Source organism: Gossypium hirsutum, chromosome D07, assembly GCF_007990345.1.
Source record: "Gossypium hirsutum isolate 1008001.06 chromosome D07, Gossypium_hirsutum_v2.1, whole genome shotgun sequence".
Lineage (NCBI taxonomy): Eukaryota > Viridiplantae > Streptophyta > Magnoliopsida > Malvales > Malvaceae > Gossypium > Gossypium hirsutum.
In genome coordinates, this window is record NC_053443.1 from 18,359,856 (window position 1) to 18,431,944 (window position 72,089).

At 33.6% G+C, this 72,089-nt stretch overlaps 2 protein-coding genes across 4 annotated transcripts; both read left to right on the plus strand.

Moving 5' to 3' along the window:
* Positions 1-35,496: 35,496 nt before the first annotated feature.
* LOC107954331 (protein SMG7) lies at positions 35,497-41,952 on the plus strand. Of its 3 annotated transcripts, none has more exons than XM_016889864.2 (8): positions 35,497-35,692; positions 36,871-36,965; positions 37,040-37,645; positions 37,785-37,907; positions 38,665-38,897; positions 38,980-40,868; positions 40,974-41,114; positions 41,422-41,952. In XM_016889864.2, exons 2-6 carry the CDS (start codon positions 36,894-36,896, stop codon positions 40,856-40,858), a joined length of 2,913 nt encoding a protein of 970 aa, XP_016745353.1. In that variant the 5' UTR covers positions 35,497-35,692; positions 36,871-36,893; the 3' UTR covers positions 40,859-40,868; positions 40,974-41,114; positions 41,422-41,952. The 3 variants fall into 3 exon arrangements, with proteins under 3 accessions (XP_016745353.1, XP_016745352.1, XP_016745354.1); XM_016889863.2 differs by having other exon boundaries at positions 40,983-41,114; XM_016889865.2 differs by having other exon boundaries at positions 41,034-41,114.
* Positions 41,953-52,127: 10,175 nt separating this feature from the next.
* On the plus strand, positions 52,128-56,556 carry LOC107954330 (non-specific phospholipase C2). Its single transcript, XM_016889862.2, has 4 exons — positions 52,128-52,783; positions 52,869-53,476; positions 54,836-55,015; positions 56,105-56,556. Exons 1-4 carry the CDS (start codon positions 52,320-52,322, stop codon positions 56,413-56,415), a joined length of 1,563 nt encoding a protein of 520 aa, XP_016745351.2. The 5' UTR covers positions 52,128-52,319; the 3' UTR covers positions 56,416-56,556.
* Positions 56,557-72,089: the final 15,533 nt, after the last annotated feature.

Sequence of the window (72,089 nt, forward strand, 5' to 3'; positions counted from 1 at the left end):
AACCAAAAGATGGTATATTGGGTATGAGACTTTTGCATGACATAACTTCATTTGCAATAGTGGAATTCATAGCTCAATAAAGGGTTAATGGTATTCTCTCATTGGGCATTACATGATAGATGAAAAAATAACATGACCATAGGTCATTCGTCTAGGACGAATCATTTAATTACTATTTGTTAGTAATTGACTTTTTTCATAAAAGAAGATGTAATGGGTTATCATGAGATAAACTAGGATCATATTATGTAAATGAATTTATCTCAAAGAGATAAAGGATATCATATGAGGGTAATATACTTATGACAAGATCATTGTACATGTATCAAAAAGTTGTTTTCATAATTAATAGATGAAAAGTCTCAACTTAATTACAAATTATTTTAACGCTAATTATATATGTCCAATCGGTCCCTCCGCAAGCTCGACATAATCCAAAATGGATTGCATGTAGAATTGATATTATAAAATGAATGAAGACGATGATTCAGAAAAATAAATCGCATGTATCACCATCTACAGTGATGTGTTTTCTTGTTAAGTACAAAAGATGAATTAGAAATTAAATTAATTTCTTCGAATTATTATTTAATTAATTGAAATTTGAATTAAAAATTAAATTAATTAGTCATTATTTATTGAACGAGGAAATTAAAATTGGGTTAAGAAAATAATTTAATTGATAAATTAATTAAATAAATAATATTTTAAGAAATAAAAAAAAATTAGTTATTGGGTTTGTTAATTATATGAGTTGGTTAAAAGTCTAGATATCAAATATAATTGTACCAATACACAAGACAAGTCGAGAGCCGTCCCAAGTGAAAGGGGCGACAAACCCTAGTGCTTATTAAGGTGTGTCACCACCCCTAGTGTTTCATGAGTAAGAAATTGTATTCTTATTAAAATATTATTGTTTAATTGCTCCTTATTCAAGTAAAATTCTTGTAACTTTTTCCTATAAATAGGAATTATGGGATGAGCCAAAGACACTAGTTATTCATAGTTTAAGCGTCATTACTCTGTCAAAAAATAATGAGGATTTATTTACAGAAAGATTTTACTTTCTTGAAAGTTCAAAGTTTTTGGTTTCCCATAAAGAAAATTAATTTCCCATTGAAAATTAATTAAAGTTATTGTTTTGTGTGATCGATTCATGAAACTAGAGCCCACAATCTAAGAAAGCCGATGTTCGAGGATATCAGAGAAGATCATTTGGTAGAAAACTAGGAAACGACCTAGACCACATCACTCAAAGCCTATGTACTAATTTAGTCTAATGTTTATTACTATAAATACCACAAGGCTTGATTTTTAGAAAAAAAAATTAAACTTCTATTGTGCTTCAAACATTGTTTCCTAAATAGCTTTTTTCAATAATTGATATCAGAGCCAAGTTATCTATGTTTATAGTATAACTCAGATACCATATTTACTTCTCTCTCTCTATCATAGTTTGATTAAAATAAGATAAGAATCGACATTCTTAAATTGTATGCATGTTTTGGATTATTGTATATGTGGATGAATTTATAGATTTATTTTATAGTTGTTATAAAGTAATATTACCAAAAGTTGTGGTTCCTAAAAATGGATCGGTTGTATTTAGGCTTTTCAAAATTTTGGGTCTGTAATTAGATCTTGAACTATCATATCCATAGAGGAATTATTTTATTTTTGTAAAATTAAAAAAATTCATGTGAGTCGAAAACAGGCTAGGTAATTTTTGTGCCCTTGAACTTTTCAGCGGAACCCAAAAAAGTGAGGCGACTGACAACCTAACTGAAACTAAAAAATGAACAAAGCATGACGAGCAACCGAGGATGGTGACCGACGTGTGGTGGTGTGGATGTAACTACTCGAAAATTCGTATGACACATGACAACCACTTTGAGTGGCCGAGGCATCGCGCCTTGACCAAGCGCGAGGCATGAGGGAGTGATGGGGCCTCATTCCCTAGTAGACGCACTTGCACTGAGGAGGGGTGGGGCATCGCTACCCCAACAGCTCAATGTTATCAGCATTTGTGGCCAAAGGAATCACACTCCAGGCATGTTGTTTTGCGCAACAACCAAGCAGGAAAGGGAGTCAAGTGGGTCTAGGGTCTTCTACCCTAACCGATCGCCTTTTGCCGATGAAATTGGATACAAATACCAAGGCCAATTAAGTAGTCAGATGATAGCGTATAAAGTGGCTGCCACATCGAGCAACAACGCGAAATAGGCGCAAGGGCATATACTTGAAATGGTTCAACTGGTAATACTAGACAACGGTGGCGTAGGCAATAATGAATTTTGTTCTCGAGTTCATTTTGTTTTTGTTTCAGATTTATTTTTGGCGAACAAGTTCTTTTAGGGAAAGATCAAGGATATTTGGCTTTTACCCAAGAAAACCTAAAGAATGCTTTAGCGAAAATATTGTAATTTTATATGTTGATATTATATGAGATTGAATGTGATTAAATCAAAAAGTATGCTCATGCATATATGATATAAGCATGTCATATAGTTTAGGAAAAAAATGTCACTTGTACTTGTCATAGCATGTATAACCATTCATGACTAAAACCTATTAGAAACATTGCATTTTTTTTTACAATATTGAGTGGGAGCTTGTCCATAAACCAGACCTACATTCTCTATCCATGGTTTCTATGTGATAGCATAATAATACTTCGAGTCAGTTTTATTTGAACCACGCCCTACATTAAGTATTATTATGTGGGTTCACAAGAGAGACTTCCTTTAAAAGGACAACTAGTCATATATAGTACTCATTGAGATTGTCCCATGATGAATCATAAAAGACTATATATTTATGATGGTTGTTGAGTTGATGGTTATACACTTAATATTATTCTAATTAAGTAACTTCTCATGAAGCTCTAGTTAAGTTAGAATAATGGTCAAACGTGAAGCAATTATTAATATGCGTAAATGCCTAAGGAATTAGGTTCATGTATTAATTGGATGAAAATCCATGTTCTTACTAGTTGTTTAAGAGTAACCTACAGTAACTTAACTCAATGGGTGTAGGAATTATCTTTGCAATGACTTACAATGTTGCAAAACAAGTTTTTTAAATATTTTCTTAATGCAGATATAATTAATGAATAATAATTTTATTTTATTTTTCGAAAAATAACACCAACTCTATTGATCAATATCGTAACTAATAACAATCTGAATGGAAATAACTATAAAGAACGAAAGAGGTATCTTCACATTATTCTAAGTTGTGAAAAACACAAAACATGCATTGATACTAAGTGTCTTAGTGTAAACCAACTTGAGGCTATAACTCGTTTGAAGGATTCAAACCTTAACCAAAACAAACTCAAACTTACCTAAACTTTACACAAAACTTCATTTCATCATTGTAACATATAATCTCACATTTCAAATGCCAACAAAACACACATTCAATACATCACTACCTAACATGATTAGCATAGATAAACACATATAATCATGTATAATAATCTATTAGTCAAGCATCAAAATCCATCATTTAAAATATCTTGAGTCAAGTTACCCAAAATATACCAAAACCATTAAAGTAGACATTAAACCACAAGGCTCAACCCAGGTACATGTCATTAACTATACTTACATACAAAAAGATATAAACTTGTTTCGAGTTGAGCTAGGTTACTAACCTTCGATGTTTTGCAACTTTGATCTACTAAAACTCAAACTCTAAGTTAAAATGGCCAACAAACTCAAACTCACTCTAAGATCATGAGAATGGTATGTTTGAATGCTAGACATGTTATTCTTGAGGAATTCGTTGGAAGGATCCAAACCTTAACCAAAACAAACTCAAAGTTACCTAAGCTTTACACCAAACTTTGTTTTATCATTGTAACATATAATCACACTTTTCAAACGCCAATAAAACACACATTCAATACATCACCACCTAACAAAGTGATTAGCATAGATAAACACATATAATCATGCATAATAATATATTAGCTAAGCATCAAAATCCATTATTTAAAATATTATGAGTCCAGTTGCCTAAAATATACCAAAACCATCAAAGTAGACATTAAACCACAAGGCTTAACCCAGGTACATGCCATTAACTATAATTACATACTAAAAGGATTAGACTTGTTCTGAGTTAAGCTAGGTTACTAACCTTAGATGCTTTGCAACTTTGATCTACTAAAACTCATACAAGGCCTGCGCACGAAAACAAAAACAACCATACATTGAGTAATGTATATTAGTGGTGTCATCATAATTCAAAGACAATATAGCTAATACCGTTAAATTAAACCAAAAATTTGAAGAACATTATTTGACAAACTAACAACTTTAATTTTAACCATATGAATAGCATAAGCTTTCGCATTATTCAACTACTAAGTCACCTTCCAAGTATTCATTTTACACAATCATTTATTAGTAATATCGACACACCCTCAGGGTATTAGGGTCTCAAAACATATCATATATATAAATCTTATTTTTCTTATTAAAATATAATCAATTATTCCTTATATAAATCACATTCATTTAATTAGTTTAGCCCTTATTAACTGACTCAATTTTGAGGATGGATACACGAATTGATACACCAACACACCGGACACACCGAAGTGCTAGTAAAGTATGAGTGCATTGATCCCACCAGCCACACTAGTATAAAATGCATATAACATTGAATATAACATGCATAAAGCGCTAAAACTCCCACCCATCAAAAAGATCTTATGACAAACCAACTATACCCCTAATTCAATCCGACACTATTAATAAGGATATTTTCTTTTCTAATAATCATTTACTCATATTGAATTACTATTAATTTCACAACTTCATAAGTAACACACATGTATTCATTTTAACATTTATAAACCAATGCAATATAGATAATATCATATTAACTTAATGTAAACATATTATTTCTTATTCTGACATAATTTGATAAAATCAAACATTCAAGTTTATATGTACCTTCGATCATGCTTACCATTAACATTATTTAACTATGACAATTAGCATGGCATTAACACAATCGCAAATATATGTTTTACATTTCTATATATCACTTTTGTATTAATTAATAATATAATACAAGTAATGATACAATAATATAACCATCATATATATACATTATATATATCCAACCATTTTCAATATAGATAGCATTGTATTATCCTAATGCAAACATTTATATACATAGCTTGACTTAATTCGATTTCGTAACACCCCTTACTCGACCCGGTCGCCTGGTCCAAGCTACAATATGCCACATCCGTTGTCGAAGCAAATACAGTTAATTATACACCATTCAACCATTTACACATGAAAATTAATATATCGTACAATCATATCACGTTGCAAAATTAATCATACCATGCTTACAAAAGCTTTTTTGCTAACCTGAGGTCGAATTAAGACCAAATTGTAAAGTTTTCAAATTTTTGAGCCGACGTCGCAACATCATGGTTTCCACGTCATGACATCGTTAATTAGTGAGTTATGCCGTAACCTCAGACAACTCAACGTCGCGATGCCACTCACTATCAGTCTATGTCACGATGTTGGGGATTTATGGTCGCGACGTTGCCCTTATTTTGGCAACGAACACATTGGTATATTTTTCATGCCTTCAAACAAATACCTCTATGTTTTCATACATCTTTACATAATCAAAACCCCATAATTCCATGCTAATTATACCAATTCAAGCTTATGAAAATTTAAAACAAAACATTCAATATAATACAAAAACAGATATTCATCATTTAAGCATATTCAACCTTTTATCAACTAGCCATACCAAATTATTTCATTTTCCCCTTCAAACATACCATACTTATGCAATTTGGTAGCTAAGCACTTAAATGGCCCTAACATGAATCAAACAAAACATACACTAAGCAATATCTCATGTTTAACATTCAAACATACCATTCCCAAACCATTTATCAACTTAGCTACCCCAACTACCTCACCTTGCAACCTTTAACGTGCCAAATCATACAAGTTAAAGATCATCATTCATGCTAGCATTAGACATAAACTATATCATACATCAAATAAGTCACAATGAAATCTTATTACACAAGATCAACCATAATCACAATTTCCACATAATTAACCATCCAAAAATGACCATTTGCACACTAATGTGTCTTTATATACATGCCACAATATTTAGACTCAAAATGAATATGATTATACCATCTTGTTGATAGCATGTGCTTCACGCTGATCCAGCTCAGCAAGTTTCGCAAGGTGATGATCTACAAGTAGGGAAAACAACTAGAGTAAGCATATAAATGTTTAATAAGTTCAAATAGAAAATACTATGCTTACCTTTTTCATACAAAAGCATGTTAGCTACCTTAGTTTTGGCATAAATTTGGCTATGACATGACACTTAAAATAATAAGTGAGAATAAGTATCCATGTTCATTAGACAATATAAGCAAACTCAAAACATACCAATTCATATTACTCTCACATAACTTATCTCAATGACATATTCCATCATACTTCATTTTCAATGTCATATTTCATTACCAAACTATAAAACCATAACAATTCCATACAATTCACTTCAATGTTATATCAAATTATTTTATCCAATCCATTTCACTACATTCTCAAATTTCATATTTCAATTATAATGTTTCGCATGATGGAACTCTAGTAAAACGGACTCAGATACACAGGTAAACTACACTACACCAGGTAGCTCGTAAGAGCTTAAACTACAACAAACCAGGGCACCAAAATGCAAAGCTCGTAGGCATCAAGTGCATATTCATATGCAAATACATCCCTCCTGTTAAAGTATGCCCAAAGACCAATCATGAGATGATTGTAATCATATGCTCGTTTTTACATTGTTTGTTAATATAAGATATTTTCATTGTTATTTCAATTTCTTTTTCTGTGTGTGTAAATAAATTGATTAATAATAAAGTCTTAAAAATAATATGATTATTCTTAAAAGGTTCTTAGTCAAGTATTATTGTGTAACGCCCTGACTTATTTATTCCTATTTCTGCAAATATCTAACACAAATATGTATTTGCTTCAATGGTTAAGTGTTTTGGGTGTGTGTATGAGATCTTGGGTTCAAGTCCCACATTTGATAATTTTGTTATTTTTTATCCAAGTTTTACTCTTGTTGAGTGGGTTTATATAAAATTGTTTGTTAACCTATATCAGAATGAGCCTGCTGGTTTGAGCGGTAAGAAGTTAGTGTGTTGGGGGTCTTATGTTCAAGTTCATGCGCTAGCAAGGATGTTATTTTTGCTCGGTTGTGTGTTAGTTTTTCGGTGGAGTTGGGATTCTAGGGTAGTTAGGTGTGAATTAGTGGGGAGTTGGGATTTTAAAATAGATTTTATTTTATTTCTATTTTTTCCCAAAATTTCCCTCATCTCTTTTAACTTTTTTTTCTCTGACTTGGAGAATTCTTTCTTTTTTCCTTGCTTTTGAAATTTTGTTAAAATCTTATCAATTAATTTCAATTTTTTAGTTCTTCGGTGTTCTTTTTACGTTTCTGGTAAGTGTGATAAGTGTGGTTACTATTTTGGGTTAGGGAATCATTGATTAATGGGGTTCATTTTGTGTTTAGGAGAAATTTAATACGCTGGGGGCTTCTAATCGATGCTGTAGTTGTACGAAATCACTGTTGTTCAATTGAATGTAAGGGTTTTTATGGTTTGAAGGATTGTCTGTTTTAAGGTACTTCGGTTTGGTATCGGTTTAAGTGGCTAATACGGTGATTTATTGGTTAATTTTAGGTGCTGGAGGTCTTGGGAGTGTTTTCGCATCAAAATCGAACCAGGTGTATTCCCAAAACGCAGAAAAGTAAGCTTCGATGAAAGTCAAAAAACCTTACTACCGATGACACACGGGCGTGTGCCGAGCCGTGTGGTTAGCCGTGTGTGAGACACGACTGTGTGTTTGACGAGGGCATGGCTACGCGCAAGACACGGTTGTGTGATGGTGTTGGTGTGGCCTTCTGGTCCACATGGGCTAGGCCAAATTGGGTGTGTGGGTTTTGGGCCAGGCCGTGTGGGCCACACAGGTGAGGCCAATTTGGACATGTGGACCACACAGCCGTGTAGGCCCACACGGGCAAGCCACATGGGCATGTGGGCCCATAATTCTAAAATTTTCCTTAGGGTTACACGGGTTATTTCGATAGACTGTAGGCCTATTGTAGGGTCAGTAAGGGCTAACCAAACCCTAGATAATGTGATTTGTTATTCTGATAGTATGTTTTGAGTAGGACACTGTTATGCAAATTTGATTATTCTGCTAGATGTATATCTGATATTTGTATGCAAGCATGTTAAGTATGATATTCTATATCTGTAATCTGTAAATATGTTTGGGGTGGGAATTGTATATGTGGAGGAAGTGTTCTATATGGCGATCTTCCCTTCTATTCTAGCGGCTTGGCTACATCTTATTTGATATGTGTCGTAATGGCACGATATGGTGTGTAGGGATGGTGGGTGTTTTTAACCCCACATGGTGTGATGGGATGGTCAAAATTGGTGCGTAGAGGATGGGGGTAGGATTTTGTATATCTAATATGTATATCTGATTCTGTCATCTGTATCTGTAATGGATATGAGTTCGAATCTATTTCTAACTGTATATGAGATTTCTGTATGTTTGCATGTCTATTTCTGTTGGGTTACACACTGAGTTTACGTAAACTCATATATATTTGTCTGCTCTATTCAGGTAATCCACAGACTTAGGCGGATCGATGCAACAGAGACTCAGCGGTTACCACTTGATCGAATAATGAATATACTTAGCAATTTATGGCTTTTATTTAAAATTCCATATATAATTGAGAGTTTGTAATTTCTGGGACTCTCTAGACTATATGATTTTTAACTGTTAGTTTTCGTTTCGTTTGCTTGTTTATTTGCATGGTTTGTCAAAATATTTTATGAAAATGACGGTTTTACGCAAACAAAGTTTTTTTCTAAAAATATGAACTGGATTTCCAAAATATAACGATTTTGTTAGACTTTCACTGTAAATCGTGTCTTGGCAAATGAAATAATTAAATAACGCAAACAAAGGTTTAACAACCGTTTGGAGAATTCTCTAAGAAAGGTTCAAGAGAATTTTTTTTGTTCGTTCTTCGACTCGGTGGACTACGTAGAGGCTGAGACGACTTTGTTGTGGCTTGGAATCTACATCACGTAACGAAATCATATTGAATAAAAGGTATATCTTCGACCCTATTTCAACCCGATTCGTTTCTCGTACATGGATCCATGGTTGATGATCGCCAGAATAATTTTTTCATTACACCACAGGGTGTACCGGTGAACCAATAGTGGTATTAGAGCCTTTTGTACGATATAGATTCAGGATTAAATCGATTGGTTGGTGCGATTGTATGATATACATATTGTATGATTTGATTTACTCGATCTGATTTATGTATATTTGATACATGTAATCTATTTAATAAACCTTGTATGATTAATCTGTTAAGTTTATTTGATAATGTATTTCTTTCATAAACCTTGTATGATTAATCTGTTAAGTTTATGTGATAATGTAGTTCTTTCAATCACTGATTAAATGTTAATCATTGATTTTGATGTCTATCGGGTCTAATATATTATTTGTTAAAGAGTTAACTAATCTTTCTTGGGGCAATGGGGTTTTTGTTATTCGAAGTTAATAGTTAACTTACTGGTAACACTCGAAATATGAACAAAAGTTGTTCCAGTAAAAAGACTCATAAATAGAAATGTTGAAAATATTATGTTTTTTTATAAAAATTATCAAATGGTGATGTTTTTCCACCTCTTCACCCCCGCAGAGGGATCCGCGCCTTAACCTCTATGCGTAGGCGACATTAATTATAGGGACATTTTTGTTTTTCACATTAACAAAAAATTGAATAAAAAAACATATCATATGTTGTATGATATGATTGATTTGCACGGTGGTTGAAAATGCATAGTTATAGCCCGATAGCCCATTTGATTTATTATTTACAAATGTTGTAATTTTATAAATATGGCATGCGGGTTGTGCCTTTCTATTGTTTTTATTTTTCTTCTCATCTTATTCCCTTGTATGTAAAACGAGTTTCTATAATTGTAAATTGTATGAGCTGTTGAGAAATAGAGGAGATGAAGGTTGAGCTACCCAAAGTGGAAAAGAAGTTTGAGAAGTGACTTGCATCCTTAGGATACCTTTCGGTTCTCCCACTGGCTTGGGAGGAACCACTTTAGTTTTATAGGCTATAACTATTGCATTCATTTACTGTTTTATTTTATTCATGTATGTGATACAATGAATGATGTGTTAGCATGCATATTATAGGAAATTAATAAGATCAATTAATGGAATAATTGAACTAATGTTAACTACTAATGGTGAGATAAATTTTTTAAAATACCCTTAAGAAAATAGTAAATTAAGATTGCCTTCCAATATTTACCCTCGTTAAAGTTGCGATCGATACGTGGGTTCTGCTAAACCGAAGTACTTATTTCTATCTTGGTAAAACGCGAAGAATAAGCAAGTGATATTCGTCAGTTATAATATTGGTTAATAACTTAACTAGATTACTCTAGTAAGATTAGAAACCTAGAGGCAAAAGATTTGGATAATCATGAGATGATTGGAACAATAGTTGTCCACCAAATAAGGAGTTATATATGATATAATTAGCAAGTATTGCTTACCTAAATAACCATAATCTTGAGATTAAAGCCAAAGCTGATTTAAAAGGAGGTGAAATATGAATCCTTCCCCACTAAAAAACTTTAGAGAATAGATTTTCCAAAATTAAATGAGGATTATTAATTTTGAAAAAAGCTGTGGGAACATCTTTTAATAAATTTCTTTTAATGATTACAATAAACTTGGTAAATTTACTCATGAGTATGTTTTATTATTGTAGATTTATTATGAGTATGTTTTATTATGGTAATTTTATTATGACAAAAAACTCAAACTCTTTATCATTGTGATCTGTCCTTGAGAAGGACAAGTTAAATGGCTTGAACTTCCTTGACTGAGTTCGTAACTTGAGGTTTGTCCTCAAACAAGAACGAAAATTGTATATCATTGAAGAACCCATTCCTAATGAACCAACAACTAATGCCTTTAGAGCTGATAAGGATGCTTATAAGAAGCATCTTGATGACATGTTAGACATAAGATGTCTAATGCTTGCCAACCGTGACTCTTGAGCTTCAAAAGCAACATGAGGATATGGTTGCTTATGATATGATCTAGCACATCAAAGAATTATATGAGGGGAAATCACATTAAGAGAGATACAAGACCTCTAAAGTTTTGTTTTGATGCAAAATGGTGGAGGGGACTCGTGTGGAAACACACATTCTCAAGATGATAGGCTAAATTGAAAGCCTTGAAAAACTTGGATTCCTTCTAGATGAGGAATTGGCCACCGATGTTATCATGTAATCGTTGTCGGATAGTTTTAGCCAATTTATCATTAATTTCAATATGAATGAAATTTATAAGACTTTGCCATAGTTACTCAACATGTTGAGAATTGCTAAAAGTAACATGAAAAAGACTATACCCAAGCCCATTCTGATGGTTTGCATGGAAAAGGGCAAAAGAAAGCTTAATGCTAAGGCAAAACCTAAGGACAATGGTAAGACCAAACCCAACAAAGGAAAGACTGCATTGAAACCTAAAGGAGGAATTTTTAAGGAAGGAAAATGTTTCCATTGCGGTAAGACCGGACATTGGAAAATGAACTACCCAATCTATCTTGAAGATGTCAAGAAGGTAAAGGAGAACAGAACGTTCACTTCAGGTATTTATGTTATTAATATTAATTTATCAATGTCTACTTCTTGGGTATTAGATATTGGTTGTAGTTCTCATATTTGTACCTCTGTATAGAGACTACAAAGGAGTAGGAATCTGGCTAAAGATGTGGACCTACGAGTTGGAAATAGAGTAAGAGCTGTTGCATTAACTGTAAGAACATGTATTTTATCATTGCCCAATAGACTTGATTTGTGTTTAGAGGGTTGTTATTTTGTGTCCAGATTGACTAGAAACATTATTTCAATTTCTTGTTTAGACAAAACTGGTTTTGAAATAATTACTAAGAATAATTGTTGTTCATTTTATCTCGATAATGTTTTCTATGGTTTGACACAATTAGTAAATGGCCTCTACATTTTAAATCAAGATATGCTCATTTATAACATCAATACTAAAAGATCAAAAATAAATGACTCTAATCAAGCTTATCTTTGGCATTGTCGATTGGGTCATATAAGTGAGAAGTGCATATCAAAGCTCTATAAAGATGGATTTTTGGATTTTTTTTGTTTTCGAACAATTTGATATATGTGAGTTTTTCTTGTTGGGTAAAATGACTAAAGCCCTTTTTAATAGTAAAAGTGAGCGTACTAGTGATTTGTTGGGCTTAATACATAGTGATGTATGTGTTGGATCTGGTGCCCTAAGTGTAGTATTTTTATCAATGTACACTTGTAATTTTTTTTGAACAGATTGGTTAATAAAAAAATCATTTTAGTCATTCATTTAATTTTTCCTCTTTTTTAGCCCTTAAGGTTACATTTTTTTTGTCAAATCACCCTAAAATGGATGAAAAAATTATCATTTTTTAACTTTCCTATGTGACATACATGTCAATTGCTACGCGGATGACACGTCAATAGTTAATTAGTTTTTAAAATTTTAAAAATTAAAAAAATCAAAAAAATATTTTAAAAAATTAAAAACGATTAAAATTATTTAAAAAGTATAAAAAATATTTTTTTAATATTTTTAAAATTTTGGAAAATTAATTAAATGTTAACATGTCATCCATATGGCAATCCACATGTATGCCATGCCAGCAAAGTTAACAAACATTAGCTTTTCCATTTATTTTGGGGTGATTTGACAAAAACAAAAGTTTAAGGGCTAAAAAAGGCGAAAAAATAAATGGAGGGCTAAAATGACTTTTTTTGTAAAGTTGGAGGGACAAAAAATCATTATGCTAAAATTTTAAGTCATAACTTTAACAAAATTAAAATTGGATTGAAAAATAATTTAATTAAAAAATTAATTTAATTAATTAATTAATTACTATTTGGGGAAATAGAAAAAGTAATTATTGGGTTTGTTAATTACATGAGTTGATTAAAAATCCAGATATCACATATAATTGTACCAATACACAAGACAGACTCGAGAGCCCATCCCAAATGAAAGGGGTGACAAACCATGGTGCTTATTAGGGTGTGTCATCGCCCCTAGTGTTTCCAGAATAAAAAATTATTTTTCTTAAAATATTATTATTTAATCACTCTTCATTCAAGTAAAACTCTTGTAATTTTTTTCCTATAAATAGGAAGTATGAGATGAGCCAAAGACACACCTGATATTTATATTTTAAATGTCATTACTCTGTCAAAAAATAGTGGAAATTTATTTATAGAATAAATTTTATTTTCTAAAAAGCTAAAGTTTTTGGTTTCCCATAGAGAAAATTAATTTCCCACTAAAAATTAAGTGAAGTTCTCGTTTTGTATAGCCGGTTCGTGAAGTTAGAGTCCACACTCTAAGAAAGGCGAGGTTCAAGGATAGTAGAGAAGATTGTTTGGTAGAAAGCCAAGAAACGACCTAGACTACCTTACTTAAGTACTAATTTAATCTAGGATTTATTATTATAAATACCATAAGACTTTATTTTTAGAAAAAAATTTAAACTTTTATTGTACTTCAAGCACTATTTTTTTAAATAAAATTTTCTAACATAGACAACATTATTTTGAAGGGTTAAGTTGCTTAAATTGATTATGAAATGATAGAAATGAGATGTTAATATGCCAAGGTTGTTTGCGATAAATAGATATTATGTTGTTGTGGACTTGATAAAGACCATACTAATAAAACACAATATTGGGAAATGAAATTATTTGAGATGATGCTATAAATAAATTGGTGACTATTGACAATATTTTCAATGAACACTGCTTTGTGATGATATATATTTATATATGTAAATATTGATAATGATAATGTATAAATGACCAATAATATGCAATTGTCCTTGTAAATTTGGTAAAATGATTAGGATACAATTGATATATCATTAAGAATTAATTTACTCACATAGAATTGGAGATTATCATATGGAATTGGGGATTAAGATTTTTATGCCTTATAGCATAGCACTTGAGTGCATATTGATAGGCCCTTATTATGTATTTGTTTGGGTGTATTGGTGGTGCAAATGCGATTGGTGTATTATTGGGTAATTCTGTGTATCTAACTCACATTCAACTAACATTTAGTAAGGGTAAAAAAATGAAATCATAATAGTATTTAATTAAATAATTATGATATGAAAAAAAATGAAGATAGAGGTTGAACTGTAATTCTCATGTGCATAATAAGAAAAGAAACCTAAAGATTAATAACTATAATTGGAATTTGAATGAATGAAATAATGACTGAATCATGCTTAACTATCAATATCCTTTTCAATATATTTAATAAATACCATGAAACTAAGTTCTTAAGTAATTATATTTATGTTTTTATTCTTCTTATGACGTTTATGTTTAAAATTGGGATCACTATAGTTTAAATATGTATTTCTAACCTCGCTGTAATACTCGATTTTTGCCCCGGGTACAAATAATAAACGGGCCCAAATGAAACTGTCCAATTACAACAAAACCCAGACCCGATTACACTACAGAGGCCCAAATTAGTGACCCAAAATAGTCAGAAACCTTAGGGTTTCTAAGGATTTCTATGGCCGCCTCATACTACTCGCGCCGCAACCACGTCCTCCATGCGAACGGGATCTTCGCAATCTTCACCTGCAAACAAAAGAAAGAAAATCAAATCAAATCAAATCAAATCAAATCAAGCAGATTTCTTTTATTATTTCTCTATTTCATTCGGCTATAAAATAGCCATTACAATACTGTAAACTCGATCCCGGATTCGAAATCAATAAAAAAGCACGATTTTGTTACAACACAAGCAGAGAATCAAACGAAACCGAAGGTTGATATATATTCTATTCTGTTATTCATTTATTTATTATTATTATTTATATATACTATTACAAAAAAAATAAAAGAGGAGAAACGTACCAACGTTAGGGTCTGTCACGCCGTTAAGGTGGTCGAGGTTTGTCTCCGAGGATAGACGATTGCGACATAGAGGTCTTTTTGTTGATATTTTGACAGATTTGGACCCAGATTTAGGCTTAAGGGAGTCTAAAGAGCCCAGGAGGGTATTTTCACATTTTTGTCCACCGCGGACGATGGTGCCGGCGCCGGAGATCGGCGGCCAGCGCGGTGGCCGGTGACCGTCTGATGACCGGGCCCTAGCCGGAGGACAAAGAAGAGGAGAGCATTTTTGAAACCCTTTTTTTGAAGTTTTTTTTAAGAATGCAAAATGAATTTTTTTAATTAAGTTTTGGCTTATATAGCCTACTAAACGACACCGTTTGGAAGGGTGGGATCTGCATGTCGACCCGACCCAGACCCAGGATCCGCGTGTTTTTATGCGGAAGGATAAATTGCACTTTTAGCCCCTCCGCCTTTTAATATCTTTACAATTAAGTTTTTTATTTTTAAATTTACCATTTTATTCATTTTAAAATTCAATTCGATCCTAATTGGACGATGCCGTTTAGGGAAGTAGGGAAAATTTCCCTTCCGGTCCCTCCATGTACTATGCGCGTTCAATTTGGTCCTTCAGTCTCCATTTATTTACAAATTTGCCTCAGAATTTTTATTTACAGTTCAAATTAGTCCTTTTTCATTTTCGTTATTTTTTATTAATTATTTTTTTATTCTTTTTCATATTTAATTATTTTTTTAAAAATATATGTATATATATTTTTTACATACGCATATTTATTTTTTTAGTATAATATAATTATTTTTATTTTATTTTTATTCATATGTAATTTTTTTTATAATCTATATGTGTATACATTTATTACTTATAGATGTGCCCACGTGCGTATAATTTTTTTTTCTTTTTAAAAAACAAATATTTTTTATTTATATATATACGTATTTATTTGTTTATTATTTAGTTTTTTAAATGCTCAAATATATATATATTTTTAAATACCTATTTTATAATATATATATATGTTTATATATTTTTCTTTATTTTCATAAATATATTGTATATATATAAATTCTATAACCCAAAAATTTATTTGTAAATTATATGTATATTTTTAATCTTCATAATTTCCATGTGTATATTATATGTCTTCTGATCTTTATTTATTTTGTTTGCTTTTCTCATTCGTTGTATAATTGTGTTTACATTTAATATTTTGCATGTCATGGATTATTGTTTTTTATTTCGTTTATTTATTTGTTTATATTATTTTCATGCCATTGATGTATTTATTATTGTTGTATTTATTATTATAGCATTTGTACGTATAATATAACGTTACATCATCTTTTACTCAAATTTAAAAATAGAAAATTTTCAAAATTGAGATAATACTCGTATTTAGGATTTTCAAGGAAATTGAGCCTTAACTATTGGGTTCCGATTTTCTTCGTTAAATCTAACAATCAAACATTTCTCTTTAATAAAAAATTATAACTCATTATTGGGAATTCAACACGTTGTGTCCTAACGTATTGGATGTGATGCATTGATTTCTCGAAATGAAGATTTTTTCTAAAAAATAATAAAGGAAATACTCCGAGTTTGGGATTTTAGAGGAATTGTGCCCTAACATATTGGGCCGCGATTTCTTAAATCTTGAATAAATGAATATTCTTTTAAATTTTTATTACACGAGTATTCTGGCCTAATTCATTTTTTGAGGAAATTAGAATGTTGTGCCCTAACGCATTGGGTGTGGCATTTTCTTTCTCTGAAATGATAAGGGTCTTAATACGTAACGTTTAAGAGTTTTTGCTAAGGATTATATTTTTCAAATTTTCGACATTAAGACATTAATTAATTAACTAGGTACCAATTTTTGGGCGTAATGAGGGTGCTAATCCTTCCTCATACGTAACCGACTCCCGGACCCGTTTTTCTAAAATTCGTAGACCAAAGTCGTTTTTAGGTGACCCAATCACACCTTAATAAAAGATTGGTGGCGACTCCCAATTTTCATTTTTCAAAGTTGACAACTAATTTTTGTTTTTTTCCAAAAATAAAAAATGGTTTTAACAGCTTGGCAACTCCACTGGGGACAAAACATTTTTTTAAAAAAAATAAGAGAGTCGAGCCGCAAAGTTGATTAATTTTTATCTTATAGTCGAAAAATGGAATTCATTTTAAAATCCTCTTGCATTCATGCTTAATTGATTTAAGTACTTTAAATTATTTTGCATTATACATGTACTAGATAATTTTTACCCTCTAAGTGGGAGTGAGAAGTTATTCCTTCGTGAGGTTTTCACCTTTGTATAGGATAGTGGATCGCTTTCGGGATACATCGGTACCTATGCCTTCGTGAGATTTTCATCTCCGTATAGTCATAGGGAAAATGTGTCCTTCTGAACTGAACTTGATCTATATGAGCCTATAATGGGTGAAGATCAAGGAATCTGCTGGTTCGAGTACCTTTATTTTAGAGTCAAACCGCATATAATGAACCTTAGGAGCTTACCTTAGATAGAACTGCACTAAACCCTAGTAGATGTCCTAATAAATGTTTTACTCTTCCTTGATTATATGCTTATATTTGATACTGACTTTTGTGATTTATTTTGTTTGCATGACATGGCATTTCATTTTATCATAAAAGGCATCAGTTCAGATTCAGTTGCTAGATAGAAAGCTTGACATGGAAAAAGGGTTTCTTGATAAAGTGGAGGACAATGTGGCTGTCCGAACTTGGTCTGAAACAACGCAGCAAGAAAAGGGCGATAGCCTGGCCGATATGTATGTATCAGAATTATGGGATTTTACTCGCATCAGTGTAACTCAAAACAATTTGTAGGAGTTGAAGGAAATCTAGGATCAGTGGAATAATGAGGTTAGATAGTTATTTTATGACAATTATGGGGATTTTCCTTATTTGCTTGATGTGAAGGTAGACAAGCATTTGTTTTGAGCCCTCGCCCAGTTTTGGAATCCCGCTTATAGTTGTTTCACGTTTGGGAATGTCGATTTGGTGCCTACGATAGAAGAATATGTGGCTTTACTCTGATGTTCAAAGTTTCAAGTGGACAGGGTCTACTCGAGAGCGGTAAATGTGCCAACCTTTTCAAAGAAGCTGATAGGTATAACAGGGATGAGTGAGCAGTGGGTTGTTGCACAGATTAAGCAAAAGGGGGACAGTAAATGCGTTCATTGGAGAAGTTTGAAAGATGCAATTCTAACACATCCAGATGTGAGAAAGAGGTTAGATGTTTTTACTTTAAGTATATATGCCTTGGTTGTCTTCCCCAAGGCCTTGGGGCATGTAGATGAAGCAGTCAACGATTTATTTGACCGACTTGATAAGAAGGTTACACCGATTCCGGCAATTTTGGCGGAAACCTTCAGGTCATTGAGTGCATGCCGAAAAACATGTGAGGGCAGGTTTATTGGATGTGCACAGCTTCTACTTGTATGGTTTCACAGTCACTTTTAGAGGGTGGATAATGTTTCGTATCTGGTTTTCTTTAAAAATTATTCACAACTAAAGGAGATAGTAGCTACGCCGAGGAGGGACGACATTTCAGAGGAGAAGTGGATGACGATTCTTCAAAGTCTTCAGGACGAAGATGTTGAGTGGAGAGCTCCTTAGTTACTTCTAGATGAGATCCTGTATAGGTGTAGAAATTTTGATTGGGTTCCACTACTTGGGATTTGGGGAGCTAGTGGATATGCCCAGTTGTTGGTACTGAGACAGTATAGGTCAAGACAATTTATACCTGCAACCCAAGGGATAGTTGATTGTGAATTTTCGTACAAAGATGATGGTTATAGAAAGAAGATTCAAGAGATGTCTAGCGCGTGGAAACAAACTCGTCAAATGAAGGGGTTTGCTGTGGGTCCGATGACAACTCTTGAGTATAATGAATGGTAGGGTAGGAGAATCAACGACAATATACCCAAAGTAAATCAAGAGGGTCGCCAGCCAATAGAGGAACATTTGCGAGTTATTCCTTCTGAGTTGGAAATCATAAGACGAGATTTTGAGAGAAGAAATATAGATTTAGAAATTAAGATAGAGCAAATGGAGGATGAAAAGACGAACTTGAGGTTGGACATAGACGTTCAGAAGCTTGAAACTGAAAAATTAAGGAAAGAGAAAAATAAGGCTGAGGAGGAGCTGGGTAGTCTGAAGACGGATTATAAAAAGTTGCATCTGTCAATGAGAACTGCCGGGCTGAGAAAAATGAGAGAACAGTGGCGAGTAGAAATTTGAGAAGAAAAGGACAAAGTTAATAAATGGGAACAGAAATTCCAAGAAATGCAGAGACAGTCAATAAATGGGAACAGAAATTCCAAGAAATGCAGAGACAAAACGAGGCTTTAGAAAAGAGTTTGTCAGAAAGCCAAAAAGAAAAAGACGAGTTAAAGGATAGGGTGATCGTGTTGGAAGGATCTCTTCGTCAATATCGAAATCAAAATTCCTCAATAGAGTTGAAAGCAAGCTTGAGCAAGATTGAGAAAATGAAGCAAAGAATCGAAGAGCTAGAAACGGCGTTGCAAAATTGTGAAAACTGGATCAAGCATTTGGAAGCAAATGAAAATCGTAATAAGGAACAACTACACTACTTTCAGAACCAATTTAGGAGCAAAGATCATATTATGGAGGAAGCTGTAGTCCAGATCCGAGAAGTAGCTGATCATGTACAAACTTTGGCAGTACAAGCAGACATGCTGAGTGTGAAGTATGAATTAGAATCAGATCGGGGGCAAAAGTTAGTTGTGTTACTTAGGAAGATTAGAATGCAGAGCAATAGGGTAAAGCTTTATTTGTAATTCACTTTATGTAAAAAAATTTGCTTTCTAGTAAAGTTTCCTTATATGGAATTGAATCAAAATTGACAGTTTTTTTTTTGCATTCATGCATTGCATTACTTCATATGTATTTAAAAATATTAAAAGATTCTAATTAATTTACATCACTCTTCAGTTAATCTGGAAACCAACCAGCCTACTAAATACCGCTACGGTACTCGATCCAAAACTAAGGATATGGATCAAAGGATGGAAAGGCTAGAACAGTCCCAAAAGGAAATGCAGGAGCAGCTTCAAAAGCAAATGAATGAGCAGCAAAAAATGATAGACAAAATGATGGAATCTCAAGGGAGTATGATGGCCCAGTTAACTCAATGGTTCAACAAGGGAACTGATAAAGGAAAAGGCTCTGTGCTCAATGTTGAAGAAGGAAACAATGAGGGACCTGTCTATCCTCTAGACTTTACCTCCCAGCAAGTTGAGATATACCCGCGTAGGTCCTCTGTTACCATTAATCCTCAGCAATTTCAGGGTGATGTTGCAACGCTAATGAATCTCCAAGCAGGATCAAGCTCTAACCCCGGAGCCAACCTTGTTAATCCTGCTATCCCTAATTTCGATGAGACGGCTGGAAAGGAGAAAATGAATGACGAGTTGCCAAAACAGTTAGAGGAGAAGTACAAATGGCTGGAAGAGAAATTTAAAGCGATGGAATGTGCGGAGAGCTACTATGGAATGGATGCTAAAGAATTGAGTCTGGTCCCGGATTTAGTACTCCCTTACAAGTTCAAAATGCCAGAGTTTGAGAAGTACAATGGAACTAGTAGCCCCGAAGCTCATATTACCATGTTCTGCAGACGAATGACCGGTTATGTAAATAATGACCAACTCTTGATACATTGCTTCCAGGATAGCCTCACAGGGGCAGCATCCAAGTGGTACAATCGATTGAACCGTACCCAGATTAATTCATGGAGAGATCTGGCACAGGTGTTCATAAAGCAGTACAGCCATGTGACTAACATGGTACCTGATAGGATCACTCTGCAGAATATGGAAAAGAAACTAGGCGAAAGTTTTAGGTAATACGCACAGAGATGGAGGGAGGTTGCCGTACAAGTTCAGCCATCTCTTCTAGAAAGAGAGATGACGATGCTTTTCGTTAACACCTTGAAGGCCCCATTTATTACATACATGTTCGGAAGCGCTACTAAAAGCTTTTCTGACATATTTATGAATGGTGAAATGATAGAAAATGCTATCAGAAGCAGGAAGATAGATGCGGGAGAAAGTAGTAGAAGGTCGGCCTCGAAGAAGAAGGAAAATGAGGTCAACAATACAAGTTCATATTCAAAGACAATTACGGTGAATCAGCTGGGAAAAGTGGCTGTTAACCAACAAGGATCATCAAAACGAGGATCCGATACAAGGCAAAATACGAAAAAGCTTCAATTTACCCCGATTCTGATGTCGTATAGGGAATTATATCAAAATCTATTTAATGCACATGTGGTTTCCCCTTACCACTTGAAACCTCTGTAGCCTCTGTACCCCAAGTGGTATGATGCAAACACACAATGCGATTATCACGCAAGAATCACAGGGCATTCTATAGAACATTGTACGGCGTTTAAGAAGCTGGTAGAAAGACTCATAAGCATGGGTATTATTAAAGTGGATGATTCACCCAGTACAGAGAATCCGTTACCTAATCATAATGAAAATGGAGTGAACATGATAGGAGGTAACATGGGTAGGAAAATTAAAGAGGATATCGTAGAAGTGAAGATTCCTTTGAGATGGATCTAGAAGAAGATGGTAGAAAGAGGGTTGCTGGTAGTGGATTCAAAAAGAAGCTTTGAAGAAAAGGAAAACTATTGTGAGTTCCATCATGATGAGGGATATGAGATTCAAGAATGCACAGAATTCAGAACCTTGGTTCAAGACCTGATGGATAACAAGGAAATTGAGTTCTATGAAGAAGCTAAGGAGGAGGGGAGTATTTGCACATCCGAATTCGCAAAGGTTCCAAGAGTAACTCAGCCTGTGGTCATCATCTCGCGGCTAATGAATGATGAAGTGAGAGCGCCAGTAATGCCAAGAGTCATAATAAAGAAACCTGCAACCTTTTCTTACCAAGATAGTAGGAAGGTTCCGTGGAACTATGAGTGTAATACAACTGTCCCTGGAATGGAGACTACAAAGAACCAGGATGTGAGTGTCGATCCAGAACATATGAAAGGAATGGCCACAATAGTGGAACAAGATGGGGAAATAGCTAAGCCTGTGTTGTCTATCAATGAGCCAGTGAAGGAGGAAGAAGCCGTAGAATTCCTTAAATTCTTAAAGCACAGCGAGTACAATGTTGTTGAACAGTTGCATAAACAACCGGCTAGCATATCCGTACTAACCTTGCTCTTGAATTCAGACGTACACTGAAGTGCGTTGGTAAGGATATTAAATGAGACCTATGTGGCCGATGATATTTCCGTCAGCAAGTTAGATCGGTTGGTCAATAATATCAGTGCTGATAATTTCATATTCTTCAATGATGATGAAATACCTCCTGGGGGCGTGGGATCTACTAAGGCTTTGCATATCACTGCACGATGCAAGGGGAATATTTTGCCAGGAGTGTTGATTGACAATGGATCAGCTTTGAATGAGTTGCCATTATTCACACTCAACAGGCTTCCCATAGACAGTTTGCACATGAAAACATGCCAAAATATGGTGAGGGCGTTTGACGGTACAGAAAGAAAGGTCATGGGAAGAATTGAGATACCCCTACTGATTGGCTCAACAGTTTATGAAGTAGATTTTATTGTGATGGATATCAAACCTTCCTACAATTGTTTATTAGGAAGACCATGGATACATTTGGCGGAGGCAGTACCATCATCATTACATCAGAGGCTGAAGTTAGTGTCAGAAGGTCGGCTAGTGACAATCAACGCCGAAAATGATATAATAGCAACTGTATCTAATGAGATGCCGTACGTGGAGACTAATGATGAGGCAGTAGAATGCTCTTTTTGATCTTTGGAGTTTGTAAACGCGGTATTTATGTCTGAAGGAAGCAAAATTTTGGTGCCTAAATTATCCAAAACTACAAAGATGGGTTTGTAGTTGTTGGTAGGAAAATGAGCTTTACCGGGAAAAGGGCTGGGGAGATATCTTCAAGGGAGGATTGAGGTGCCAGTACTGAAAGGAAAGCAAGATCACTTTGGCTTAGGATACAAGCCAGACAGGGGATAGAGAAAGAATGAGCTAGAAAAAAGACAGGAAAGAAGAAGGGCGCATCTAAGTGGGGAGGAAACCAAATGGGAGCCAATGATAATTCCACACGTATCCAAAACCTTTAAATTTGAAGGAGTTATTCATGTTGAGAGAAAGATACCGGTTGAGGAAAGCATTGAAGAGACGTTGGGAAATATGCACATCAATGCCATTAATGAGCATGAGAATGAAGAGAGGAGCTGGTTAGATATTCATTCTTATGAGCCTGGGAGTGTTCTAGACAATTGGACTGCGGAAGAAATACCTAAAGTCTTTAGAACTGTCTCAGAGTAATATTCAGAACAAACTTGTTGTTTTAGCCTAGAAATAACAAGAACTCTTTTGTGAAATAGGCTTATGTTTGAATATCATTATTTTAATAAAACATCTTTGCAATCGTTTCGAGCAAATATTCTTTCATTCTTTCCATACAAGTAAATATATTCTTTCATTTATAATCATTGCACAAGTAATTGTACATAAATTCATACATTCTTTTGTAACCACATTAGGTCTCTGTATATCAACGACGTGAATGACACTACTACGACCTCAGAGTGTCCTTTTGAACGAAACATGTGTTTAGAGGGATCGCATGACTTTGAAGGTGATGAAGATTGTGGTTTATCTCTGAACTTGTTTAGGATGGTAGAACAAGAGGAAAAACAAATCCTACCTCACAAAGAATCAGTAGAAGTTGTGAGCTTGGAAGAAGGGAAAGAGGTGAAAATTGGAACTGAGATTTCTGCAAAGACAAGACGAGACCTCATTGAATTACTCTGAGAGTTCAAAGATGTCTTCCTATAATGGAGGATTGTAAGCCTAGATTGAGCACTGACATCGTGGTACATCGCCTACCTATAAGGGAGGATTGTAAGCCAGTTCAACAGAAGCTCAGAAGAATGAGGCCTGTATTGTGCTTAAAATAAAAGAGGAGGTCAAGAAGTAGTTTGATGCTGGATTTTTACAAGAGGTCAAATATTCTGAATGGGTAGCCAACATTGTTCCAGTTCCTAAAAAAGATGGAAAAGTACGAATGTGCGTGGATTACAGAGATCTGAACAAAGCAAGCCCAAAAGACAATTTCTCACTGCCGCATATCGATACTTTGGTTGACAATACGGCGGGCTATTCATTGTTTTTATTCATGGATGGTTTCTCAGGATACAATCATATAAAGATGCACCCTGAAGATATGGGAAATATTACATTTATTACTTTATGGGGAACATTTTGCTACAAAGTAATGCCATTCGGATTAAAGAATGCGGGAGCAACATATCAGAGAGCCATGGTAGCCTTGTTCCACGACATGATGCATAAAGAGATTGAGGTATATGTTGATGATATGATTGCCAAATCCAGAACAGAGGATAAGCATGTGCAGATCCTGAGAAAATTGTTCTTAAGACTAAGGAAGTTTCAGCTCAAGCTCAATCCGACAAAATGCACTTTTGGGACCAGGTCAAGAAAGTTATTGGGCTTCATAAACAGTGAAAGAGGAATCGAGATTGACCCAGACAAAGTCAAGGCAATACGAGATTTACCACCATTACGTACTCAGAAAGAAGTTCGAGGTTTCTTAGGAAGACTAAATTACATTACTCGGTTCATTTCACAGTTGACCGAGAAATGTGATCCCATATTTCGCCTTTTGAAGAAACATAAACCAGGGGTTTGGAATGAAGAATGCCAACGAGCTTTTGAAAAGATAAAGCAGTACCTATCCAATACTCCAGTTCTGTCACCACCTAGCCCAGATAGACCCTTGATTTTGTATTTAACGGTGTTCGACAACTCCATGAGATGCGTTCTGGGTCAACATGATGTGACTAGAAAGAAGGAAAAGGCGATTTACTATCTCAGCAAGAAATTCACTGATTGTGAGATGAGATATTCGCCTATCGAAAAATTATGTTGCGCCTTGTTTTGGACGACCAAGAAGTTGAGGCAATACTTACTCTATCATACGACTTGGCTAATTTCAAAATTAGACCCTTTGAAGTATAAGATAGAGTCAACAGCATTGAATGGAAGAATGGCTAGATGGAAAATCTTGCTCTTTGAGTTTGATATTGTATATGCAAGTCAGAAGGCCATCAAGGGGAGTGCGATAGTAGATTTCTTGGCTAGCAGAGCTTTAGAAGATTATGAGCCTCTAGATTTCGATTTCCTGAATGAAGATTTGATGTATGTGGCAAATGCTGAAGAGAATCCTCAAGAAAATCATCCTTGGAGATTAAACTTTGATGGAGCATCGAATGCGTTAGGCAATGGGATTAGGGCAGTCCTGGTGTCTCCAAATGGAGATTATCATCCTTTCACCAGTAAATTGGACTGTGATTGCACTAATAACATGGTTGAGTATGAAGCTTGCATCATGGGTATACGGGCAGCCATAAAACGGAAAATTAAGACATTAGAAGTGTACGAAGACTCAACATTGGTGATATACCAACTAAGAGGGGAATGGGAGACAAGAGACCCTAAGTTGATTCGTTATCGGAGATTAGTTCTGGAATTGATTGAAGAATTCGACAATATTACCTTTTGTTATCTCCCACGGGAGGAAAATCAGATGGCTGATGCTTTTGCTACTTTAGCATCCTTGATTAAAGTGAATCAGTTAGAGGACATGAAGCCCATTCAAATTAGTATTTATGAGATCCTGACCCAATGTTACAGCATTGAAGAAATGGTGAATGATAATTGTCCCTGGTACCAAGATATATTGCTATATGTGAAGAATCGCGAATATCCTAATCAGGCAACGGAGAATGATAAGAGGACATTGAGGAGACTAGCTATTGATTATGTCTTAGATGGAGAGATCCTATACAAAAGAGGAAAGGATCGAGTACTATTGAGGTGCATGGACGCTGTAGAGGCTAAGGAAATTTTAGAAGAAGTCCATGAGGGTGTTTGTGGTACGCACACTAATAGATTTACAATGGCTAGACAGATCATAAGATTTGGATATTACTGGGCCACCATGGAAAGAGATTACATCAATCATGCCAAGAAATGCCATAAATGCCAAATTTACGGGGATAAAATGCACGCGCCTCCTTCACCTCTTCATGTTATGACTTCTCTATGGCCTTTCTCCATGTGGGGTATGGACGTCATTGGATCAATATCACCGAAGGCTTCTAATGGACATCATTTCATTTTTATGGTTATTGACTATTTCACTAAGTGAGTAGAAGCAACCTCATATGCTAATGTCACAAAGTCAGCAGTCAGTAAGTTTTTGAAGAAAGAGATCATATGTCGATATGGAATGCCTGAAAGGATCATAACTGACAATGCGCTGAATCTGAATAACAGCATAATAGCGGAAGTCTGTAGTCAGTTCAACATTAGACACCATAATTCGTCACCGTATCGTCCAAAAATGAATGGTGCAGTAGAGGCGGCAAACAAAAATATTAAGAAGATTGTGGCAAAGAGGGCTGAAACTTACAAGGATTGGCATGAGAAGTTACCATTCGCTCTTCTGGCTTACCGAACATCTGTCAGGACTTCTATTGGGCAACACATTTTTCTTTGGTTTATGGAATAAAGGCAGTTTTACCTATTGAGGTTGAAATTCCTTCTCTCCGGGTATTGGCTGAGCTAAAGTTGGGTGAGGCTGAATGGATCCAATCTCGGTATGATCAGTTGAACCTGATTGAAGAGAAAAGACTAAAAACTATTCGTCATGGTCAAATGTATCAGAAGCGAATGATGCGAGCTTATAATAAGAAGGTTCGTCCTAGAGAATTTCATGAGGGGGATTTGGTTTTGAAAAAGATCATCCCTTTAAAAAAAGATTTCAGAGGGAAATGGATGCCAAACTAGGAAGGACCTTATGTTGTGAAAAAGGCTTTTTCTGGATGCGCTTTGATTTTGAGTGAAATGGATGGCAAAAATCTTCCAAATCTTGTAAATTCAGATTCGATCAAGAAATATTTCACTTGAAGGAAGGAAGGAGTCAAAGTGAAAACCCACGAAGGGCGCTCTAGTTTCCTAAAAGAAGAAGAAGAAGATGGATAGGCCAAGGTGAAAACCCAAAAAGGGCGCCTTGAGACCAAAAGGGTTTGGAGTTGAGAACCCAAAAAGGGCAGCTCAAACACTGTCAGATTGGGGCATATGGTGATCCTGCTGCACTTAAGTCAACAAGAAAAGGATATACGACGTCTTGGGGTATTGACAAAGTACTGTAGATATCCTAAACACTTGTTAAATTCAGAATGGTTCTTGGTTTGCACGGAGAAGTTCAAGCGACGATATCCAAAAGCATCCAGTCTTCATATTATTTGTACCAAGTTCTTCGATGTTCTTGAATACTTTCTCTTTTCAAAACACTTGCTATCAATAAATTCCTTTTCTATTATTTGAGTTATCTCTTAAATTAATTTCTTATTCAGTATCTTGATCTTTGAGCAAGCATGTTGCATTAGAATAATGATGGATGGACTAATAAACTTTCACAAAAGAAGTTTTGCATATTACTATGAGAATTTCTAAACCTGAAACAAGACTATTTTCTAGAACACACCAAGTTTAAAAGAGAAAGTCTAAGTTAAGATTGTTTTTGGAGTTGGTTGAATATCGAATGAGATGGCAAGAAGTCTTGGAAGTTCTCTTTGGAAAGAAAATCATTCATTTATGCATGACTGTTTGGTAGGACACCCGAAGAATGGTCTAAAAGAGTTTCATGATTTGCATATTTAAATTACGATAGGAGAAGATGGAGAAGAGTCAAACTTTCCTACCATTGGGTTACAGTGGAAGCATGATGGTACAAGTTCTACATCCTAATGGATTGAGCTTTGAAGTTCACAATGGAGGGAAATTTGATTGAGTGTTTCTTTGGTGATGTCAGCCAAGCAAAAGGCGTTAGCAACAAAACCTTAATAAACTTGAAATAATAACTTGAGTAATAATTCTTGGAAAATGACATTCTGCATTCATTCAAATGTCATTCATACATGTCTAGTTAGGAGCACTGGATTCATTTTGGTCATAACATCCTAATCACTAGGTATAATTAAGTTCATAGAATAGATTTTTACAGGTCATGTTCCCTAGAGAATAGATCAAAAGCCAATGATCCTATCTCCCTGAAGTTGCAGTGGAGTGGATTAAAATAGATCTTATCTCTCTGAAGTTGCAGAGAGTAGATCGCATCTAGTCTTATCTCCCTGAAGTTGCAATGGAGCAGACTAAGAAAGCAAGTCTTATCCTCCTGAAGTTGCAAAGAGGCAGACTGAAGATGGCAAATCTTATCTCTCTGAAGTTGCAGTGAAGCAGGTTAAAGTCGATATCCTATCTTCCTGAAGTTGTAGTGGAGTGGATTAAAATATTGAATCTTATCACTCTGAAGTTGCGCAGATCGCATCAAGTCTTATCCTCCAGAAGTTGCAGTGAGGCAGACTGAAGATGGCAAATCTTATCTCCCTAAAGTTGCAGTGGAGCAGGTTAAAGCCGATAATCCTATCTTCCTGAAGTTGCAGTGGAGTGGATTAAAACCTTAGATCTTATCTCTCTGAAGTTTCAGAGAGCAGATCGCATCTAGTCTTATCTCCCTGAAGTTGCAGTGGAGCAGACTAAGTAAGCAAGTCTTATCCTCCTGAAGTTGCAGAAAGGAAGACTGAAGATGGCAAATCTTATTTCCCTGAAGTTGCAGTGGAGCAGGTTAAAGCCGATAATCCTATCTTCCTGAAGTTGCAGTGGAGTGGATTAAAACCTTGGATCTTATCTCTCTGAAGTTGCAGAGAGTAGATCGCATCTATTTTTATCTCTCTGAAGTTGCAGTGGAGTAGAATAAGTAAGTAAGTCTTATCCTCCTGAAGTTGCAGAGAGGCAGACTGAAGATGGCAAATCTTATCTCCCTGAAGTTGTAGTGGAGTGGATTAAAACCTTGGATTTTATCTCTTTGAAGTTGCAGAGAGCAGATTGCAGCAAGTCTTATCCTCCTAAAGTTGCAGAGAGGCAGACTGAAGATGGCAAATCTTATCTCCCTGAAGTTGTAGTGGAGCAGGTTAAAGCCAATAATCCTATCTTCCTGAAGTTACAGTGGAGTGGATTAAAAACTTGGATCTTATCTCTCTAAAGTTGCAGAGAGCAGATCGCATCTAGTCTTATCTCCTTGAGGTTGCAGTGGAGCAGACTAAGTAAGCAAGTCTTATCCTCCTAAAGTTACTGAGAGGCAGACTGAAGATGGCAAATCTTATCTCCTTGAAGTTGTAGTGGAACAGGTTAAAGCCGATAATCCTATCTTCCTGAAGTTGCAGTGGAGTGGATTAAAACCTTGGATCTTATCTCTCTGAAGTTGCAGAGAGCAAATCGCATCTAGTCTTATCTCCCTGAAGTTGCAGTGGAGTAGACTAAGAAAGCAAGTCTTATCCTCCTAAAGTTGCAGAGAGGCAGACTGAAGATGGCAAATCTTATCTCCTTGAAGTTGCAGTGGAGTGGATTAAAACCATGGATCTTATCTCTGAAGTTGCAGAGAGCAGATCGCATCAAGTCTTATCCTCCTAAAGTTGCAGAGAGGCAGACTGAAGATGGCAAATCTTATCTCCTTGAAGTTGCAGTGGAGCAGGTTAAAGCCGATAATCCTATCTTCCTGAAGTTGTAGTGGAGTGGATTAAAACCTTGGATCTTATCTCTCTGAAGTTGCAGAGAGCAGATCGCATCTAATCTTATCTCCCTGAAGTTGCAGTGGAGCAGACTAAGTAAGCAAGTCTTATCCTTCTGAAGTTACAGAGAGGCAGGTTAAAGTCGATAATCCTATCTTCCCAAAGTTGCAGTGGAGTGGATTAAAACCTTGGATCTTATCTCTCTGAAGTTACAGAGAGCAGATCGCATCTAGTCTTATCTCCCTAAAGTTGCAGTGGAGCAGACTAAGTAAGCAAGTCTTATCCTCCTAAAGTTGCAGTGAGGCAGACTGAAGATGGCAAATCTTATCTCCCTGAAGTTGCAGTGGAGCAGGTTAAAGCCAATAATCCTATCTTCCTGAAGTTGCAGTGGAGTGGATTAAAATCTTGGATCTTATCTTTCTGAAGTTACAGAGAACAGATCGCATTAAGTCTTATCCACCTGAAGTTGTAGTGAGGCAGACTGAAGATGGCAAATCTTATCTCCCTGAAGTTGTAGTGGAGCAGGTTAAAGCCGATAATCCTATCTCTCTAAAGTTACAGTGGAGCGGATTAAAACCTTGGATCTTATCTATCTGAAGTTGCAGAGAGCAGATCGCATCTAGTCTTATCTCCCTGAAGTTGCAATGGAGCGGATTAGAACCACAAATCTTGGATCTTATCTCTCTGAAGTTGCAGAGAGCAGATCACATCTAGTCTTATCTCCTTGAAGTTGCAGAGGATTAGATTGAAGCACTAGTTCCTATACCTCTGAAGATGCAGTAGGAAGGGACGAGGCTTTTTGAAGAAGAAAAGTACCAAGGTCCAGCATGTCTGGGCAAAATCGCGCATTTTTAAAATCTTTGCTCCGTTCCCGTTACACGACAACGAGCAAAGAGGGGCAGCTGCAATACCCAAATTTTGCCCCGGGTACAAATAATAAAAGGGCCCAAATGAAACTGCCAAATTACAACAAAACCCAGACCCGATTAAACTACAGAGGCCCAAATTAGTGGCCCAAAATAGTCAGAAACCCTAGGGTTTCTAAGGATTTCTATGGCTGCCTTATACTAATCGCGCCGCAACCACGTCCTCCATGCGAACGGATCTTCGCAATCTTCACCTGCAAACACAAGAAACGAAAGAAAATCGAATCAAATCAAATCAAATCAAGCAGATTTCTTTTATTATTTCTCTATTTCATTCGGCTATAAAATAGCTATTACAATATTGTAAACGGGATCCCGGATTCGAAATCAATAAAAAAGCACGATTTTGTTACAACACAAGCAGAGAATCAAACGAAACCTAAGGTTGATATATATTCTATTTTGTTATTCATTTATTTATTTATTATTTTTTTATATATAATATTACAAAAAAAATAAAAGAGGAGAAACGTACCAACGTTAGGGTCTGTCACGCCGTTAGGGCGGTCGAGGTTCGTCTCCGAGGATAGACGATTGTGACACCGAAGGGTTTCCTAGGCTTTTGAGGTCTTTTTGTTGATATTTTGACGGATTTGGACCCAGATTTGGGCTTAAGGGAGTCTAAAGAGCCCAGGAGAGTATTTTCACCTTTTTGACCACCGCGGAAGATGGTGCCGGCGCCGAAGATCGGCGGCCAGCGTGGTGGCCGGTGACCGTTCGATGACCGGGCCCTAGCCGGAGGACAAGGAAGAGGAGAGCATTTTTGAAACCCTTTTTTTGAAGTTTTTTTTAAGAATGAAAAATGAAAATTTTTTAATTAAGTTTTGGCTTATATAGCCTACTGAAAACGACACCGTTTGGAAGGGTGGGATCCACATGTCGACCCGACCCTGACTCAGGATCCTCGTGTTTTTATGCGGAGGGATAAATTACACTTTTAACCCCTCCGCCTTTTAATATCTTTACAATTAAGTTTTTTTATTTTTAAATTTACCATTTTATTCATTTTAAAATTCAATTCGATCCTGATTGGACGATGCCTTTTAGGGAAGTAGGGAAAATTTCCCTTCCGGTCCCTCCATGTAATACGCGTGTTCAATTTGGTCCTTCAGTCTCCATTTATTTACAGATTTGCCTCAGAATTTTTATTTACAGTTTAAATTAGTCCTTTTTCATTTTCTTTATTTTTTTATTAATTAGTTTTTTTATTATTTTTCATATTTAATTATTTTTTAAAAATATATGTATATATATATTTTTTACATACGCATATTTATTTTTGTAGTATAATATAATTATTTTTATTTTATTTTTATTCATACGTAAATTTTTTTTATAATCTATATGTGTATACATTTATTACTTATAGATGTGCCCACGCGCGTATAATTTTTTCTTTTTTTAAAAACAAAATATTTTTTATTTATATATATACGTATTTATTTATTATTTAGTTTTTTAAATGCTCAAATATATATATTTTTAAACACCTATTTTATAATATATATGTTTATATATTTTTCTTTATTTTCATAAATATATTGTATATATATAAATTCTATAACCCGAAAATTTATTTGTAAATTATATGTATATTTTTAATCTTCATAATTTCCATGTGTTTATTATATGTCTTCTGATCTTTATTTATTTTGTTTGCTTTCCTCATTCTTTGTATAATTGTGTTTACATTTAATATTTTGCATGTCATGGATTATTGTTTTTTATTTCGTTTATTTATTTGTTTATATTATTTTTATGCCATTGATGTATTTATTATTGATGTATTTATTATTTTAGCATTTGTACGTATAATATAACGTTACATCATCTTTTACTCAAATTTAAAAATAGAAAATTTTCAAAATTGAGATAATGCTCGTATTTAGGATTTTCAAGGAAATTGAGCCCTAACGTATTGGGTTCCGATTTTATTCGTTAAATCTAACAATCAAGCATTTCTCTTTAATAAAAGATAAGAACTCATTATTGGGAATTCAACACGTTGTGTCCTAACGTATTGGATGTGATGCATTGATTTCTCGAAATGAAGATTTTTTCTAAAAAATAATAAAGGAAATACTCCGAGTTTGGGATTTTGGAGGAATTGTGCCCTAACGTATTGGGCCGCGATTTCTTAAATCTTGAATAAATGGATATTCTTTTAAATTTTTATTACACGAGTATTCTGGCCTAATTCATTTTTTGAGGAAATTAGAATGTCGTGCCCTAACGCATTGGGTGTGGCATTTTCTTTCTCTGAAATGATAAGGGTCTTAATACGTAACGCTTAAGAGTTTTTGCTAAGGATTATATTTTTCAAATTTTCGACATTAAGACATTAATTAATTAACTAGGTACCAATTTTTGGGCGTAATGAGGGTGCTAATCCTTCCTCATACGTAACCGACTCCCAGACCCATTTTTCTAAAATTCGTAGACCAAAGTCGTTTTTAGGTGACCCAATCACACCTTAATAAAAGATTGGTGGCGACTCCCAATTTTCATTTTTCAAAGTTGACAACTAATTTTTATTTTTTTCCAAAAATAAAAAATGGTTTCGACACTCGCAATTGGTAAAGGTAAGTTAAATGAATTCCTTGAGTACTTACTAAAGATATCTTTGCTTAATACATTATTGTTTCTTGCACATATATTGAAAAAAGAGTTCGAGAAAATCAAGTTCATATTTTGGGATAACATCACCATTGCAAGGCTTGAAAAGTATGAAACTGTATTATATGTACTATTTTAACTTATTAATTGGTATGTATTTAGGAGTTTAAGTTATTTAAATTATGTTATATATACATTGGTTTCATGATACTTAAAAAGTTTTGAAAGTATGATTTGGTATTAAGATGAGTTTGATATGAGTGATGGTTGAATGAATGTATTGGTATTGAAGCATTAGTATGAATCATGAGTTTTAAGCATGTCTTGCTATTTATTTTAGTATGTTGTGTAATGGGATTGCATATATGGTAATCTCTTCATGAATGGATGGTTTTGACTTCTTCAAGTGTTTGCATTATTATGTCATTAGTTGGTCGAGTTTTAGTGTAGTTTGAGGCTTAAATTTTAATTCCTTGCACTTAGGTCTTGAGACATTTTAGTAGTTAAAATTTAACTTCAATGAGTCTAATGTCTCAAGACATAAATCCCATGCCTCAAGACATGCAAGTCAATAGCTAAATTTTAACGTCAACAGGATCAAGCTTCAAAACATAATTCCAGTGTCTCGAGGTGAGAGTAATGATACATACAAGTAAATCATAAGGTGCAATAGTTAACCTTCTTGTTCCAAAAATCAAGGTTCATGCATGTGATAGATCATTACTATTTATAATATGTATAAAAAATCATAACATGTTAGAGATTGTGTTGGACTTAAATAAAATTGTTTGGTATTTTTATCTAAGTTCAAAATTCAAAATAATTAATCAACAAAATTAAAAATAAATTGTAATCACCAAAAACTAAATAGGTTATAACTTGAAAATATTGTAAACACAAAAAAATTGACATCTATTAAAATAAGAAATAATATTTGATCAGGTATACAACTTTTATGCATTGTCAATAGTAAATAATAATATAATATATCATCATTGAGTAAAAAAAGTAGTAGAGGATTTATAAATAAATACCAATAACTTTATGGTTTAATATATCATTTGGTACTTAAGTTTGACACTTTTTTTTAGTGTGATACATGTGTTGTTTTTTTGTCCAACCTGGTATTTGTATTTGATAAAAGTTATATATTTTAATATCCAAAGGTAACATCGTTAACTTTTTAGTGTTTAATTCAGGTTTTAGAATTGATTTGATAAAAGTTAATTGCTAATATTGTTAGATTTGAATTTTTCATGATTTTATTAATAGAATAAATTTAGTATTAATTGTAAAATTATTTAATTTTATGTTTAATTTGTGTTTATGGCTTAATTTAGTGTTATGAAAGCTAGTTGTTAATATTATTAGTTAATTATAAATTTTCATCAAATCATCTATAAAATTCGGATTAAACGCTAAAAAGTTAACATTATTACATTTAGGTACCAAAATGTATAGCTTTTGTCAAATAAGTGAACCGCGTTAGACTTGAAAAGCACACATACCATATTAAAAAAAAGTACCAAACTCAAGTGCCAAATTATTTATCAAGTCTAACTTTATTTAAATATAATTAAATATTAATTAAAATTATTATATTTTTCTCGGATTTTGAATTTAAACTTCTACAGTTTAAAATATATATTAAATATTAAAATATTAAAATTTATATTAAATAAAGTTATTAATATTTATTTATAAATAATTCACTAACAATCAATAAAATATTTATCCATGATCTTAAGACCTTAAGGAATTATTATCCCTAAAATACTCTATTATTAATATGATTGTATTATATTAAATTTCATGTATTTTTTTGCATATTATATTATATTATATTAATATTTTTAATTTATTATAAATTTAAAATTAATATAATAAAAATTCATTTTTCAGAAAAAGATAAATTTAATATGTATAAACTTTTAACTCTTTTTCTATTTTAAAATTTGAAAATGTAAAAATTAATTATATATTTTATTTTTAATTTATTATTAAACAAATTCTTTAATAAATTTAGTTTTTACTAAAAACATTTAATTTTATTAGTTTATTTTTTTTAGAAAAGTTTAAAATATATGACGAATAACAACTACCTTTATTTTATTATTATTAACGACTTAACGTTCGTATATTGAAATTGAAATTCTTACACATCCCCTAATTAGACCAAAACTGAATCACCTTCCTTTCTCCATCTCCCAAAGCTAAACCAAACCCTAACCAATTCTTCATTATTTCTTTCTAATTCGTCGCTTTCCGATGATTTATTTCGAGGTTTATTTTCAGATCTGATCCACCTCAGGTTAGTTCCTTCTTTCTTTTCTGTTTAATGTTTTTAATTTAATTTAATTTTCTCTTGAATTTGCGGAATTGATTGATGTAATGCAATTGTTTGAATTATTTTGTTGTTATCTTCGGTTCAGATGATGTCTCCTTTCCCTTTTTCTTTATTTGTTTGGTTATGACATCAATATTCTTTTTGTGATTAATACATTTTATTATTTTCTTTTTCAGAAATAATTGAAAAGAAAGAAAAACCTGAATGTGTAAATGTAATACAATCTAAAGAACTATTTCTTTTCTTATCTTTCCTTTCTCTTTGATTTTTTAAAATAAAATTTTAGAGAAACTGGGCAAATATACGTCCGGAACATTTGAGATGATAAGAGAGGTGGGTGATTTTCCGTCGCTTTCTCGGTGACCAAGCGGGAATTTTATTGTTTGGAAGACTTTGCTTTTTGAGTTTCTTATTTCTCCTTTTAATAGTTACTTGATCCTTCTTAAAATAAAATCTCTGCAAATATTACTCTTCTTTATTCATTAATTTATGTACAAATGTTTCACTCTATTAATTCTTTGCAAAAAATTTAACAATGTCTGGGTTTGGTGTCTGTTGGAAGAAGCTTTGTTATTATATTTTTTAGAGGTTTGGCTATAATTTTCAAATATTGTTGAAGTGATCAAGAGATGATAAACAAAACATGGTTTTGGAAAGATTAAGTTTGTGGGTGTTTTGAGGCGAATGAAGCTGCCATTTGAGGGCTGAATACGCTTGGAAGGCTACATTCGAGGAAGCCATCCTGGATTAGAGATTTTAATCATGCCTTTTAGAGCATTGTTATGTTGAATGAGAGATCAGTCCAGAGTCTTTGATGATTTTGGCAATTGTGCTTCTAGTTATAGGTTTTTGAATTAACCGAGTGGTTTTATAAATATATCTTTTCATTTGAGATGGGTACTGCAATTGACTTCTGTTTGATATCTTGAGTGTTAGAAATTTGAACTATGATTGTCTGATAATCTGGCTATAAGGTTTCTTCTATTCTTATTTTGAGCTTGTTGCAGTTTAATTAATATAGAAATGATTCATTACTTCTATGATCACATTCTTTTCTACCAGTCCCTTAGTAATCGATTAACTTGGCTTAAGCCAGTCATAAATGGCCTTGTTTGTGTTGCTGATGGTGCGTGCATCTGCAGATTGGATTCATTTTGAGGAATGGATGATGATAGTGCAGATGGATAAAATGTCTTCTCCTTCATCCAGGGAGCGCACACAGCGTCTTTATGAGAAGGTTTCTTTTTTCTTTCCAAAATGAGGTCCCCTTTGAGTTTCTGATCCCAGAAGTTAATATTTTATACTTTTCAGAATATAGAGCTGGAAAATAACCGTCGGAGATCAGCTCAGGCACGAGTATCTTCAGACCCCAATGCCTGGCAGCAGATGCGCGAGAACTATGAGGCAATAATTCTTGAGGACCATGCTTTTTCTGAGCAGCACAGTATTGAATATGCATTGTGGCAGTTACATTACAAGCGGATTGAAGAGCTAAGAGCACATTATAGTGCTGTCCTAGCTTCTGCAGGATCAAATGCACCTCAAGGTGTGAAAGTTCCTCAACGACCTGACCGGCTTACAAAAATACGATTGCAGTTTAAGACATTCCTTTCTGAGGCAACAGGATTTTATCATGATCTGATTTTGAAAATCAGAGCAAAGTATGGACTTCCATTTGGGTACTTTTCTGATGATTCAGAAAGGCGAACTGTTATGGACAAAAATGGGAAGAAATCTGCTGACATTAAAAAGGGTTTGGTATCTTGTCACCGTTGTTTGATATACTTGGGAGACCTAGCACGGTACAAAGGATTATATGGAGATGGAGACTCTAAATCACGTGAGTTTGTTGCAGCTTCAAGTTACTATTTGCATGCTGCATCAATTTGGCAATCAAGTGGGAATCCACATCATCAGGTTTGCCCCCCCCTCCTCTCTCCCTGTTAATAGAGTATCCTTACTCTTATGCCCAGTAATCTCTTTTGCTCTTGCTGTGAATTTCTACTATTCAACAATATTCTGACTCTTTATGCTGGTAATTATCTCCTTATTTCAGCTAGCTATATTGGCATCCTATTCAGGAGATGAGCTTTTGGCTGTTTATCGATATTTTCGGAGTTTGGCCGTGGATAACCCCTTTTTAACTGCAAGGGATAACTTGATTGTAGCATTTGAAAAGGTTAAGTACAAATTTTAGTTCTTATTCTGACAAATGAGTTTGTTTATTCTCTTATTTCAGTTATCAACGTCTTTACCACGTGGTCATCGGGATATATTATTGTTAATAGGTTATAGCTAACTAGGACATCAAGTAGCTTGCTTCCTGTAACAGTTTGATGTGTGTGTTATCTTCCTATGTGTACTTGGTGGTTCTACATGTAGATAATTGCAAAACTTAAACCATCTTTGGTGATTTTCTGCAAAATTGTTGATTCTTATTATAACAGATGGCTACTATTCGGTCTAATGGGAAGAAATTTGTGATCCATCCTTTCTAGGTTTAGTAGTTAATTACTTAACTTATGAAGATAGAAATGGGGTATCGTGGACTGCTCATACAGAATATTTTCAAATCTTTTAACAGAAGAAATCATGTTATGTCTTGTCTTACATAAGCTATATGCATAGTTTTGCAGAAGCTACAGTATGACATAATGTTAAAACTGTTACCTTTTTTTTTCATTTGGAGTTTCTGGAGGACTTTTAACTGTTTGGTCAAAGACATTCTGAGTTCTTTGAGCTTGCAGCCAATTTTTGACATGGTAATCCAGCTTTTGGAATGTGCTACTTTTAGCTCATAAGAGAGTGATTTATCATTTATATTACTGTTACCAACTTGAAAACTGGGTTTGGGTGGGTTTATTATTTATATGCTAGTACTAGAACATGTATATGACTATGGAAATTGTATTGAATGGATGCATTTTTGTTTGCAGAACCGCCTTAACTTTTCACAACTTCCTGGTGATGTCAAGACTCCACTGGTCAAGGAGCATGGTCTGCGGTTATCAGGAAAAGGTAGGGTGAAAGTTGAAGCAAAACTTGCATCCAAAGATTCCAATATGGAATTAAGCACTGCTAAGGAGAAAGTATCCCGTGTCCAGGATGCTTTTAAGTTATTTTCCATTCGATTTGTGCGTCTAAATGGTATTCTTTTTACACGCACAAGGTATGTTTTCTCAAACTTATTATCTTTTGTTGTTGACCAAGTTTTCTAGGGTTGTGTCCTTACTGGAACGAACTTTGTGCAGCCTGGAGACTTTTGCAGATGTTCTTACTCTAGTGTCTCATGATTTATGTGAGCTTCTCTCTTCTGGGCCAGAAGAGGAGCCGAATTTTGGCACTGATGCTGCTGAGAATTCACTTCTCTTTGTTAGGCTGGTTTCCGTTCTCATATTTACAGTTCACAATCTAAAGAGGGAGAATGAAGGTCAAACGTATGCTGAGATTGTACAGCGTGCCGCTCTACTTCAAAATGCATTCACTGCCGTTTTTGAGTTGATGGGACATGTAGTAGAGAGATGTTCTCAGCTCCAGGATGTTTCTTCAAGCTACACTTTACCTGCTATTCTGGTTTTTGTTGAATGGCTAGCTTGCTGCCCGGATGTTGCAGCGGCTAGCTCTGCGGTGGATGAGAAACAGTCAATTACTAGATCACATTTCTGGAAACATTGCATATCATTTCTGAATAAGATCTTGTCAATTAGACCGATGTGCATTGATGATGATGAAGATGAGACCTGCTTTTTCAATATGAGCAGGTATGAAGGAGAAACCGAAAACCGTCTTGCCTTGTGGGAGGACTTTGAGTTGAGAGGGTTCTTGCCTCTTGTTCCAGCACACACCATTTTGGACTTCTCAAGAAAGCATTCCTTTGTAAGTGATGGCAGTAAGGAAAAGAAAGCCCGTATAAGAAGAATTTTAGCAGCAGGGAAGGCTCTAGCTAATGTCAATAGGGTTGATCAGAAAACTGTTTGTTTTGATTCGAAAGCAAAGAAGTTTTTTATTGGTGTTGAACCTTCCAAAGATGTCACATTCAGCCCTTCTACCCCATTAGCAACAAACGGTATAGGGCATGAAACCCCTTCTGAGAAGACAGTTAATGTTGGAAATGTGCTGCCAATTACCCAACCTATAACGGTTGGGGAAGAGGATGATGATGATGATGAAGTGATTGTTTTCCAGCCAGTTGTGAGTGAGAAGAGAACTGAGGTGATTAGTCCAAAATGGCCCCACCCCAAGTCTTTGAAGCTTAACCAAAGTAGTTCTGCTGGTGATCTCAAATTTTATGGCAGTACCGTGTCTTCTCCTCTTGATAGTCTTAACCAGCATAATATTTTTGGTGCTAGTCCAATGCCTGTGTCTGCTGGAAACATTCTCCCTCAGTATCTTCAGCCTGTTCAGATGGATGCATCTCGGTGGTCAGTGGAAGAAACTATGTCTCGGGTTAATGGCTTGAATGGTTTGACGATGTTGGAGGATGGGCATTTGAAAAAACTGGATATGCAAGAGAATGTGGGCCTTTGTGCTGCTACTCATTCTATTGCTATCCAACAACCCATCAGTTCTGGTGGTATGTACTACTGTCAAACAAAAGTGCCAGAAACAGTGATGCCATCCAGAATTGATGCCGTTGTGTCATCTAGAGTTACTGGTGATGCCTTGTCTGTTAAAACCACCTCAGCTTCACAAATTGGAATGCGGAAGAACCCAATTAGCCGTCCAGTTAGGCATCTTGGTCCCCCACCAGGTTTTAGCCCTGTTCCTTTAAAGCCACCAAGTGAATCTGTTTCTGCTTCAGATTTGGAGAACACGCTGATGGATGATTATAGATGGTTGGATGGATATCAGTTATCATCATCTCATGCAGATACCCTGTATGTCAATAACAGCAGCAATGATGTGACTGGAACAGTAAGCTTTCCTTTCCCTGGGAAACAAGTTCCAATGGTGCAGTTTCAAATGGAAAAGCAGAAAGGATGGCAGGACTACGATACTCTTGAGCATTTAAAAATTCAACATGAACAGAAGTTGCAGCAACAACAAATCATGAATGGAAACCAGCAGTTCACCTCCCTGCCTGAGCAGTATAAAGGACCATCAGTCTGGACAAGTCGTTATTTTGTGTGAGATCGAGCTGGTAACTTACTTATTTCTCATTTTCTGCTTGATTTTGTTATTGATTACAATTGTTGCAAAAGTATTTTTGACAACTTTTTCAATACATTTATTTATTTTTCTTGAGGTTCTTTAGAATGATTTCCATGAATGTATTGCATCTCATCCATTTGCTGCCAAATTCAAGACCAAGTTTGAAGCATTGTCAGTGTTGAGTTGTTGGAGCATGGGTGGCTTTGGCTTCTAGCTGGCACTTGCTGCTAAACAAGTGAGTATGCACTGATTTTTTAGATCAATTCTGGATTGCTCTCTCTATTTCTTTGTCTGTTCAACTTTTTTGTGCATATGCACTTAGTGAGAGGTTTTATCCTTGGAGCATTTTCTAACAAGTCATCACTAATGCTTATAAGCCTTGTCTATGTTCTTTTCCCAAAAAATAAAAAGGCCTTTCCGTATAGAAAGTCCGATCGTGCGGTTTGTATGCTGGGTTACAGGTGGTCTTAGAGCTGTTTAATCGTGAATGCATGCTTTCCTGTTTATCTCAACAGAAGTGGCTCTGACAGTTAATTTTGCAGCTTTCGCCAGATCTGTGGTGGAAGATCGAGGAAACCATCTTTAAGATGCGAAACTTGCCTTCAGTGTTTACTTGGGATAAAGATAGAACATGTTAATAACTGATCATCTGTTGGTTTTGGGGCTATATATATTGAGGAGTTGGTCGAATAAACTTGTCCTACCGTCCTATTAATTTTCGGTGGCCTGCCTAAACTGCTGTTAGAATCTGCACTTGGCAGTCAGTCATATATATATATATGTATATATGATCGACTAGTTCTCTTCAGACGAGCTTCATAACTCAGTCAAGAAATCTACTAGGTATGATCTGCGTATCAGCCGTTGGATGGTGGGGATTGGGATTACAGTGGTGCTTTTGATTAAGCCAAACATGTGGGTGAGTATTGAGTGATGTGTGGGTCAAAGACTTATTACTATGTCTAGAATGAGTGGTTTGGAAGACAGAAAAGTGTCCTTTGTTAAAGTTGGGTTTCACTCAAACTTGTCTTGTAATGAAATAATAAATCTATAAATAAATTTGTTTCTCAGTATAAGAGCAGATGCTTTCGTACTCATTAATCGATCATTTGAAGTAACGGGTATAGGAATAGGATGAGTTGCATCAGGTTGGTATTGTTTGTTTCATGGCATTTTGATATTACTATTGTTTTGGTCTATTGCGATTAACAGGTGAGCAACTTTGGACACTTGATAACATTGTGGAGCTGGGTTTAGGATTGGGGTATAATTATATTTACAATCTGTCTGCCTCCGAATAAATTAATGTTTTGTTAAGAGTACAAGTCAAATGATAATGATTTAATGAAAATTTATGGACTTATTTAACTAAACTTGGAATGTTTAGGGTTTTCTTCGTGGTTTAGTCTTTGAGATGGCATTCAGTGTTCAGAAGTCGTGTCACTTGTCCAAATCATATATATATATAAAGCAATCACGTTTTTTTTTTAGTTTTTAATTATTCATTAATTTTTTAATAAAATCATATTATTGTCACCATATTTTTAAAATAAAATATTGTTTTTACATTATAATACCTAATTATTATTAAAACTAAAATAATAATAAAATTAATTATCCATAATTATTATATTTAAGGCCTTCCTATATATTATATTTATTTTTTAACAATTTAATATAAAAATTGAACATTCAATTATTATAGTTTTTTGTTATACTAATTTAAATAAATTATATTATACTTATTTTTTAAAATAATATTTGAAAAAATTATACTCTTTACGAATTTTTTTTCTGAAAATGTATTTTATTATTTTTTAACTATTTAAAAGCTGTCAAAAGCATTATTATTCTAATATTGAATTTTTAAAAAAATTCAATAAAAATTTTAAAACTAATTTTGAAAAACAGTTTTTGACAATTGTATTTTTAGTTACATATTTTAACAACATAGATTTTATTTAAATTATAAATTTGATTATTTAAAAATACTGACTAGTCTTAGTTTGATTAGCATGGGTATTGTTGTCAATATAGGATGATGTGAGTTCGAGTGCAAACATATTATCCTCCTATTTATCAATTGGGGAGAGACAAGAGGTAGTTTTAGATATTGTGTCAAAAAAAAGCAGATATGATTAAAATTAATAATGAGATCTTTCAAAATAATAATAATAATGTAACTTTTAAATTTAAGAATATGTTAATTTTTAATAATCATAATATAATAATTAAATAATTTACAAAAAAATATTGGGAAAAATATTTAAATTTGTTATATTCTACTTTGCAATCTTTCTTATTTAAAATTTAAAATTTAAAATTTGTTAATTTTTTAAGTTTACTTCCAAAAAAAAAACAGAAAAAATAAGTTTAAATTAATGTTAAAAGCAAATAATTAGTTAAAATATTTTTTCTGAATAAAATTAACATATAACTTAATATTTTATTTTATTTTAAAAAAATGCATTTTCAACTTATACAAATTGTATGTATCCTTATTTAAAAAAAAAAACTAAACACGGTTGTAATTATAATTATGTATTCAATTCTAAAAAATATATAATATATTTAAATTTGAACATTCAACTTTTATATTAAATTGTTAAAAATAAATGTAATAAAATTTATTAAATTGATATACACAAAAAATATGATAATTGAATGTTCATTTTCGCAACATAATTTAAGATGTTCTTTTGGTAAAAATAATATAATTAATTTAAATTAATATACACAAGAAAACTATGATAATTGAATGTTCAATTTTTATATTAAATTGTTACAAAATAAATATAATATAATTTAATTTATTTAAATTAATATGTTCATTAATACCAAAAAATAAAATAAATATAACATAGGAAGGCCTTAAATATAATAATTAATGGATAATTGGTTTTTATTATATACTCTTTAGTTTTAATGCATTAAATCATAATATGTTTGAACATTTAATACAAAAATATATAATATATTTAAATTTTAATATTCAATTTTAAAAAATAAATATAATATCATATATTTAAATTAATATAACCAAAAAAAATGATAATTGAATATTGACTTTCGCAACATAATTTAATATATTATTTTGTTAAATAAAATATTTTTACGTGATAAAATCTAATTTTAAACACGCATTTAAAATAATTTCATAAACTTAAATTTAATGAATTTAAATTTAAATTCTATCTGAATTACTGATTTTACATAATTTAGGACTATTATTTAATTATGAATACTAATTTAACTAAACCCGCCAGCAACCATATGTTTATTAAAATTTTAAAAATAATTCACAGCATCAAATAATTAGAGGATATGATGATTTCATTTTTTTTTTAATTTTAATAAAATAAATATAAAAAATTACTTATAATTAATTTGAAAATATACGTACATTTATTTATTTTATTGAAATCCTGTTAAAGCTTATAACTAGTATAAAAATTTACTTATTTTAAATTTTTTAATAATTAATAATAGTTTAGAAATATATTATCTAAAAATATTTTTAAAAACTGTATACAAATGATTATTTATACAATTTTAAAATATTTAAACAATAGTTATACAATGATAAAAATTTAATACTATACGATATATAATATTTTTACAGTATTAAAATATAATATTTAAATAATATACAATACTTTATATTGTTTTTAGAATACATTATTTTATAATATTTGTGAATATGAATATTTAAAAGAAATTAATTTAATATATTATATTTAACAGATGCCAGGAATTCCTGCATCGCACTAAAATGAAAACTAATTTGAAAAAACAGAAATATTTTAGATTTAGATTCATAATCTAGATAGATTGGTTGTGTTTGCTTTACTGAAAACAACTTCTAGCTGGAAAATGTATTGATTTTTTAGTATTTGGATAATTTTATGTAAAATATTTTTCGTTGTTTGATTTTTTAAAAATTATTATTAGTGAAACGATCATGACATAAATATATTTGATACAAAACATTATAGCACAATTTCTTTCTAACAATCAAAATTTATTTTATCATAAGATAATATTTTGTAACAATCAATATCATCTATAAACTTAATAATAAATAATGCTTAATTAAAACTTAATTTAAATTAAATGTATTACATATATTAGAGTGCATATTAACATATTAGAGTTGCAAGGGATAAATGAAGCTAAGCATTATTTGAACAAAATACTCATTTATATAATTAAAATATTATGTCATAAGGCACTATACTCTTTGTAAATTTAGAATTTAGTCCCTATATTTTTATTTTTGGGAATTTACTCCTCTTTAGAAATCAAAATTCATGTTCAACTCTTAAGGCTATTAAAAATATATTGTAAGTTCAGGTTCATTAAAACGTTATTTTTTAGTTATGTGGCTACCAAGTGAGTATTCTTTTTATTTAAAAATGTCATGTCAAAAAATTGACAAAAAAATTTAACAGTGTTAACAATTGGACTTGAAATCTCAAATTTGAAAAGTAGAGGGACTAAATTCTTGAAAATATAAGTATAGAGACTAAATTCGAATTGTGAAGAGTACATGGACTTATGGCATATTTTAACCTTTATACTTTAAAACATTAATTATTAATAATATTTATAATTGTAATAAAATATTAATATAAATATTTTCAATAATATACTAAGAATATTATTTAAAATTTAAACTTATTATTTTTAAAATTTCTTATTAAAATAAAATTGTAATATTAAATAATTTATTAAAACTATAAATCTTATTAATTACATTAATAATTTATTATATTATTAAATATAAATAATTAAATGTGTGTGTTTAATAATATTAAAAATTATAGTTTTTGATAATAATATTTAAATATTTTAAATATTTTTTAAAATAAAAATAAAAATTTATTGTTAATATTATAATATTAGGCTTGATTTAAGTTAATTTTTATATAAAATAAAATTACTCATAAATAGCTCTTTTTCAGAAAATGACTTACTCTTTTTAAAAAGGGTAAGTCATTTTATAGGAAAAATGACTTATTTTCTGTAGACTAATAAGTCATTTTCCATTAATCAAATTGTTTTCCATGAAACAAATACAGAAAACACTTTTCGTGAGTCATTTTCCTTAAAACAAAAGTACTTTAGCTTGATTACCTAATTGCTACCCTTATTTTTAAATGGCATAATGACTTATTTGATCCTCAAATTTTACAAAAAAAGTCATTTTAGCTCTTCATTTAATTTTTCATATTTTTTAGTCATTGAACATGTGTTTTTTTGTCAAATCACCTTATAATAGATGAAAAAATTAACGCTTTTTAACATTGTCGGTATGACACACATGTGGATGATACATGAACATTTAACTAATTTTTAAAAAAATTAAAAATTTATTTTTAAAAATCATTAAAAATCATAAAAAAATATTTTTAAAATTTAAAATTTAATTAAATGCTAACGTACCATCTATGTGACAATTCATGTATAGGCCACGTAAGTAATGTTTAAAAAATATTAATTTTCTCCATTTGAGGTGATTTAAAGAAAAGGTAAATTTAAATATTAAAAGAAAAAAATTAAAATAATTTTTTTAAAAGATAAAAATGAAATAAATCATTATATTTTTTAAATAGGTAGGTTGGAGGTGATTCCATTAACACCAGCCTTATTTATCATAACGTAGGAAGGTTTATGATCCTAAGTGGGGATGAAGTCAGGTATTGGGAATTATCAATATTTATGGAAAATCAAAGATATGGGTATCAAATAATGGAAAGTCAAAGATATGGGTATCAAATATTGGAAAGTCAAAGATATGGGTATCAAATATTGGAAAGTCAAAGATATGGGTATCGAGATATTGGCATAATAAAATCTGAGATATTTGCAATATATGGTCCCTAAATTGTAAAGTGACTTTGCAAGTTGATCCCTGAACCTCAACTATAAATAGGCATAACCATCTCTCATTCTGTATCTCAAACTTGCCATTCTCTACTTAAGGCATTGTTTTCTCTCTCTCTCTTTGTAAATTCTCACTTGTATTTTGGAGTGAAATATATTTGGTAGTGCCCGAGGACGTAGGCAAAATTTGCTGAACCTCGTTAAATTCTTGTGTTCTTTATTGTATTATTCTGCATGAATTGTGTGTGTGATTGTAGTGATTTATTGTGCTATTAAATTACGATTGAGGGATATTCTGGCTAGGAAAGACCTGGTACTTAAGCGATCCTTGCGATCCACCTCTCTTTCCTGGGAATTGAACTTAGTGTGATTTTTTAGTACAATAATTTTACTCTTTTACACGCTTCCGCACAACAATTGGTATCAGAGCTAGATTCGTACTTGGGGAATACGATCGTTCACGGCACTGTTCACGGCACTGTAGTTGGGATTGAGGAGAAAAAAATGGAAAAGTCATCGTCAAAGACTACTGTGACCAATGCGAAATTTGAAGTAGAGAAATTTGATGGTACCAATAATTTTGGTATGTGGCAATGTGGGATCCTGGATGTCTTATGTCAGCAAGAGCTGGATATAGCCCTTGAAGAAAAACCTGACAAGATGGATGACAAGGAGTGGGCCAAGATCAATAGACAGGCATGTGGAACAATTCGCCTATGTTTGGCCAAAGAGCAGAAGTACTCTGTCATGAGGGAGACATCAGCGAAGAAGTTGTGGGATACACTGGAAGAAAAGTTTCTAACAAAAAGTCTTGAAAATAGGCTTTATATGAAAAAGAAACTTTATCGATTCACGTATGCACCCGGTATGTCGATGAATGACCATGTGAACTCATTCAATAAAATTTTAGCAAACTTGCTAAATTTGGATGAGAAATTTGAAGATGAAGACAAGGCATTACTGTTGTTGAATTCTCTTCCTGATGAATATGATCATCTTACCACCACATTGCTTCATGGGAAGGATACAATCACATTTGATGCAGTCTGTAGTGCGTTGTATAGATCTGAGACTCGAAAGAAAGATAAAAAAGATCACAGAGATACAACTACAGAAGTCTTAACAGTAAGAAGTCGTTCGCGCAGCAACAAATCTGGTAGAAGGAGTAAGTCCAAAGGGAGACCTGCCAAAGATGAATGTGCTTTTTGTCGTGAGAAAGGGCATTGGAAAAGGAATTGTCCTAAGTTACAAAAGGGTAAAGCTATTTCTGATGCATGTGTAGCGGAGCATGATGAGGAGTCAGACTTTAGCTTGGTTGGCATGGAAATGGCATGTCATACAGATGAGTGGATTTTGGATTCGGGATGTACTTACCATATGTGTCCTAATAAGGACTGGTTTTCTAGTCTTAAAGAACTAGAAGGTGGAGTTGTTTTTATGGGCAATGATAGCGCTTGTAAGACAATGGGAGTAGGTACAATCCAATTGAAGAATCACGACGGCTCAATTCAAGTCTTGACAGATGTTCGCTACATACATAGCTTGAAGAAAAATCTTATCTCATTAGGGGTCCTAGAATCTAAAGGGCTCACAATCACTTTGAGAGATGGATTACTAAAGGTAGTAGCTGGGGTATTGACGGTGATGAAAGGCACAAGAAGGAATAATCTGTACTATTTAAATGGAAGTACAGTTATTGGATCAACATCAACAGCTTTTACGAAAGATGCAGATTCAGAGGCTACCAGGTTATGGCATATGCGATTGGGACATGCTGGTGAAAAAGCTTTGCAGAGTTTGGCGAAGCAAGGCTTGTTGAAAGGTGCAAATTCTTGCAAATTGGAATTCTGTGAACATTGTGTTCTGGGCAAACAGACGAGGATAAAATTTGGTTCAGCAATTCACAATACAAAAGAAATTCTGGACTACGTTCATAGTGATGTGTGGGGACCTACTAAAGTGGCTTCTTTGGGAGGTATGCACTATTTTGTTACTTTTGTTGATGATTATTCAAGAAAAGTATGGGTGTATCTAATGAAAAGGAAAAATGAAGTTTTGGATGTATTTCTGAAATGGAAGAAGATGGTGGAGACCCAGGCTGGTCGAAAAGTCAAACGACTTCGATCAGACAATGGTACTGAGTACAAGAATGATCCATTTCTACAAGTATGTCACGGTGAAGGTATTGTACGACACTTCACTGTTCGAGATACACCACAACAGAATGGGGTGGCAGAACGTATGAATCGGACTATACTGGAGAAAGTTCGATGTATGTTGTCCAATGCTGGATTGGGCAAAGAATTTTGGGCTGAGGCAGTTACATATGCATGCCATCTAATTAATCGGTTGCCATCAGCTGCAATAAATGGAAAAACTCCTATGGAGAGGTGGGCTGGTAAACCTGCTATTGATTATGATTCTTTACATATTTTTGGTTCCACTGCATATTATCATGTAAAAGAATCTAAGTTAGACCCAAGAGCAAAGAAAGCATTATTCATGGGTATAACTGGTGGAGTAAAAGGATACCGTCTCTGGTGTCTTGATACAAGGAAAATAATTTTCAGTAGAGATGTGACTTTTGATGAATCAACCATGATGAAGAACAATGATTCACAAAAGGATAACACAACCAGTGGCACTTTGCAGCAGGTGGAGCTTGAAAAGGTTAATGATGATCCAGCTAATATTGAAGGAACAAATGATGAAGAAGTTTCGACCCAAGAACTTCTACAACAACATGATTCAATTGCATATAGAAGGCCAAGAAGAGAGATTCGTATGCCTGCTCGCTTTGATGATATGGTGGCCTATGCACTTCCAATTGCAGATGATGATGTTCCTTCTACTTACACAGAAGCAAGAAGTAACTCTGATAGTGTAAAGTGGAAGCAAGCTATGAATGAAGAAATGCAGTCTCTTCATAAAAATAGGACTTGGGAGTTGGTGACACTACCTAAAGGAAAGAAGGCAATTGGATGCAAATGGGTATATGCAAAGAAGGAAGGATTTCCTGATAAAAATGAAGTTCGATACAAGGCTAGATTGGTAGCAAAGGGTTACGCTCAGAAAGAAGGAATAGACTACAATGAAGTATTTTCTCCAGTTGTGAAGCATTTGTCTATTCGGATTTTGCTAGCCTTGGTTGCGCAATATGATCTTGAACTAGTTCAGCTCGATGTGAAGACCGCATTTTTACACGGTGATTTGGAAGAGGAAATCTATATGACTTAGCCAGATGGATTCAAGGTTGCTGATAAAGAAAATTGGGTTTGCAAACTGACAAAGTCGCTTTATGGATTGAAACAATCTCCAAGGCAGTGGTACAAGCGATTTGATCAGTTCATGAAAGGGTAAAGGTATACAAGAAGTCAATTTGATCATTGCGTGTATTTTCAGAAGCTACAAGAAGGATTTTTCGTATACTTGCTCTTATATGTTGATGATATGTTGATAGCATCTAAGAGTAAAGTTGAAATTGAGAGATTGAAGACTCAACTCAACCTTGAGTTTGAGATGAAAGATCTAGGTGAAGCTAAGAAGATCCTTGGCATGGAAATATGTAGGGATAGAGCTCATGGCAGAGTTACTTTATCTCAGAAGCAATATTTAAAGAAGATACTACAGAAGTTTGGCATGAACGAGCAGACTAAAGCTGTAAGTACCCCGTTGGCTTCTCATTTCAAGCTTTCTGCACAACTATCTCCTTCGACAAATACGGAACAAGAATACATGTTACAAGTTCCGTATTCTAATGCAGTAGGTAGCTTGATGTATGCAATGGTGTGTACAAGACCCGACATTTCACAGGCAGTTAGTATAGTGAGCAGGTATATGCATAATCCTGGAAAAGGACATTGGCAAGCTGTGAAATGGATTCTACGGTATATTCATAAGACCATGGATATTGGATTACTGTTCAAGCAGTATACTACACTTGGTAAAGGTGTTGTTGGGTACGTTGATTCTGATTATGCCGGTGATTTGGACAAACGAAGATCAACCACTGGTTATGTGTTTACTCTTGCTGGAGGACCAATAAGTCGGAAGTCTACACTGCAGTCTACAGTTGCGTTGTCAACCACAGAAGCTGAATACATGGCTGTAGCAGAGGCTGTAAAGGAAGCTATTTGGTTACAAGGTATGGTTAAAACCTTGGGATTGGTCCAGGAGCATATTAATGTGTATTGTGATAGTCAAAGTGCTATTCATTTAGCAAAGAATCAAGTCTATCATGCACGTACAAAGCATATCGATGTACGTTTCCACTTCGTGTGGGAAATTATTGATGAGGGGAAAATTCACCTTCAGAAGATTAAGACTGCAGATAATCCCGCAGATATGATGATCAAGGTGGTAACAACAATCAAGTTCGAACATTGTTTGAACTTGATCAATATTCTGCATGTTTAACAGTTGAAGAAGGCACTATCAAGTATTGTTGACAAAGGTAGAGAGAATTGTGTGAAGATAAGATTACTCGAATCAAATCTTCAAGGTGGAGATTATTGGGAATTATCCATATTTATGGAAAATCAAAGATATGGGTATCAAATAATGGAAAGTCAAAGATATGGGTATCAAATATTGGAAAGTCAAAGATATGGGTATCAAATATTGGAAAGTCAAAGATATGGGTATCGAGATATTGGCATAATAAAATCTGAGATATTTGTAATATATGGTCCCTAAATTATAAAGTGACTTTGCAAGTTGATCCCTGAACCTCAACTATAAATAGGCATAACCATCTCTCATTCTGTATCTCAAACTTGCCATTCTCTACTTAAGGCATTGTTTTCTCTCTCTCTCTTTGTAAATTCTCACTTGTATTTTGGAGTGAAATATATTTGGTAGTGCCCGAGGACGTAGGCAAAATTTGCTGAACCTCGTTAAATTCTTGTGTTCTTTATTGTATTATTCTGCATGAATTGTGTGTGTGATTGTAGTGATTTATTGTGCTATTAAATTACGATTGAGGGATATTCTGGCTAGGAAAGACCTGGTACTTAAGCGATCCTTGCGATCCACCTCTCTTTCCTGGGAATTGAACTTAGTGTGATTTTTTAGTACAATAATTTTACTCTTTTACACGCTTCCGCACAACATCAGGTGTAGCTCAGCCATTTAATCCATTAGATAGACATCATCATATCAGCTGTAATTGCCTGAATATCCTTCACATCTCTCTTTCAGATTAGTTTATTTAACAAATGTCATCATTTTGAAAATAATTCGACTTAAAAAATGGGATTTTTTTAATTCGATTAAAAATCTATTTTTAAAAATATTAATTCAAGATACATGGAGGTACCAAAGAACTATATATTGTAAGGTTAGCTTGTTCATAATCCAAATATCCCAAACCAAATGTAAAACGGGGAATATGGGTCACGAGACAATTGATTATTTAGCGAAATGACAAACAGAACAGCAAGCCATCAAATCTGCCTGCCCTTCAAACTAGCCGTATAAATGGAGATCACGGGCTTAGAAATTGTCAAGTCACTCTCGCTCTTCTATCCTATCCCATGCAAAAAGAGAAATACTAATGTTCAAACCTGCTAACACTGCCATCTTCTTCTTCTTTGTTCTCTTCAACAGCTTCAGCTGCCATGGCGGTCCAGTCAAAACTATTGTGGTCCTAGTGATGGAGAATCGCTCGTTCGATCACATGCTAGGATGGATGAAGAAAATCAACCCTCAAATCAACGGTGTTGATGGAACTGAATGGAACCCTTTGTCCACCACTGATCCTAACTCCAAAAAGTTGTTCTTCCAGAACCAAGCTCAGTTCGTGGATCCAGATCCTGGTCACTCTTTCCAAGCCATAAGGGAGCAGATTTTCGGCTCTAATGACACCTCCGCCAATCCTCCCCCCATGAATGGCTTCGCCCAACAAGCTTACTCCATGGACCTATCTACCACTATGTCTCAGAATGTCATGAATGGATTTGACCCTGAAATGGTTGCCGTTTACAAGTCTCTTGTCTCAGAATTTGCTGTCTTTGATCGGTAATTCCTCTTCCGTTTTGCTTTTTGTATTTTGAAATGAGTTCAGGTTTCAAAACATGGAATTGAACTTGGTTCTATTCACTAGGTGGTTCGCCTCCGTACCGTCATCCACACAACCGAATCGTCTGTACGTCCACTCGGCGACGTCGGCGGGGGCGACGAGCAACATTCCGGCACTCCTGGTAAAGGGTTATCCCCAAAGGACGATCTTCGAGAACCTGGACGACGCCGGAATATCCTGGGGAATATACTACCAGAACATCCCAGCTACATTGTTCTACAAAAACCTCAGGAAACTCAAATACTTATTTAGATTCCGTCCGTACGGTGTGACATTCAAAAAACATGCGCAAGAAGGGAAGCTGCCGGGCTACGTTGTGGTGGAGCAGCGGTACATGGACACTAAGCTGGAGCCCGCCAACGATGACCATCCGTCGCACGATGTGTATCAAGGGCAGATGTTTGTGAAGGAGGTGTACGAGACATTGAGAGCTAGCCCGCAGTGGAACCAAACTTTGTTGATCATTACATATGATGAACATGGTGGGTTTTATGATCATGTGGCTACGCCCGTCACTGGAGTGCCTAGCCCTGATGGCATTGTGGGTCCCGAACCATTTTTCTTTCATTTCGACAGATTGGGGGTTAGGGTTCCGACCATCATGGTCTCTCCTTGGATTGATAAGGGCACTGGTATGTTCAATTTAATCAAATATGTGTTCACTCTTTGGCTTTCCTAATTTATAACCATCAAGATTTAGCTTTACTTTGTGGAAAACTGTAATTTTAAGAATAATGATAAAGGTAAATTTATTCTTTTATACCATTAAAAATGAATTATAATTAAAATTGTATTTTTTAAAAAAGAATCGGAGCACTTGAATTGACATATATGAGAGAAACAAAAAAATTCTTATTTTTTATTTATTAACTAAAAATGTTAGATTATCTTTTTGACAATACCTGTGACTATATAGTTAGGTTGAATATCTACTTTTCACTTTATACGACATTTATTAGGTTAAAATATGACTTAGGTCATTGTAAATTTTTATAAATTTGTAATTTAATCTTTAAATTTTTATTTTTAAGAATTTAGTCCTACTTCTCAAATTTTAAAATTAAGGTTTATTGTTAATATTGTTATTTTTCTGTAAAATTGGTTAGTGTAACATTTTGAAAATAAAAACTTACTTCATAGCAAAATAACTAAAAATATATTGTAATGAACTTAAATTTTAAAAAAATAATTTAATGATATTGACAATTAGACTTAAATTTTAAAATTTAAAAAATAAAGAAGCTACTAAATTTTAAAATTAAGAAAATAGATACATATTTTAACCCATTTACAAAGTACAAATGCTATCAATTATTGGATAAAAAAGACTGTACGAGGAAAAAGGAAAGCTGCCTGCCACCTATATTTCACACTGACTTTTAATAGAGAGAGAAATAATGTAATGAGGGGGATTGGAAGCCTAAATGGGAAGTTGACCTATAGTTATTTATTATTGTTATTATGTTAAAGGTATTTTTAGATATAAATTATTGATGTGTTAGTAAATTGTAGTATATAAATTTTAACATTTTCATACATTTTTACGGTGTCTATATATATATTTGGGGGACTGGGGGCTACAAAATCGTTGGTCTGTTTTCGTCATCGTCAAAACAGAAAGTGAAACTTTTATTTAATGGAGAAGCAAAGGTATGGTGTTGGTATCCAACCGAAAAAGTAGTGAGGCAAAAATATATGAGCTTATTTTGTACCTTTTCTTAACCAAGCCAACCGCATTGTGTGCTTAGGAAAACAAAAAATGGTTGGTTAAGATGATGTTGTAGTAGGTTTAAATGTATGTTTAGAAAAGTTTGCCATATGGGTGAAAAATTGGTTTGGTGATTGGAGAAAACTCTAAAAGACTAATCCCACACGGAAAGGCCTGAAAAGGTCCTAACAAATTGGCATTTTTTTGTTTTGGGGTTGGTTTGAGTGTGATTTGGAAATAATAGAAGATGCTACAAAGGTGTTATGTTTTGATGATGATGCAGTTGTTCATGGGGCAAATGGAAGGCCATTTCCCACATCGGAATTCGAGCATTCCTCCATTCCGGCAACAGTAAAGTTGTTGTTCAACCTCACCTCTCCATTCCTCACCAAGAGGGACGAATGGGCTGCCACTTTTGAGTCCATTCTCCGAACTCGGTCTGACCCCAGAACTGATTGTCCAGGTTGGTTGCCTCCACCTTCAATTTTCATCTTTTCTCGATGTTTCAATCCGGTCTATATCACAATAATAAATTAGATTTAATCCTCTACCACACACACTTTAATACTTTGAAGAGGTCTTATTTTTCATTAAATTTTTATCTAATTTTAATCTTATCATTTTAAATGACCAGGACTCTTCCTTATCACTTTAAGTCATCCTCGTTGGTCTCTTCTTATTTCATATCATCTCCAAATACCTCATCCTCATATTTACCAGATCCACACCTAAATTATCTTCATTTACGCCAGTTATTATTGGACCACCTACATTTGATGCATCACTTCCATAATCATTCCATTAGGTAGCACACTACTATTCGGTTGACTTATCTTTAATGCACTTTCCACATTAGTAATATCGTTACACTACGTTTTCTAATGTAATACTATGGGAAAAAATATAATTTCTATAAAATAAAAAAAATCATAATTTATTACTGATTTATGTAGCAAGATATATGAAAAATAATAATGTTTCTACTAGACGTACAAGTAATGTATTTTTATTTCTTCTAGTATTTGGTGTCATACCAACTTTTTACCAAAAAAAAATATATTTTTGTAAAATAATAAGTGGCCTCCTATGTTAAAATACCACTATTGATTTAGAAGATTATCATTCCTTGAAAAAGCCACTATCCATTTAAATTATATGTATATATTCTTTTTACCACATATTGTACGTATGAAATAATAATATAGTAATTTCTGTGATTAAGAATGGTGTAAACAAATAACATATAAGGTTCTATTAATAATTTAATTTAAATAAAATTGTATTTACATTAACCTAATCTTTCTTTTCTTCACCTTCTATTTTTATTTAAAAGACTATTGTTCATGAAATTGTTTAAGTTATTTTTACTCCATCTTTTTCCTTTCTAATTATTACACTTTCTCTCTTACATATTTATATAAATAATAATTATTAGTTTCACCCTATTGTGCCATGGGACTAAGTCTTAATCTCATAAACATAGTGGTGAGTATATGTATGTAACTGTTGTGACACGTGGAAGTGCTGAAAATGGTAAATGAACATTGAACAGAGACACTGCCAACGCCGGCGAGGATAAGGAGAGGTGAGGCAATTGAAGAGGCGAAGCTTAGCGAGTTCCAGCAAGAGCTGGTGCAGCTGGCGGCGGTGCTGAAGGGGGATCATATCCTCACAAGTTACCCGGAAAGGATAGGGAAGGACATGAGCGTGAAGGAAGGTAAAGAGTACATGGAAGATGCAGTCAAACGGTTCTTCGAGGCTGGCCATTATGCTAAGAAAATGGGAGTCGACGGCGAACAGATTGTTCAAATGAAGCCTTCCCTAACTACTCGTTCATCAAAACCTTCATCTCAACATCCATAAAACCTGTTTTTACATTTTTTTTTTACGTTTTTATGGGGAATGAGGAAAATATGTAGCAATCTTATTTATATTTTAGTATATAGGAAAAGAGAAAATATTTTGAGTTAATTTATATTTACATGAATGAGCTTTGGTCGTGTTCCCTTTGGTGAGATTTCTTCTTTTCTTTTTAAATTTAAATAAAGGATATTTTAATTTCCCCTGGTGAAAATGATGGAAAACTACAAGTAATTCTTCAGTTTAAATTTAAAGGAATAATTGATATTAAATTAAATTTAAATTAAGATGTGTTATGTGTAAAAATATTAAAATTAAGATTATCTTAAAAATTTTAATTTTTAAACACTAATAAAATATCATCACTACTTTTTTTAATTAAATTACATAAAAATAAATAATTAAAAGTTTGAAAAAAACACAAAACTTGATACTCATCTAATTTTATCGAAAAAAGAATCATAAGTAGGCATGACAACTACACACATGATACAAGGTTGGGAATGTATCACCAAATAAAAAACTGGGTTGAAAAGGAATTAATATATATATATATTAAAAAGGGGTTGGTAAAGCACCAAAACGAGCTAATAAGTTATCGAAACTTGGAGTTCAACCCACTTTATTAGTTGGAGATAATTTGTCAATCTTGCATCCATATGCGCAGTTTCATGAAGAATACTACAAAAAGGCCCTAGGTATTTATTGTTCTACTGTTAGCGGTTTGGTAGTTGATGATTTGTCCGGCGGTCGAGAGTCATATAGCTAGATGGAGGTTGGAGAAGCCCTAAGAAAGTGGGAGCTCTGTATGATATTCTAAGAGTGAAGCCGCGTGCTAAGAATGAGAGTTCCCCATTTCTGGATCCAAGAAAGGGGCTTTATAACTTAGGTGTAGAATGTATTCACGAAGTCTCTACATTGTAGGTGAAGTGTTTGTTGATAAGGTATTTTTAAGGTAGAGATATTTTTATTTATAAGATAATTTATGCACAATTATGCTAGCAAAATCGGGAGAATTTGTTGAGAATTTTATCTGTAATTTAATTGCTTTTACAAAACACGAAAAGGTAATTTATAGAATCTAAGATGATATTATTCTTAATTCATTGCTTTTGAGTAGTGGTGTGTTGTATGAGCGCATGAGGTCCTAATAATAGAGTTCACATTTAAAGTAGTGAAAGGTGCTTGAGAAGGCAATGCGTTTGGAAAGGTGAAAGATGCCTGGAAAGGTTGTTGCTTGAAAAGGCTCTGTGCCTGGAGAGGCAAAGAATGCTTGAAAAGACCAATTGAGAATCTAGTTAACTTCAAGGATTTTATCATTTTGTAGTGCCAAAAAAGGCATGGTTTATCTTTTTGTACCCCTATAAGCTTATGAGATATGTCCGTAATTTTTAAAACATATTAACTATAGAATTCTTTTCTATTCACCTTAAAAAGCTTAAGGATATTGTTTGCCCTTTCTTGGTGAGGAATGTTATGCAAACCTTCTCTTATGTTGCACCAGCTTGGCAAACTACATGAAAATATTTATTTCATGCTTTTGGTAAGTGAGATATACTTATACTCATCCTTGCAAAATTGGAAAATAATGTCACTATCTTACCAAAATAATCAAATTGGGGTTTCACCTTTTCCTACACTACTTCATATCATCCTTAGTGAGATGCCATGCTCCCGCTTTCCCTTGGTAAGTATATCACAATTATCCATATTGGGGAGGAATACTAACCTCTACAATACTGGAGGAGTAAATGTTAGTATTTCTTAGAATGTAATAAGGATAAAATGAAATCTTCCAAGTTTTGAGTAGACCAAGTTGGTTTTCATTAAACAAGTTTAGTCTTAACAAAATAATGTCAGTAATTATATCACTACGTGTTAACGTAACATTTGAAGTATTGATATAGATAGATAAGCCTTACCATCCATCTTGCAAATTGTGCCTGCACCTTTAAATTGATTTCAAAATTGTTTGATTTCTATGGATGATTGTAGTGTCGGATGAACTTCAGTTACATATAGCATTTGTTGCTAATTTTTTTGCTTGTCAACAATCCAAAAATTAGTCTAAAAATGTCACGCTAAGTCTCTAAAATGATTACGCAAATCATGAAATTTAAAACCTAAAAACAAGAAGGAACAAACTCTTATATTACCAGTGACTATGAAGTTTGAAAGTGAACCAAAACACCATTAACAAAACCCTTTTAGAAAAAGTTCATTCAAGTCCTACGGTTTAATGCTTTTAATGATATAGAGTTGCTAACTATGTATCAGAAAGAATTCACTAAATGTAAAGTATTTGGAGCAATATTCTATCTTGAGCAAATGAGTTTGCACAAGGTGCTTAATGATTTAAAAAACCCTAAGAGATTTCACCTCAATACAAAGTTTCCATAGTCTTGATTGAAAAAGAAGCCATTGTTGGGATCTAGTGCCCTTAGTGTAGTATTTTCATCTATAAGTATTTGTATTTTTCGAACAAATTGATTTAATAAAATATGTAGAAACGAGGGGGTACTTGCTTAGCAAATAGAAACTGTGGTCGAAGTAGTGCTTGGAATTGCGGCCACAGTTTCAACCTCGAAATCAAAAGTGCATAAAAGTAAAAAAGAACGTTGAGATTATTTACATAGTTCAACTTCAGTTTACATTTGTGGGGCCTTATCTAGAGCAATAGTCCACTATCTTTTTTCACAGTACAACCAATGATTTAAGTCCTAACATCAACTAACTTTCACCGATTTAGCAACCTCACCGTTGTACAAAGACTAGATCACTCTCCCACTAAGCTTCCCCCTTGAAAGCTCAGCTTTATAATACAAGAGACTCTTTTGATTGCTTACAAAAAAATAAACACATAAAATGTTCCTATCTTGAACAAATTTGTGCTTACATAAGAGTTATAGGATAATAATTCCATAAGATTCAATAAGATAGGATAATAATTAAATCTGTGTAAAAATCAACATAGGATAATAATTCCATAAGATTCCATAGTAACTTTCGTAATGGTATGTAATTAGGGGCAGCTCAGTCAAGATACTATAGTAGAATGACTTCGTGACTAATGGTCTATTTGTTTCACTGAAAATGGCTTCCAGAAAATGATTTCTAGAAAATGAATTACTTTCATGGAAATTTTAATGTTTTCTAGTGTTTTGATGAATCTGTGTAAAATATTTTCTGTTGTTTAAGCATAATTTTGCATATTTTATAAATTCATGTCCATTATCGAGGTTTAAGCAAAATTCACTAAATTAATTAATAAATACTCAATATTAGTATTATTTTGAAGTGAAATGGTGGTAAAAGCTACTAGAAAAAACCTATATGAATTAGAGTTTACACACCCCCAAACTTAATCCATTGCTCGTCTGAGTAATGTTTCACGTAAAGTACAACTTTTGCTAAGGCAAATTTTACTATAAGTTTAAGCGCATCAATCTCCACACATAACCATGCATCAACAAAATCATGCTCACAAACTCTTTTTATTGATAAGTTGCTCATATGCAAACATTATTTCAAAATTTTATTCTAAGTGCGGAAAAATGCTAACACAGTCATGGAGTGCATGCTTTTCAAGGTCATACATAACATTCACCATTCGATCAAAGTTTCCTTATCAACCAAACAAAGCAATCACAAGGTCTACTTAATGGTCCTCATATGTTGAACTTAGCAATCCCTCTCCACTAATGTAGTTGGCATAATCATCCAAATCAATAGGTCTTTTATAAGGTTGTAATTTGGCTAGGCTTAATGTAGGGATAAAGAGAAGTGAATTTCTAGGTTCAGTAATCTTAATCCTAACTTTGCCTTGGATCTTTTCGAGGTACATTCTTTCTACTAATGAGTTCTTCAACCCCCAAACTTAATTTTGAAGCATATGCCCAATATTTCTCAATACTTTGAGTATTTATTTTTCTATTTTTGCTTCACATTTGAATAGATCTTTTTTAAAAAAAATACGAAGAACATGTACATCTTTTCGAATTTTTCTTCGATCTTTGCTCACTAAGACAAATATAGTTAAGATAGGTACAAAAATAAGATAAAATTTAAAAAGATGATAGCATGGCTTATGATGTAGGTAAATAATAATAAAATAGGCTTTAAGACTCAAATTAAGGTTTCAAGGGTCAAATACATATGGTAGGGTCAAAAGGCTCAAACAATCCAAAGAAAATGTGCCTAAATCATGTTTAGATTCTTATGCCTCCTAAGATTTCACCTAAAGAAAGTTACTAAGTAAATTCTAAGAACTTAAACCTTCATGCATGTCTATTTCAAAAGAAATTCAATTTTCATGTCAAAAGGCTACATAAGACCTAGAAGCATACAAACATTCCATAACTCAGGATAACATAAAAAAAAACTCAAATAAAATCATAAATCATCCTTGCATTTGAGCTAACTTATGAACAAAAATTTTCTTTGAACATTATTTTATTTCAGCATATTCATGTGAAAGCATTAAAACCTACTTAATAAAAAAATTAAAATTCATGCTAATATTGCCTTACCCCCATTTAAAAATAAAAAATGTCCTCATTGCGAAAAAAATGTAATAAATGAAATCTGAACACCAGACAGGGTTGTAAGAAAGAGAGGTGAGTCATGAAGACTGCTTAAGTACCAAGTCTTTCTCAACAATCTATCCTAGACATGTTCATTCCTATTACCACATAGCTTATTTTATTCATGCTTGCAATATCTTATTTATTATGCGAAAGCAAAATATTAACTATGAAAGAAATATAAATGCCTAAAAATAAACAAATGCTAAGAAAAAGAAATTCCCCCCTTTTTATTCGTGTCATCCTCCATGTCTTTTTCCTTTTCTTTTTCGCACTTGATCCCACAATCTGCTCTTACCATGTCTCAAAGATATAATCTGGGAACTCAGGAACAAAATTGTTAGAGATATTCTTAAAAGTATTTCGTATGGTATCATATCTAACTTTTGCATTTCTCTAGTAAGCTTGTTGTTGGTTATGCATGAATTTCCACATACCCATCATAGTTTTGAATTCTAATATCTTCATAGTGTTTGAAGAAGATGGCATTGGAATGATCAAATCAAGATTAAAACTCAGTTCCACTTGTTCAACAACATTTGGGTCCACCCTCGACTCAAGGCTATTTGGTTCCTTTTTAGTGTCTACTTCTTCTGTGGCATTTGTTGAGTTAGCTTCCGATTCAGACTTATTTGACGACTCATCAAATTGTGGTTCGTACGGTTCATTTGGATCCACTTGGTTCAATAGTCCAACATTCACCACTAACCTCTCAAGATCATGCATTGTTATGCAACCTTGAACATATTGACCCTTCAAGTTTGCTTTTGATCTTACTTAGGCCTTCAAGCAAAGTGAAGTAATCAATGATGGAAAGTAGGCACTTCGTGCCTTTTTTGCACAGCCTTGAATCTCCTTGAGAATAATTCTCTTAACATTGATAGAAATTTCTATCATAATCGCATACAAAAAAAACATTTGTTCCATTGAGATGGTGCAACAATGTGAAATAGGCATGAAGCTTTATCGAATAAAGTAGAACCATACCTTAGCTACTGGATTTAAATATTCCCTTCGGCAAGAATTACTACCATACTTTCTTATAATCCATTGGGATCCCATATTTGTAACCACATTAAGAACTTGTTAAAGAAAATTCGAATTGATATTTGTCATCATGGTAGACTACTCATCTTCTTCAACATCAAATAAGTTAAAACAAATGATTAATGGATTTAGAAGTAAGGGGTACCTTCTTCTTACGAACAAGAACTTCATTAGTGTCTGGCGTAATCAAGTCGGCATAGAACTCTCGCATTAAATCCTCATTCAGCAATGATCGCGCATCACAGAATTGCTCTCAATTTAAAACATTAATCGTATTTCGAAGTGACAATGGCATGATCATCTTGTCATTGCTCTCCAAATTGAAACCTTTCTCCAGCATCATGGGTTGATTCTTAAAGATAGAATCAAATCTTTCCCTTGCTTCCTCATATTGAATCATAATTGGAATCTCGGTAGAAGTCTTGGAAGATCTAGTTTCTTTGCAACACATGGTATTTTTCTCAAAAAATAGGCAGAGTTTTGGCAAAAGAAAAATAAATTGGCAATGTGTGTGGCTGAAGGTTGCGGTGGCGGTGGAATTACAACAGCAATAAGAGTGCAGCAACATCGAGATTACGGTAACAAAGGCTTTGCTTCGGCAAGAAGATTGCGGCGGTGATAGGAGGGTTTTATGATAAGAAGAGAGATTTTGGAGAGATTCTTTGGGATTTGAGGCTAACGACAAAAAGAAAGAAATATGTGCCTAGGGTTTGAAGCTAATTTCTTTGAATGGTGTGAGGAATATGATGGTATAGAGGGGTTTATATAGTAGTAGATTATGGTAAACTTGTAGCAAAAATTTAGCTACACAAGGATGTTTGGGCGGTAAGGTAAGGATGGAAGGGAAAAGTGGCAGAAAAAATAGGGTTTTTAAGGGCTCTATGGACGACAATGATGGATAATTTCCTCCTTTTTGTTGTTTTGAGGCTCAAACCTAAACTACAATTATTTGTTGTACTGAAAAATTAAACTGAACTCAGAAAATAAACTAATTACTACTTGGGCCAAATTGACCCTCTTTATTCAAAATAAAGACAACTAAAATTCCAAAATTAAAGTTAAAAACTTTTGGATTGCTTAGAAAATTCCTTCTCGAAAATTACATCAAATTAATATCCTAGGAAAGGTTGGAGGGGTCAGAAACGGTCCCGCTTAAGGTCCAATCTCCTTAGACAGACTTAATTTAATGTATTAATTCAAGAAGATAATTTCTAAGTATGCCCTTTATTTAAAATAAAAGCATAAAAATTAAGGGTTTATTAGATTAAATAAGGTTTCAACTCTCTTAACTTCACCATCCCAATAGTGTTTGAGACGTTGACCATTAACCTTAAATATACCTCCATTGTTGTCGTACAATTCGATGGCTCCTTATGTATAAACTTTGTAGATGGTATAAGGTCCTTTCCATCGTGATTTTAGCTTTCTCGAAAATAACTTTAGCCTTGAATTAAACAACAACACTTTCTAACCTTCTTTGAATTCATGAGGTTGTATACGACTGTCTTGCCATCTTTTAGACTTTTCTTTATACATTTTGGCATTTTTGTATGAAAATAACCTCAACTATTCAAGCTCATCAAGTTGTAACATCCTTCTCTCATCTGAGAAATTCTCATTGATAGGAACAAGTGAGTGAGTTACCTCGTTTTGCTCTAACCTCGACAAGTGACCTACTATTTGATTTTCAACACCTTTTCTATCTTGGATATCAGGGTCAAATTCTTGGAGTAAGAGTATCCATTAAATTAGCCTCGATTTAGCATATTTTTTGTGATTAATTATTTAATGGCCACATGATTGGTAAAAACTGTCACTTTGGTACCTATAAGATGTGAACAAAACTTGTCAAAAGCATAAACTATAGCAAATAGTTCTTTTTCAGTTACCGTGTAGTTGAGCTGGGCTCCTGTCAAGGTTTTTCTTGCATAGTAGATAGGGTGAAATACTTTATTCTTTCTTTGACCCATCACAACTCCAACAGCAAAATCGCTTGCATCACACATCAATTCAAAATGTGAGTTCCAATCAGGTGTAACAATTATTGGAGCTGAGATTAACCAACTTTTCAACTCTTCAAAAGCTTCCAAGCATGCTTTGTCAAATTAAAAAATAGTATCTTTCTCTAATAGCTTACACAAAGGCTTAGAAATTTTTGAAAAGTCTTTTATAAACTTTTGGTAAATTTTGACATGGCCTAAGAAACTCCGAACTCCTTTCACACTAACTAGAGGTGGTAATTTTTCAATCACATCCACCTTTTCTTTATCAACTTCAATTCCTCTTTTGGAAATTTTATGCCCTAAGACAATTCCCTCCCTAACCATAAAATGACATTTCTCCTAGTTAAGGAAAAGATGTTTCTTCTCGTAACTTTTAAGTACCTTAGCCAAATTACTCAAGCAAACATCGTAAGTATTACCAAACATAGAAAAATTATCCATGAAAACCTCAACAAAATTATCTACCATATCAGTAAATATCGCCATCATGCAGCGCTGAAATGTGGCAGGTGAGTTACATAAACCGAAAGGCATTCGCTTAAAAGAAAATATACCGTACGAGCAAGTAAAAATGGTTTTGTGTTGGTCTTTCAGGGTTACAACTATTTGGTTGTATCCCGAATATCGAAAAATGGTTTTGTGTTGGTCTTTCAGGGTTACAACTATTTGGTTGTATCCCGAATATCGATCTAAAAAATAATAATATTCGTTACCTGTTAATCGATCTAACATCTGATCCATAAAAGGTAGCGGAAAATGGTCATTCCGAGTTACTTTGTTCAAGTTTTTGTAATCAATATAGATTCTCTAACTCGTGATAGTTCTTGTTAGGATTAACTCATTACGTTCATTCTCAAAAATCGTGATTTCATCTTTTTCGGTACGCATTGTACCAGACTTGCCCATGAACCATGAACTATCTGAGATGGGGTAGATAATTCCCGCATCTAACCATTTGATCACTTCCTTTCGAACTACCTTTTTCATGATTGGGTTAAGTCTCCTTTGCCCATCAATCCTAGCTCTTTTTCCCTCATCTAGGATAATTTTATGCATATAGAAAGAATGGTTTATACCTCGAGTATCAACTATGGTCTAATCGATCGCCTTTTTAAAGTTCTTTAAAACTTCAATCAGTTGGTTCTCTTGGTGTTCTGTTAATTCAACTGAAACAATCACAAGTAAATTAGAAAAATTACCTAAATAAATGTATTTTAAATGGGAAGGAAGTACCTTAAGTTTGACTTTGGGTGGTTCCTCGATTGATAACTTTGGTTGTATAAATTCTCGAACTTCTAATTCTAGTGGGTCAAATCGTGCTTATTGAACATAATCCCTCAGATTGGCTTCCATCTTTTCATTACCTTTTTCATCTTTCAATAGCTCAGACCCTAAGGTGTTCTCCAATAGGTCTTCAAAATTGTTCTCCCATTCTATAGAAACTAAGGCTTCTAGCTCCTCCACTACTGAACATTCCTTCATTGGATCAGGAAATTTCATAACTTTAAGAACATTAAACGTTACCTAATCATCCTAAACTCTCATCGTGAGTTCTACTTTTTGCACATCTATCAAAGTTCTTCCCGTGGCTAGGAAAGGTCTCCCTAGGATGATCGACACTTCCTTATCTGCTTCAAAATCTAAGACAATGAAATCAACAGGAAAAATGAATTTATTTACTCTTACCAAAACATCATCAATCTTTCCTTCAAGGTATGCTAATGATCGATCCACCAGTTGAAATGTCACAATAGTGAGTCTTACTTTGCCTATTCCCAACAATTTGAAAATAGACTTGGGCATCAAGTTGATGCTCGCTCCTAAGTCACACAAAGTGTTACCACAGTAAGATTCTTCGATATTATAAGGTATAGTAAAGCTTCCAAGGTCCTTCAGTTTTGAAGGAAGCTTGTTCTGTAAAAACGCACTGCATTCCTTCATTAAAGCGACAGTCTCATACTCACTAAGTCTTTTCTTCTTGGAAATGATGTCCTTCATAAACTTCACATAATTGGGCATTTACTTTAAAGCCTCCACCAACGGGATATTGATGTGAAGTTGCTTTAGAAAGCCCAAAAACTTCTTGAATTGCACATTCTATTTCTGCTTATTTGGTTGGAACTTTTGAGGATATGGAGGTGATAGAACTTTGTGTTGGACTGGATAACTTTTCTGAGGAGATAAATCTGCATCTAAAGAAGATGTTAGTTTTTTAGAATTCACTAGTTTAGGTTTTACCTTCTCAGACTTTATAAGTTCTGGCTCATCTGGTGTAGTAATTTAAACTATTGGTTAACTTTCCTTCTTCTTAATAGGTTCATCTTCAACCACAACCACCTTGGGTTCCAAAGTCTTAGCACTTCGTAGAGCAACTACCTTGCAATGTTCATTACCCAAATTTCTTAGATTTTTTGTAATGCTCGTCAAGGCTCCTTGTGGTCGATTACGAAGCTCCATAGCTAACTAATCCATTTGGTTCTCTAAATTTTTTAGTGTTGCTACTTGACTTCGGATTAAAGCGTCATTCTTCGCCATGTATGCCTTCAACAAGTTCTTCAAACTGTTGGATGACTCAGCTTGTTGTGGTTTTGGCTAGGTGGGAAATACTTAACCAAAAATATTTCTACTAATTTTTGCCATGTAGATATTGAACTTGGTGGCAACTAATTGAGCCATGCTCATACTTGATCTTGTGGCAAGTATGAAAACAATTTGAACCTCAATGAGTCTTCATTCTCACTGTCTATCTTAAAAAAATACTCACTTCCATGAATAATCGAAAGTGAAGGTGTGCATCTTCTGTGGGCATTCCACTAAACTGGCCCACCGTTTGGAGCATTTGAAACATCATTGGTTTTAATTAAAATTACGGTGCCTCAATCTCCGGTCTCCTAATTCCTAGATTTAATTCATTGAAGACAGCACAACGTACTGTCTTATAGCACGATCCCTATCATCAGAAATAAGGGTTGGATTAAGCACATGACTGGCTCCATTTCCTTGTCCATCATTTTGATTTCTAAGGTCTATCTCAGTTTGTCTTTGAGCTGATCTTTCGCATCTTCTTTATCTAAATGTTCGCCCGATCTCAGGGTCTACAGGTAATAAATTGATAATTTGATTTATGCTCATAAACACCTGAAATATAAATCACAAAATATAATAAATAAATAATAAATTAGTAAGGTTAGAATTTAGATAAAAATGAAATAAAAACCAAATGGAAAAGAATGATTTTATAAAAATGATTAAGGCAACAGTCCCAAACAACGACTCCAAAAATTTGCAACACTCGGCTTATGCAAGTGTACACATTCGTTATCAAGTAATAAATAAGTAAAAGAGTTATCGTCTCCACAGGGACTGTGGATGTTAATCAATATATTGCAAAATTAAAGTTAACAATTTGATGATAAAAACACAATATTGATCCTTAATGCAATTTAAACTAAATGCGAAGTATGAAATGAAATGAAATGTATGAATGGATTTAGGAAAAACACAAACTTCAACAATCAATATCATGAATAGGATAGGATAATTACATCATTCAACTTAGCTTATTTTTATCATGCTTAGGAGTGTACGAAAATTATTCCATGGCAACTCGATCTTTAATGAGTTTGGAAACTGATTTAAGTCCATTAGGAATCTTTTACTTAGTAAAACATACATTTTAATGATCATATTAAACTAAAGGTTTCTTAGGATTCATGTGAAGTAACATGGATGGGTTAGGTTTGAAACAGGTTAATCACATAAACTAAAAACTATTCAAGATAATAGAGCTCGTTAAAGTTATTATGAACCTTTAATTTAGTCAGGTTTGGATCTAAATGAAGCATGCACATTTCAATTATTGTGTCCATTAGTCGTCATCTGGTTAGGATCATCCAGCTAATTCTAATGCATCTAATCATGTATGAATGAAATACATACTTGAGTTTAATTGAAAACATGACCGAATGAGGCACAAACACTATAGACATGATTTAAAAAAACTTGATTAAATAAATGTAAGTCATCCTAGCTAAATAGAGTTAAGCTACCATTGTTGATGACAAGATAATATATCACATTGCAAACATGATTAAAATCAAAATAACAAAGTAAAGGAATAATAAACTTTGTCGAATCAACAGTCTCATGAACTCTAATTGAAGATATTTTCCTCCGATCCTTGTATTGCTCCATTGCTAATGGCTCCTTAAGGTGGTCAGCCAAGAGATAATCTTATCAAGGTTTTTGGCTAAGAAAGAAAATATGGGATGCTATGTGAGGAAATGAGAGAATGAATGATGATTGAGAGATGTGAAGAATGAAGGATGTTGGGACGAGGGATGATTAAAATTGGGAATGAGTGAGGGTATTTATACTTGAAGCAGATGATAGAGTTTACTAAAAATAGGGATGGAATCCCTCCATTTTCACCAATGCTTGACCAACCACATTTTGTGGAATAAGGTGGATGATGGTTCCTTTATTTGAACATAGAATCATGCTAAATTTAGGCATGGGTTGGACGATTTCAAGGGAAATCTTTGTGTGCTGATTTCCAATGATTCTCCAAATGTAGGGACCTTCAGTAAATATCCCAAAATAGATTTTTGGGTAGCCAACATGCTTGTGTCGAATTTGGGCTTAACTCCTTCTTGTTGGACGGTTCTATGACCCATTAAATGATCAGACTTGTCCACCATGTAGCATTATTTTAACTGGATCAAAATATCACATTGTTGATCCATTTAGCATGGTTTTGCCATCCAACATAGGAAATAAATAGCTCATGTTCATGCAACTTTATAATAAACTCTTTGTTAAATCAACTTCATGGTCTCACTGCACAATTAAATATAACACATTAATAAATAACATGAAATAATTTAATTTAAGCACAAAATTCATGTAATAAAGCACAAATTTGCACATTTTATAAATTCATGTCCATTATCGAGGTTTAAGAAAAATTCACTAAATTAATTAACAAATACTCAAAATTAGTATTATTTTTAAGTAAAAAGGTGGTAAAAAATACTAGAAAAAATCTATATAAATTAGAGTTTACAACAAGCAAGGACAAAGGCACACAAAAGCTTACTTGAGCTTTGTGGTTAAAGCTAGTTGTTAAGGTGAGCGATCTTGTGTGCTATTGTTATTGCACAAAACAGTGAGTTAAAGGGGGCTTAGGTGATCAAACCATCTAATCTAATTCATAAAAGTATGTGTTCTTACTTGAGTTCTGATTATTTGATAAACAAAATTATATGTGTCGTGAAAGGCTAAGTGTGTGATGTGATTATATATGTTGAATAAGTAACTACATATGCCTTGTGGATAGCTAAATTTATGCACACACCTCTGGTATGAAAGTGAGTTTGGCTCAATGAGTAATATGTTAGCACTTGTAGTGCATTTTATGAAATTGATAAGTGATATGAACATGATAAGTGTGAGTGTGAATGTGCATAAACTAGAAAATTAATGTGTGAAATGGATATATCAGCCTTGTGAACCTTTGAAAACGTTGGATATAGTTAACATGTCATAGGATTTGAGTATTTATTTATATGTTTTACTTTTGGAACATGTGGAGGGATAAGGGAATGTAGAGCATTGCTCCGTTCGTAGGACATGTTGGTGTGTTGGAGAGTGTAATCTTCATGCCACAATTACTTTGGAGACATGTAGACTCTTTTGAGTCAGGGTGTGGTGGAGATTCGTGTATCCAATAAGAGCCTTGATATGCGTTTTCATCCTCACAAGTTGCCAATGTATCATTATGATATGGTATTTGATGATGCTATGTTATAAGTGTATTTAACATACTTGTTTTTAACTATTGTATTTGTGGTTTATTGTAGCATCTTGAATACTCATTGAGATTGGTTAAGCTCACACTCTTTTGTGACTAGTTTTTCAGAGACATAACTTGTGTGGAGTGGTGAAGTGAACAAGTTGGGGATCTAAGGGTAAAGGCTACTTAATTGTGCATGTGAGATGGTTTTTGGTTAATAATAGATGGCAATGTGGGTTTATATTTAGGGTTAGACTTTACTTTTGTTTTATACTTGTAAATGGACTTTCTATGAACTGTTTAAAGATTTTTATAACTGATCTTTGGATGTTTATATTGCTTGAATGCTTGCATGATGTATGCTAGATGAATGCTTAGTTAATCATTTCGTAGCATGCATATAATTTATTGATTTGTGGTTGAAATGGTTTAAATGATGTGTTGAAGGCTTGGACAGATGCAAAATGACCAAATGGCAAGGTATGTACCTTTATTGCACATTAAATTGCCTTATATGCAAATTTGGTATGTTTAATAATTTGATTTAAGACTTTAGAAAAGAATGACACATAGGTAATTGATTTGGATGCCAAAGTATGTTAATGTATGATCTTATGTATTTGAGCATGATTTATGTGTATTATGTATGCTATATGATATGTTCGAATAGGGAAAATAGCATGAAATCATGAAATAGTATGTGTATGGGAGAGTTAAAGTGTCATACGTAAGTCCTGCAATTTTTCTACAAATTTTCGAGTCGATATCGCAATGAGCCTTATAAGATATCATGATACCCGGTCGATGTTGCAGCGTGGGAATAGTGTGGTCATGACACGGCGTTCAGAGAGTGCTGGGCATAATTTGAAACTGTTGCAAATAAGTCCTAATTTTATGCAATAAAATTGGAGGCCTTAAACAACACGAAATGTTTTGAAAATTTACATGACTTGGTTTTATACATTGAATTTCAACATGGAAACTTCAATTTCTTAAAATGGTTTGTTTGGATATTTTTTAAAATTAATGTTTTAGTTCTTAAACGTTGTTTTGAAATTAAATGAGTGTTAAATCTCATTTTGAGTTGAAAATTTCACAAATGGTTTAAAATAAAATGCCCAAGACACTTGTTGGATGAAATTTACAATTTTCGCGTATGATGTGTAAAATGATTATTTTACCCCTTTTTATAATTTGTTGTTTTATGTTAGACGAAACATGATTTAGGCTTGTATTTTTTAAGATTAAGTGTTTAAGCATGCTTGTTGGGTGTGATGGTTGATTTTATGGTATGTTTGGATGATCGGTAAGGAAAGTCACATAAGTGGCTAATGTGATGTTTTAAACTCGAGTCAGTTCGTTCCTGTCGGGTTTGGACGCTACACAAGGCTCATCTCGAACTCACTCTGCATCATCTTTATGAATCCATCCTTTACACTGACTGAAGTTGATCCAAAGATTATGTCATCGACATAGGTCTTTGAATTGACAATGTGACTTCTATATTTCTTGATGAACAATGTTTTATCCATTAATCCCTTTTGATAACCTTGACTTAGAAGAAATTGTGTTAACCTCTCGTATCAGGCTCTAGGTTTTTTCCTTCCTTAGCTTGTAGACATGTTATGGATGTGCTGAGTCTTCAAAGCCCTTTGGTTGAGCCACATAGACTTCCTCATTTAAATAGCCATTCAAAAAGGCACTTTTCATGTCTATTTGATACAGTTTGATGTTCATATGTATGGCCATAGCAAGGAGTAAGCTTATTGCCTCCAATCTAGCAACACGAGAAAAGGTCTCATTGAAGTCTATTCTTTTAACTTGTGTATACCCTTGTGCTACCAACCTTGCCTTGTTCCTTGTAATGCAACTATTCTCATCAGTTTTATTCTTAAAAATCCATTTGGTACCTATCACATTATTGTGGAGTAACTTGGGGACCAATTCCCAAGCTTGGTTTCTCTCAAGCTATCGAAGGTCTTCCTGCATAGCATGGATCTAATAAGCATATTTTAAGGATTCTTCAACTATCTTTAGGCTCAATTTGAGACATATACCAAGCCAACCTGACCATATCCCTATAGTTAGGCTTTAATTTTCCCTTTAGTTTGAACACCACTTTGAAGTTCACCTATAACACCATTCATGGATGGTTCTTTTTGACTCTTGCTGAAGGTTGAACAACTTCATTTACACTAACAGAATAAATAATTTCATCAACATTCACAACTTCATCTATTTCTGGATCAG

Excerpts from the sequence above, each read along its gene's own strand:
- LOC107954331 (XM_016889864.2), top strand. The coding sequence starts at position 36,894 with ATGATGATAGTGCAGATGGATAAAATGTCTTCTCCTTCATCCAGGGAG. Across the intron at positions 36,966-37,039 it reads CACAGCGTCTTTATGAGAAG|AATATAGAGCTGGAAAATAA; the intron begins GTTTCTTTTTTC and ends TATACTTTTCAG. Across the intron at positions 37,646-37,784 it reads GTGGGAATCCACATCATCAG|CTAGCTATATTGGCATCCTA; the intron begins GTTTGCCCCCCC and ends TCCTTATTTCAG.
- LOC107954330 (XM_016889862.2), top strand. The coding sequence starts at position 52,320 with ATGTTCAAACCTGCTAACACTGCCATCTTCTTCTTCTTTGTTCTCTTC. Across the intron at positions 53,477-54,835 it reads TTGGATTGATAAGGGCACTG|TTGTTCATGGGGCAAATGGA; the intron begins GTATGTTCAATT and ends ATGATGATGCAG. Across the intron at positions 55,016-56,104 it reads CCCCAGAACTGATTGTCCAG|AGACACTGCCAACGCCGGCG; the intron begins GTTGGTTGCCTC and ends AACATTGAACAG.